The following is a 65,454-nucleotide window of genomic DNA, read 5'->3' as shown; positions in this document are numbered from 1 at the left end:
CCCCCTCAGCCCTCAGAGCCCGAGGCTAGGCTCCTTCCTGTTCTCGGTCACAGGGCCACCCCCTGAACCCTCGGGACTACTGTGGCTGGACGCCCCTGCATGAGGCCTGCAACTACGGGCATCTGGGTGAGTGTGGGACCAGATTCTGCTGCACGGGGAGGGGTCCAAAAAGGGGTCTGGGGACTGGCCTATGTCCCCTGGTCCACAGACATCGTCCGTTTCCTGCTGGACCATGGGGCTGCGGTGGATGACCCAGGTGGCCAGGGCTGTGAGGGCATCACTCCCCTGCACGATGCCCTCAACTGTGGCCACTTTGAGGTGGCCGAGCTGCTCATCAAGCGGGGAGCGTCGGTCACCCTCCGAACCAGGAAGGTGAGCGTGGACACAGGCCGGGTGGGCTGTGGTTGGAGGGGCTGCTCCCTCCAGCCCTTCTCAACTGGGTGTCCCACAGGGCCACAGCCCGCTGGAGACCCTGCAGCAGTGGGTGAAGCTGTACAGCAGGGATCTGGACAGCGAGACGCAAAAGAAGGCGGGTGCCATGGAGAGGCTGCTCCAGGCGGCCTCCTTGAGCCGAGGCAAGCACACATCTCCTCGGCTGCCTGGGCACCGACTCCCTAGCCTGGGAGTCCCCGGCCCTGGGTGGCGGGGGAGGGTGCCGGGCACTGCCTCACTCAAGATTCTCTCTCTGCAGCTCCTAACGGCTCCCTGGCTCCCCAGACCCTCCCAAGTAACCATCTATTTGACCCTGAGACCTCTCCCCCATCAAGCCCCTGCCCAGGATCCCGAGGGGCCTGTCAGGCAAGTGCCAGGACCTCTCATGAGGCACCAGTTGTGACCAGACCTCGGAGGAGCAGGCACAGGCTGGCCAGCAGTAGCAGCTCAGAGGGTGAGGACAGCTCAGGTCCCCCACAGGCAACCCAGAAGAGGCCCCGGCACTCTGTCCCAGCCCAGCAGGCCAAGGCCTGGATGCCTGGCCCCAGCAGTGAAGGGGAGGCAGCCATGGCGAGTGCTGGCTGGGTGGCCTACCGTGCAGCTATCCGCGGTGTGGGTAGTGCCCGGAGCTGCTGCCTGGGTCCCAGCCCACTGCGAGGCCCTGACGAGGCCCCCAGCCTCCCGGCAGCACTCGTCCCTGGGGAGGAATGCTTGACTGAGGACTGGCTGGAGGATGACTTGCCTCGGACCCACAGCCACCCGGATATCTGGCCGCCCCGCCCCCAGAGCGATGGGGACGGCAGGAGGCTCAGTGCTTCGGGATCAGGCGGCAGTGCGAGTCCCATCAGGCCTCGGACCCGGGCCAGACAGAGCCGTCTGCCCTCCCTCAAGAGTTGGAGTGCACTGGTCAGACCAGAGGGAGACTGCAGCCCAGCCATGGAGGCCCCACAGGGCCCCGAGGTCCCCAGGACCTCGGGGCCCGGTGGGGAGAGCCCTGCAGCAGGCCAGCCCTCGGTGGGTGTGCGAGCCTGGAGTAGAGCCAGCTTGGGGGGGTGGGGGCGGGGTCTCCGTCTTTTCTGACTCAGCCTGTTCTTCTCTGCCCCCACCTGTTAGGGCCAGGCCCTGCCCCCTCCCATCCGAGTTCGAGTCCGAGTGCAGGATAGTCTCTTCCTCATCCCTGTCCCGCACAGGTAAGGCACTGCCTGCCTCCTCCCAGCCCCTGGCTCCCTCTGTGCCTCTGTGGGCTCCAAGCCAGAGGTGGCGCCCGGGGGCAGCAGGGAACCCTTGCACTTGTAGATCAGGTGGGATGTATGAGGAGAGCTCACTTTGACTTTCTGTCTGCTCGCTGGTGGGTCTGGTGGCTGGGATGAGGCTGCAGGCCAGGGTGTCAGATTAGGCCCTGTGGCCCCTAGGGGTGGCCCAGAGGAGCCAGAGATTGCTGGGGGCACTGGCCTGTCCCAGGCAGGGGTGGGAGAGAGGAGAGAGTCAGACAAGGGGGCTGTAGACCCAGAGTAGGGATGGCAGGACCCCCGGGGGGTCTCTCCACGGCATGTGCAGGAACCTGGCCAGTCCGGGACCTAGCGTGCCCTCTCTCCTCACAGCAGGGAGGCCCACTCTGTGGCCTGGCTGGCTGAGCAGGCCGCCCAACGTTACCACCAGGCCTGTGGGCTGCTGCCACGGCTCACCCTACAAAAAGAGGGGGCCCTGCTGGCCCCCCAGGACCCCATCCCTGCTGTGCTGCAGAACAATGAGGAGGTGAGTGGCAGGAACCAAGGCCCTGAGCTCAGGGTGTTGGCCAGCACTGGGTCCCCCAGGCTGCATTCCAGTGGTGCTTTCCAGGTGTTGGCTGAGGTGACTTCCTGGGACCTTCCCCCACTGATGGACCGCTACCGCAGAGCCTGCCAGAGCCTGGAGCAAGGTAAGGGACCAGGAGGTGCTGTAGCAGCCAGGGCAGCGAGGCTGGGCATGCTGCTCCCAGGTCTGCAGGCCTCCAGTCCCAGGACCCCAGGTATTCACCAAGGTCCCCTCCCACTACACCTGTCCTCAGGATTCCCTCCCTCACCTAGTGGTCCATGTGTAGGTGTTGGGTGGAGGAAGATGACCAGGTCTGTAAGGGGTCAGCATCCCACAGTGGCTCTGCAGTGGGACTCATGGGCCCTGGGTCCCCAGCTTTGTTGGGGCGGGCTCTTTGGCTCCCTTGAGTGCCCCAGGGCCCATGAGTGCAGAGGGGCTCCCTGGTTTGCCTGACGTGGGTAACAAGGCAGAACAGGCAGGCTCCAGTCCTGGTGACACCACACCCCCTCCAGGGGAGCACCGGCAGGTACTGCAGGCCATGGAGCACCAGGGCTCAGGCCCTTCGTTCAGCGCCTGCTCCCTGGCCCTGCGCCAGGCCCAGCTCACCCCTCTGCTGCGGGCCCTGAAGCTGCACTCGGCGCTCCGGGAACTGCATCTGGCAGGGAACCAGCTGGAGGATGGATGCATTGCTGAGCTGCTGGCTGCCCTGGACACTGTGCCCGGCCTGACCCTCCTGGACCTCTCCTCCAATCACCTGGGCCCTGAAGGCCTGCGCCAGCTTGCCACAGGCCTCCTGGGGCAGGCCACCTTGCAGGTAGAGGCTTAGGGGACGGTGGGCTGGGAACCAGGCAGCGTCAGAATGTCCACATTCAGCTCATCACTGGGTGGGAAGGTGCAGGGGCCAGAGCGCAGCCCTGGGACGGCAGGGAGACCAAATCCTGTGGGACACCCGTGTCTTCCACAGAACTTGGAAGAGCTGGACTTAAGCATGAACCCCCTCGGGGATGGCTGTGGCCGGGCCCTGGCCTCTGTTCTGCAGGCCTGCCCCTTGCTCCGCACCCTGTACCTCCGGGCCTGTGGCTTTGGCCCCAGCTTCTTCCTTAACCACCAGGTGGCCCTTGACAATGCCTTCCGAGGTGAGCCACTAGGCATGTCCACTTGCTGGCCTCAGGGTTCCAGCTGCCAATGGAAGGGCATGTCCAGGGGCTTGGAGAGCCTTGAGCAAGAGGGCTCCTGGGGTACCAGCATGTGGTACATTTGGGTGCTGGACCTTTCTGGGCTCAGAAGGCCATCTGGTGTTTGCCTGGCGTGGCCTGTCCCCCCAGGACATACCCCTGGTCCCAGCTCCACGGCAGGCCAGAGCCCCAGTCCCCCTGTCTTCACCAGCTGTGAGTGTTCCATTTGCCAGAGACAGTTCCACCAGAACCCCACTGGGGCTGCGGAGACCCATGGTTCTGGGACTGAGAGGCTAGAGACTGAGGGTCTTCTAGGGGGCTTTCCACAGAGCTGGGAAGTGGGGCTCAGAGCTGTGAGAGCAGCAGGAAGGGAGGAGGGTCTGCAGTGGGGATGGCAGACAGAGTGCTCCCTGACCCCACCCCACCACGCCTGGATGTCCCAGCCTAGGGCCTGTCTCAGGTAGCCTGGGGCCATCCTGTTGGGAGTCGGGGCAGGTAAGGAAACCAGAAATAGTGGGAAAGAGCTGGGCACAGGAGTCTGGTCCTGCGCCCTCCCCAGCTGGTGACCCTGGGCAAGAGCTACCTCATTTTCCTGTGCACAGAATCTCAGGGATGATGACAGCTTCCCCTGACAGCATCCCCAGGGGGTCATGAGGGTTTGGGCCCAGGACTCTGCTACAGGGTTGAGGGTGGTGGCTGTGTGGGCTGACGGAGGTTCTGGCCTGTGGTGCAGATGCCAAGTGCCTGAAGACACTGGCCCTGTCCTACAATGTCCTGGGCGCCACAGCCCTGGCCCAGGCCCTGCAGAGCCTCCCCGCCCACACCCTCCTGCGCCTGGAGCTGAGTGCTGTGACAGCCAGCAAGAGTGACACAGGCCTTGTGGAGCCCATGGTCAGATACCTGACGAAGGTATGCAGTCAAGGAGGGGTGCCAAGCCAGAAGAACTTTGAGCCACCTAGGACTGGGGGTGGGGATGCTAGAAAGGGTTGCAGGTTTGAGAAGAACAGGGCCTGGGAAAGCTTTCTGTAGACTTGCCTGCCTCAGGCTGTGAATTTCTGGCCAGCAGGTATGTCTCTCCTGGGGCTTTTTCAGGCAGGGCTGGTCTGTCACACGTCACATTGTCATGTCACAGTGTGCCAAGTGTGACATAACCAGAGGAAGAGGCATTTCCTTCTGGTCTGCAAACTGAAGGGACACTGCTCCCCTCTGGCGCTTTGGGGGCCAGGCAGTCTTTGCCCCCTCGTTCTCAAGGAAGAGAGAAGGTATCTGGCTTTCTGGGTATCGGGCCTCTACAGGGAAGCCGGGAGAACAGGCAGCCCTCTCAGTGGCTCCCTGTGGGCTCCACTGTCTAGGAAGGCTGTGCTCTGGAGCATCTGAGCCTGTCGGCAAACCACCTGGGCGACAAGGCAGTGAGAGACCTGAGCAGGTAACACACCCAGCCTGTGCCTCCACCGTCCTGCTGGGGTCCTCATCTCAAGCCCAGGAGGCTGGGAAGGCTGGGGGGGCTGGGGCTCCTTCCCCAAGCATGCCCTGAGACCTGGCCTCCAGCTTCTAACCTGCCTCCTGGCAGCCCTCATGCTCGCCTAGCTCTCCAGAGTCTTCCCCTCTGGTGTGTCCTTTCCTGCCGCCCTTCATGCAGCCGCCCACACACAGGCGACTGCTCTGGTGGCCCTGTAGCCTCAGCAGGCCCTCAGGAGTGTCAGAGGCGCCCATGCCAGGCTGGAGCAAATCCTGCTAGGCCTGGCCTGTGGCCCCCGAGCCGTAGGTTCACCTGGGCAGCTCCCCTCATGGTGGAAGCTGACCCCCATGCTTCTTCCCTCATCTCAGATGTCTCCCCCTCTGTCCCTCGCTGGTCTCACTGGATCTGTCCGCCAACCCCGAGATCAGCTGTGCCAGCCTGGAGGAGCTCCTGTCTGCCCTCCGAGAGCGGCCCCAAGGCCTCAGCTTCCTTGGCCTGGCAGGTGAGCCCTGGCTATGGTGGCCACACCTGACATACCAGGTGCCTCCTCTAAAGGGGCTGTCACTGTCACCAGCCAGATAGCAAGGGTGAGCTGAGCTCCTGAGGCTGACACAGGAAGGGAGCATGAGCCCAGCTCCTAAAACCGTAGGGCAGGAGGACCAAGGGACCGTCTTGTTAAGTGAGAACTTATCTTGTCCTCCTTCTGGCCACACCCAGGCACAGTACCTCCCAGAACTGTCTTGAGGATGAGCCCAGAGAGGTGCATTTGGTGAACTGGCACATCCTACTGGGGCCCTGGGCAAGAGACTGGCTTTGCTCTCTAGGAGGACAAGGGCTGGAAGTGGGTGTGCACCCAGGAAGCCCCTGCTCCTCACCCACCGCCCCACAGGACCAGGCTGGCTCCTCCAGGAAGGCACCCCTGAAGGCAGACTGGTAGGAGGCTGCTCCCGCACACTTGGCTTCCTGGCATTTATACCCTCTCACCAAGCTCCCTGGGGTCCCGAGCCTGTTGGGTGCTCTCTAGTCTGAGGATCGAGCCTTGGCAGCTGTTACTGAGACTCACAGGCGCCCCATTGGGCCCTTTTTATGGATGAAGGGACCCAGGTGTTTCCAGACACTGTCAGGCACAGATGTGAACGCAGAGTTTATTTCAGTCGACCTCCCTCCTGCTTGACCACTGGCTGTGAAAGGTGCCCATAGTCCTCGGCAGCCCCCCCGGGAGAGCACACTCCTGAGAGAATTGTCGGGCCTTTCCTGGGCTTTCCTCATGCACCTCACTGCAGTCCTTGGGGCCTCAAAGGAAATGTATTTCTTCCTGAGGGCCACATTGGTAAAGGGAAAAACACAGGCCTGGGAGTTTCATGGGGCCTGCCACGAACACCACTGAGCCTGCTCCCGCCTCCCCTCTGCAGGCTGTGCTGTCCAGGGCCCCCTGGGCCCGGGCCTTTGGGACCAGGCTCTGGGACAGCTGCAGGAGTTACAGCTGTGCAGCAGACGTCTCTCCGCTGAGGACCGGGGTGCCCTGCACCGGCTGCTGCCCAGCCGGCTGGGCCCCAGAACCTGCACGCTGGACCAAGGCCATAAGCTCTTTTTCAAGCGCCTCTGACAGGCCAGCACCATGCCCGCCCTCCCTTGCCCACCCAAGCCCCTAATAAAGCAACTCTGCTGCTGCCTCCACCTCCCTCTGCAGCTGCTTGAAAGGCTGGTGGGAGGTGGAAGGCGGGGTTTGCTTTGCTGTTGGGAAGCTCAGAGCCCTCTGGGATTGAGGGTATCACTGCATATATACAGCAAGCCAAAATTCTGAGACGCCAGGTTTGAAGCAGAGAAAGGATTTGTTCACACAGCCACCAAGTAAGGAGGTGGGAGGATAGTTCTCAGTCCACTTCCCAGAAGAGTAAGGGCTTGGGATATTTGTGGGATAAACAAGCAAGGTGGTCTTAGGCAGGGGGAAAGGAGACTGGGAGGTAGGGGAGATGAGCATCAGTGTGCCTCACAGGTGTACCTGAGTTACTTGCTTCTTCCTGGGACCCATGTTCAAAAGTGGCGGCGCTTGGCATGATCTGAGGGGGCAGTTCTGGGCCTTCTGATATCAAAAGGGTATCAGACACGTGCAGGCCCAGGGGGCGGTGGTCCCAGCCAGTCTTAACTGGCTTGTTCAAACTGGACACAGCCCACTCCAACTAACTGAAAAACAACGGAGAGGAAATACCTTTATTAGGACACGCAAACACTAGTGACAAAGCGAGCGTGGTCAGTGAAGCAAGTTAAAGAAGAGCGAATTTTAACGACAAAGGCAAGCTTAGGAATTTCTGCTAGTCCCAGCTTCCGTTAACCCTATGGGGCCCAGGGTCAAGGGCAGATCTGGCCACACAGAGGCCCGACAGGTGAAGGCAAAGCCTTTCACTACCGCAGCCTCCAGTCCCTGTCAGGCGGGACTCGGGTTCCATCACCAGCGGGGCGGGGAACCAGCCCCGCGCGCAGGCGCCGACGCCGGCGCCAGGGCCCAGCGCCGAGGCGGAGGCGCGCGCAGGCGCAGACACTAGGGCCCAGCGCCGAGGCGGGGCGCGCGCAGGCGCAGGGCCCCCGCGCCATCTCCAGCACCTGCGAGGCGGTCCAGGTACTGCGGGCCCGGGGGCGGGAGAGGGCGGCTTGCCGGATGGGCGAGGGCTACGGGCCCAGGCCCGAGAGCATCGCCATGCCGCGGAGGGCAGTACTCGCGCCCGCGCTCCTCTTCTCTCCCCATCTTGGGGTCCCCTCTCCGGGCGCCCCCGGTCTCCTGGCTCTGGCTCTGCCCCGGTCCCAAAGCTGTCAGCCGTTTCACCGGGACCGGCGTCTCAGAGCGTGGCGCTCGTGGCGGCCGGGCCGCCGGTCGTCCAGCGGCTCCCGCGGCCCGCCTGCGCGCCCGCGCCCGGTCAGCCCGATCCCAGGGCGTCCCGCTCGCCTGGACGCGGTAGCCGTCCGAGTGGGAGGCCCCCACGCACTCGCTGTGGCCTTTCTCTGCAAGCTGGCTACTCCGGCTAAGGGGCCGGTTTGTGAGATTTAGACGAGGATTCGCTTGTAGCCGGGGACGGTCGTTTTCGTGGCTAAGTGGAATCCCGCTGTAGGCCTACAGACGGTTCTTTTATTCCTCTTCCTTCAGTCTGCTCTGTTCAACCTCCTCCTCTCTGATTTCCAGGAGGGTGCCTGAATGATCTCCGTGTCCCCACCCCCGTGGACTCTTGTAATTGCACCCACCTTCTCAACCTCGCCACACACACCTGCTGCTTGCCTTGCTGCTTAACTTGAACAACGTTGCCCTTTCCCAGCCTTTATCTCGCCTCCCTGCTGCCCAGCCTCCACACGCTGGGGTGCCCAGGGCGCCCAGCCAGCGCTGCTCTCTCTCCTGCCTTCGTTCACCGTTAGCCAGCCATCCCTACAGTGTTACTGGCTCAGCTCTGCCCGCCCAGGCCTCTCCCCTGACCTCCAGCTGCCTCCGCAGCCTTTTTGGATGTCTATGGAGTCTCTCAGACCCAACATATCCTAACCATGGTGCTTTCCTGCACACCGCCTGCCCTGGAAACCCTGTTTTGTCCACCTTCACCATCTCAATTCACTTTACTGCCATGGTGCCACTGGTCCAAAAATAAGGGTGTCATTCTTGAGTCTTTTAAGTTTTATCCCATTTCACATCTTTCATTGGGTCTGGTGGTTCCACTTCCAAAGCATGGCTGGAACTGGCCCCAGCCACCACATCAATTTCCTGCCTGGGCACGGGCCTCCTGCGTCCACTCTGGTCAGCCCACCGCCCAACCAGAGCCCCCAAAACTTGTCTTCAGCCCTCTAGCAGTTCCTACTGGCTGCTCTAGGGTGAACCCAGACTCTTCGTCCTGGTCTGTGAGAGCTGTGCTCTTTGATCCCCTGCCTGTCTGTCCCATCTCCTGGGACGCCTCTCACTCAGGAAGCCCCCTACCCCACCCTGCTTCTGTGTCTCTAAGTGCATTCCTCTTGTTCTGTGTCCTTTTCCTCTGCCCAAATGCTCTTCCCCTAGTCATCTCTCTGATGGCTGCAGCCTCTTCCTCTTCCTCCTGGTCACCTGCTCTAGGGCAGCCCCCACCCTACACCAGTACCCCCCCCCCACGCCCCACCAATGTGCTACTCTCCTGAGGTGCTCACCTGCACCTGCTTCCTTCTGGCAGCCTTCAGGGCGGGGCTAGTGTTCCCACCACGGTGCACAGCACCTTGTGTGTTCATTGCTGTTTTTCATCTTGTTTCTGCCGAGGGTGCGAAGGCTCTTCATGAGGCCCAGTGCTCAGGGATGTTAGGGGTCACCTTTGAGTCAGCACTTGCTCTGCTCCCCAGGTCTCTGCTGTGGCCACCTGAGCCTGCAGGATGTTTCACGGGATCCCAGCCACTCCTGGCATGGGAGGTGAGTGTGGCCCAAGCTGGGCCCAGGGACCCAAAGGGCCCAGGCTTTCAGCCTTTGCTGCAGAAGCTGAGGGGAGCAGCGGCAGGGGGAATGTGGGCGGTCTGTTTAAGTGTCCGCCCCCATAAGGCCTCAGAGTGGCCAGGGGCCCAGAGACCTCCTCCAGGTGGGACCAGCTGGGCACAGAGATGACAGCTTTAGTGTGGCTGGAACTTCAGGGGGTCTTGGGTATCCTGGAGTCACCAAACCAGGGGAAAGATTATGAAGCATGTGACAAACATTTCTGGTCCGTCACTGCATCATAAGCGAGGTATGTGTGGTCACTCAGCTGTAAAGTGGGGTAGCCAAGAAGCAGAGGTATAATGGAGGGCCAGGCCTGGCATGTGGCACACTGGACCCAGAGGCATTTCCTCTGCTTAGGTACCCCCACAAACTGATGGGGGCACTGAGACTGAAATTCCTCTGGCTCCCCCTGAGCCCTTTGGGACATAGCACTGGGGAAGCCTTGAGAGTGTTGCTGAAATGGGGCTGAGGCCAGGGGTCGCCATCATGAGCAGACTGCCAGCTGTCTGCCTGTTCTATTGCAGCCCCTGGAAACAAGCCGGAGCTATATGAGGTCAGTGGTGGACACCTGCCTGGCACCATTGGTCCCTTTGAGCCTCACCAGGTACTGTAGGCACCCTAGTGCTGCCGGTTGACCCTCTGCTCCATCTCCCCAATAGGAAGTGAAGCTGTACAAGAATGCCCGTGAGCGAGAGAAGTGAGTCCGGCACCCAGGCTGCCTGCTTCCCCCCACAGCACCCTCCTCCCACTGAGGGTTAGGAGGACATAGGGTCAGCCTGGGCAAACAAACAGTTTTCAAGTAGCCTTTGCCAGGGGCGGGGTGAGAGGTGACCAAACACCAAGCTCTGCTTCCATTTCTCCCACCCTGGGTGGGGCCAGTGCCCTGGATGGGGCCCTGGGCTTGGGACCCCGGCTTCCCTGCTTTGGCAGCCACACCTAAAGGATGCACCCTCAGGTATGACAACATGGCCGAGCTGTTTGCCGTTGTGAAGACGATGCAGGCCCTGGAGAAAGCGTACATCAAGGACTGCGTCACCCCCAACGAGTGAGAGCCCGCCTTCCCTGCACCACCAGTGGGCTCCTGTCCTTGAAAGCTTGTGTTTGTCCTCCAGGGGCTGGGTGCTCAATGCGGAGGAAGAGCAGGGGCCCAGCCTGAGGCCTGTGTCTGAGGCCCAGCCAGCACAAGGAGGGTCCCCCGGGTGCTAGGGCCTTGGCGCCATCTCAGCCAGAGAAGTCCTGGCAGCAGTACTAAAATGTTCTAGGGGAGAGGTGAGCCCACCACCCTGGTCCTGGGGTTCCGTCCCACCCCTCCTCCCCCAGGCCTCATCAGTGCACAGGCTTAGAAGGCAAGCAGGAGGGCTCAGAGGTCAGTCTGTGAGGTGCTGCTGGCCAGGCCTGGCCGCCAGGAGATCCCCGGGGCCTTGGTTCAGTGCAGCAGGCCCAGCCCAGAGGACCCCGAGCTGCTAATGTGGGGGTGTGGCCAGCACGGTCCAGGAGAGCAGGCTTGAGGGGGCAGGCTGAGCCTCTGCCGAGCGCGGGCTTGGGGCCAGTCTGCACAGGGCTGGTCCTGTGTGGCAGCCGTATTTTGGCCACTGTCTCCCTCCCCTCCCAGAGTTCTTTTCTTGTATAAACCAGTGGGAAGGCTCAACTGTCAATGGCACACCTCTGGGCCTCCACCAGCCCTCCCTGGAAGAGCCAAGGGTAAGCAGGACGTGCCGGGTATAGCTGGCCCGGTGCTGAGGGCGGGAGTGTAACCCTCTCCCTAGGTACACGGCGGCCTGCTCCCGGCTCCTGGTCCAGTACAAAGCTGCCTTCCGGCAGGTTCAGGGCTCAGAGATCAGTTCCATTGATGAGTTCTGTCGCAAGTTCCGCGTGAGTTAGTGGCCCCTCCACCCTGAGGGGCGGTGGGAGGTGTGGGCGCTGGGTGGCTGGGCCTGGCTGCCCTGCAGGGCCCAGCACCGGGTGCTCTCCCTCAGCTGGACTGCCCACTTGCCATGGAGAGGATCAGGGAGGACCGGCCCATCACCATCAAGGACGACAAGGGCAACCTCAACCGCTGCATCGCCGACGTCGTCTCGGTGGGCCTCGCCAGGGCTGTGGCTCCCTGGGGTCCCTCCCTATACTGAACCACAGGGGGCGGGCCCAGAGCTCCCACGCCCCAGCAGGGCTGTGTGGCCTTGAGGCCTGGGGCCAAATGGTGCAGGAGGAGGCCCGAGGCTGAGGAGGGCCAGGGGCTGGGTGGGGCTGACCCTGGTGGCCCTGCAGAGGAACCAGGCTTGTGGCTGCAAGAGGTCTCCCTCTCTTGGCCCCTGGTGGGGTCTGTGTCACCTCACACACGCTTGTCCCCAGCTCTTCATCACGGTGATGGACAAGCTGCGCCTGGAGATCCGCGCCATGGACGAGGTGCGGCTTCTGGGGGGTGAGGGGGGCCGGAGGAGGGAGAGGGGGTCCCAGCGGCACTGTCCCCACAGATCCAGCCTGACCTGCGGGAGCTGATGGAGACCATGCATCGCATGAGCCACCTGCCCCCTGACTTTGAGGGCCGCCAGACGGTCAACCAGTGGTGAGTGTGTGTCTCCTGCCCAGCTGCCCTGCCCCAACCCGCGCGCCCCCTGCGTCCCCCAGCGCTGTGCTCCCGCAGGCTGCAGACCCTGAGCGGCATGTCCGCGTCCGACGAGCTGGACGACTCCCAGGTGCGCCAGATGCTCTTTGACCTGGAGTCAGCCTACAACGCTTTCAACCGCTTCCTGCACGCCTGAGCCTGCGCCTCCCTGCGCCGAGAAGGTTCCGGCATCCCCCGGACGTCTGCAATGTCTCTCTGTCCACAGCAGCCCCGTCAAGTGTGTCTGTCCGTGGTCTCTAACCTGGAGCCCCGTCCCCACAATAAAGATGCTTTCTGACTTCCCTGCGGGTGTGGGCGGCTCTCCCCCAAGGTCCGCCTTGCGTGGCTGTCTGCCCTGGGGGCCCCGGGACCCTGCCGGCCTGGAGTGCGTAGGTTCTGCGCAGTAGTTTAGGGGCAGCAGCCTCCCTGGTGCGTGAGCCTCCCCCAGGCCAGGATGGCTTGAGTCTGTTGGCCACTCCTGCCTCCCCACACCCCACCTGAGAGCTTTGGCAGCCTATTGGAGGCCCGGCCAGCTGGGTGCAGAGGCTGCTGCACTGCCCAGGCTGGAAGGTATGGCCATAGCCCCACCTGCATCTCTGTGCCCTGGAGGACACGTAGGTCAGCTCACCTCACACCTTTTGCTGCGGGGCCCGTCCTTGTTCGGTGGCTTACAGGAGCCCCAGCTGATAACTCGTGGTGGGGTGTTCTCCTGCCCTCCGCTGAGTGTGTCCCTCAGGCCCAGCTGGTAGACACCATGGGAGCCCCTGGGCTGGCCTTGCCCGAAGCCTGGTGGGGAAACAAACACCAGTTCCCAGGCACCTGCTACGAAGGCTGCTGCCGTCAGTGCTGAAAGCGGCCCTGCCCTGTGGTGTTCATGTTCTCGTCCTCGTTCTCATTCTCTGGGCGGACAGCAGCCAACCGTGAGACCAAGGCTCTGGGTTCCAAGATGGGTTGGTTCATGTTTTAGCAACCATGGTGTTGGGATAAGGCACATCCCAGAGTTTCATTGTAGCATTTTCGTTTTCTTAGTGGTGCGTCATGATGTCTGTGGCTTCTAGAGGCAGTGAAATAAAGCATATTATTTCAGATGGTGATAGAAGAGGTTGGAGGCTATCAGTGGGGTGGTCACGGACAGCCTCTCAACTTTGAGTAGAAGGATGAGGAGTGAGCCTGGTTCCCCAGGGAGGGTACCTGAGAGCCCTGGGTGCCAGCAAGGTACTCAGCAAAGGCCCCCATCTCACTTGTGTTTTACTAGGGAAAGACGGTACCCAGGCTGCAGGGAGAGGGCCCATCAGATTCCGGGCATGGACTGTGCTGGGCTGGATGCAGCGATAGTGAGCCTGGGCCTGAGCACCTGGGGGTCGGAAGAACTCACGTTGCAACATGGACCCCTGGGGAGCCAGAGCTCTGAGGTGATCACGGGGGCCTGTTGTGCACATAGCTGGACGTCAAAAGCTGGAGTTCCAGAGAGAAGGGTGAAGGCCGGGGTCTCCTATCCTGGGTGCCAGGAATTCTGCCCGAGGTACAGGACTGGCACTTCTGTGTTTGGAGGCTGTGGAAAGAAACATGAACACAGGAGCTAAAGAGCCGGCGACCAGAGCCTGTGGAGCAGACTGGGGCCCCAGGCTTGGAGGGCAGGGGTCCAGGTGGACTGAGACTGCAGAAGCACTGCTAAGTCTGACCCATGAGGCTCTTGGTGACCTTCAGGAGGGCATGGGTGGACGAGTGAGGCTGCAGGGGAGGCCACCCGACGAGTGCCAGAGTGCCCCAATCTGCTGGCAGGGAGCTGAGGGGGCAGAGGGCCAGGGAGGGCTGTTTGGGTCTATTTTAATTTTTTTATTGCAATGAAATATACAAAACATAAAATTTGCACGATAAACACATCTCAGCTCGGTGGCATTAAGTGCATTAAGCGCTCTGTGCACCTGTTGTCCCATCCACCTCCAGAGCCTTTTCATCCTTCCAAACCAAAATTGTCCCCACCGAACAACTCCTGCCCACCCCTCAGCCCCTGGTGCCCACCATCCTTTCCACCCTGGCTTTACAGAACCATAACAGCTTGTGCTTCTGTGTGACTGCTCTTTTCACTCGGCATCTTGCCCTCAAGGTTCATCTGTGTGACAGAATTTCCTTTTTTTTTTTGAGAGTATTCCATCATATGTGTGGGCTCTATTTTGTTTACCCACTGGTGGCACCTGGCTGCTTGCATCCTCTGGCTCTCGTGAACACGCTACTGTGAGCAGGGGTGTGTGTTTTAGAACGGGAGCAATTGCAGTGCTCTTGCTGGATGCCGGAGGGGCCTGGGGACAACCCCAGCACCAGGCGGGGACAGGCAGACATGCCGGGGAGCCTGTGCCACTCTCGATGGCTGCTCTGGGCTAGGAAGGAGGGCACAGGATGGGAGATGTGGGGGACACGGAGCGGAGAACTGCAGGCCAGCACAGAGGTGCCCCAAAGCCCAAGGGCACGTGGCCGCCTGCCAGGCCTCCACCTGGCGACCTGGGAAGACTGCTGAATGGCTGGGCTGAGGCCTTTTCCCCCGACGCTAAGCCAGCCTTGAGTAATGGAGCGGAGGCTCCGGCTCCAGCCAGTCTGGGCCCATGGTCTTCAGATCTGTGTGAAGGGTGCCTGAATCATCTCTCCAGCTTCCCTCCTCACTGACCCAGGGGCCAGGTATCATCTGAACCTCCTCATCTGAACCCCTGGCGGGCTTGTACCTTCCCCTCCCCTAATTTCCCTTTAGAACCCACGGATATCACACTGCAGTGCCTTCCGGCATGTGGGGGGCGGGCCGGAGCTCCACCTGAACCCAGGCCCGGGACACTGTCCTCGGCCTGATGCCCTGCCCTGGATGCCACCGGACGACAGGGACAGAGTCCTCGGGGCCCAGGCTCCCCACGTCCCTGGAGCTTCTCCCCTGTCCCAACCACGCCCCACAGGCTCAGGGTCCGGGGTCCACTGAACCAGGCGCAGAAGGGGCCGCCCACACACTCCCTCTAGAAGACGAGGCTTCGCAGAGACCTGCGTTGGGATGTCAGCCGTCTCCCTGGGGTCTGCCCCTTTCCCTAGACTGCCAGCTGGGCAGAGATAAGGCCTGGGAGTTCAAAGGCCAGAGCGGGAGGCAGCAGGGAGGGGCAGGGCCCAGCCCTAGAGCTCAGAGCCTGGCTGGCCCCACTCCTGTCCTTGGAGCCCAGGGGCCACTCACCCGGCACCAGCTGGTGGGCCGGGAGGTGCACACAGACGGCCCAGGCTCCAGGTGGAGGGCTTTGGCCATTTCCCAGGGAATCTCCCCTGGAGGGTTTGCAGGGGGAGCCTGGCCAGCACCTAACCGAGATTGCCTCGGATTCCAGTGCATTCCAACATGGACCACAGCCCAGGAGGGGAGGGCCCCACCCCCAAGGAGGGCCTTGAGGCTCTGGGAGTGTTTAAGCTGCTGGAGCCAGGAGGCCCTGCAGGGAAGGCTGCTGGCGGGAGTGGAGTTGGGGCCTTGTGGTGGTTTCCACAAATCTCCACCCCAGGCCCCCCTGGCTTGGGGGCAGCCCCTGGAGAGAGGGCCATGGGGAGCAGCACCCAGATGAACTGAGTCTCCCTCAAATCGAGTTCCTCTGCCAAGTTTATGCTGAGCCTCTCCATCCTCAACATTATTCCTTGTCTTGTCCCATACCTGTGCTGCTCAAGACAGAGGAGTGTCAGAGAAAGGAGGGGACTGAAACTGAGCAGGACCCCCTGGGGCCCTCCTGAGTACAAATCCTTTCCAGTCCCTGCATTTGTTTGTAGTAAATAGGCTTTATTCAGCCTCTTAAGAACTTCTGCGACTTCTAAGGGCAGATTCAAACAGTTGCTAATCAGGAAAGTAAGGAATGCAGAAACCAAAGGAGGAGCGTTCAAGAAGCGCAGCCTTAGGGCAGGGTCCCCCGTTCCAGGAACTGAGGCCCCCATCCAGGTGGAGGATGGTACCTTTAGGCTGAGCACAAAGTCCTCAAGCCCTGCCCTGTTGACTCCCATTTACCCACCCTGCAGCCCTCACCCAAATTCTGCCTATTAAAAACTCCCCCAAAACCGCCAGGGAGGGGACTTCAGCGTTTTTGAGCACTAGCCGCCTGTTCTCCTTTGCTCGGCCCTGCAATGTTTCGGTCTCTTTGGCCTCATGGTGCATCAGACACACAAACTCCTGTCCAGTAACAAGACCCTTGGGGGAGCAGAGGGGCGGCCCTGTCCCACAGTCCTGGAGGGCCGCCCCATCCAGAAGGGGCCCAGCTATCGCCCCCCAGGACAGCAGCTCCACACTCTAGGGAGGACCTGCCGCTGGAATGGTTAACCCACAACGACTCTGGCAGCCAATCACAGAGCCCTGCGGGAAATGCCTGCGGAGATCCTCGTGCCGGGGCCGGGCGGGTCCCAGCCCAGCCCAGCCCCAGTCCGGCACCAGGCAGCCCTGGTGCACACAGCCACCCCAAAGCAGGAGGACTCAGGGGCTGCAGCATGGCTGTCTGGGCCCGGCTGGAGCTGGGGCTGCTGCTGGCAGTGCTGGTGGTGTCCGTGACGGCAGTCCAGCCCGCCCGTCTGCTGACCTTGCTGTCCTCAGGCCAGGGTGCTCTGGACCGTGTGGCACTGGGCAGCCTGTTAAATACACTGGCGGCCCGTGTGCACTGCACCGACGGGCCGTGTGGAAAGGTAATGGCCCCACCCGATGGGTCCCCCAGCCCCAGCCCGCCGCTCCACCCCGAGGACTGGCAGCAAAGGGCCCTGGGCAAACTCCAGGAGGCGGGCCGAGCATGGTGGCCCAGCACCCTGGCCCTGCCTGCAGGCTGGAGCCCAGCCTCCTCCGCTCCATGTTCAGACCCACCTGTTCTCCCTGGGTGGGGGGGTGAGACTGGGGACACACGGCTCCAGGATCCCAGGGCTGCGTCCCCCATCCCCACGCCGTCAGTCCCCTGGCTATCAAATTGGCAGAGTCTCCAGGAAGAAACCACCCTGGGATGGTGGGACCCCTGCCCCAGACCCCTCCGCGTGTGCACTCCTGACCCTAGGTGGGGACTGGCGAGGGGAACAAGAGAGCAGATGATGGGGAGGTGCGAGTGTGCGAGATGGAAGGGATGGCGGTCCACGTGTGGGGCCCCTCAGGGAAGGGGGCAGCTCCAGGGCTACAGATGCCTGGCCCCTGCCCACCTGTCTCTGCCCACAGTGCCTATCTGTGGACGATGCCCTGGCCCTGGGCAGCCCTGAGAAGTCAGGGGCCCCCTCAGGTCCAGTCCTGGAACCCAGGCACATCCCCCGCCTCAGTGCCGCCGCAGCCCTCTACCTCAGCAGCCCAGAGGCCACATGTACTGATGTCCGGGCTGGCCTCTGGGCCTCCCGCGCCGACCGTCTCCTGGCCCTGCTCGAGGGCCCTGAGGCCTTGACCCCAGGCCTGACCAGGCTGCTACAGAGGATTCAGGCCCCGGCTCAGGCTGCTGACCAGTCCACTTCAGAGGTAAAGACACAATATGGATCAGAGGGGATCAGGACCCCTGGGGGATGGGCCTCAATGCCTTCCAGGGCCCCTAAGGGAGTTTGGAGACACACTCAGCAGGCTGGGCTGGGGGATCACAAATGGACGCTCACCACCAAGGAGGGCAGGGCTGCAGGGGCCCCAGGAGCGACCCTCAGCATGGGTGGGGCTGAGAAGGCTTCTGGGGCGATAGGAAGGAGACCAGGGGGCAAGGAGGGCTGGGCCAGCTGGGCCAGGGAGGGGCAGGGCTGTGGTATCAGGGAGGAGCCCAAGGGAGGACAGGGGCCAGCCCAAGTCTTAGGTGAACAGGAAGAGGCGGGTCTGGGGTCAGGGGTGTCCTGGGGGCACTAGGGCAACAGCAGAGCAAGAGGCCAGGAAGCCAGCTCTGCCGGCAAAAGGCTGAGGCCGGACTCCTCCCCAGGCCTGTGTGGACCTGCCTCAGCTGCTGGCAGAGGCAGCAGGAGCAGGGGCGCCCGGCAGCCCCGGCCCAGTGCTGGCTGCCCTGCTGGACCATGTCAGGAGCGGGGCCTGCTTCCGGGCCCTGCCGACCCCCCAGTACTTCGTGGACTTCGTGTTCCGGCAGCATGACAGCGAGACCCCCAACATCACACTGGCTGGTGAGGCCTGAGCTGGGCCACAGGGCAGAGGTGTCCAAGCCCCAGCCTCCATGTCCCTGGGGAGGTCAGGGCTGGAGCCCACACAAACTTTGTGATTCTGTCCTTCCTACCAGAGCTGGCGGCCTTGATGCAGCGCCTGGGGGTGGGTGGAGTGACCGAGACCCATGATGACCACAGTGACCACAGTCATCTGGGAGAGGAGGCTGAGCACAAGGACCCTGTGGCCCCTACCACCCCCAACAGCAGCTCCAGTGTGTGGGACACAGTGAGCAGACCATGAGCCCTAGTCCTGGGGAGAGGTGGGGTCTCCCCAGTCTGCTCAGGCCCCTGACCCCGGTCTTGTCACCTCTCCCTCCCCCCAGTTATGCCTGAGTGCTGGAGATGTGATGGCTGTGTATGGGCTGTCGGAGCAGGATGGGGTGACCCCGGAGGCCTGGGCCCAACTGAGCCCTGCCCTGCTCCAGCAGCAACTGAGTGGGGCCTGCAGCCCCCAGTCAGGGCACCCCACCCAGGATCAGCTCAGCCAGGTGGAAAGTGAGTGCCCACCTCCCCCGCTGTGCCCATCTGGCTGTGCCCAGGGCGCTGGCATCATGGAGGTGGGACTGCAAGGGGGGAAGGGAGTGGTCGCTGGGCTGGGGAGGGGTGGGGAGAGCTGGGCCAGGGCTGGCAGGAGAAAGAGGCATTGGAGGAGAGGGGTCACAGGGCATATGGGGGCCCGGGAGGGAAGAGGATGGGGTTTTGAGGCCAGAGGGCTAGTATGAGAGAGGCCTGGCCTGCACCTGACCACCTGCAGCCCTGGTGGACTCCAGCTCACTCCTGGACCCCACCCGGACACCCTTCCCTGGGAAGCAGGGGGTCAGGGGCTGAGGTTGGAAGGAGGCTCCCACCTCAGCCCTCATTGCCCCCACCCGCAGGGTACCTGTATGGCTCACTGGCTACACTGCTCATCTGCCTCTGTTCCATTTTCGGGCTCTTGCTCCTCACCTGTGCCAGCTGCAGCACTGCCACCCACTACATCATCCAGACCTTCCTGAGCATGGCTGTAGGCGCTCTCACAGGCGATGCCCTTCTGCACTTGATGCCTAAGGTTGGCCACAGCCTGCCAGGACCCTCCTTCCCCACCAAGGACTCCTCTACCCAGCCTTCCCTCCAGGCCCACCCTCTTAGGGCCCTTCCCTGACCCCTAACCCCTCTCCTTGTCTGTGGGGAGGAGGCCCTGAGGCAACTGGCCCTGTACCCCTTCCCCCCAGGTGCTGGGGCTGCACTCGCATGATGCGGAGGGCCTCAGCCAGCAGCCTTCCTGGCGCCTCCTGGCTGTGCTGGGTGGCCTCTATGCCTTCTTCCTGTTCGAGAGCCTCTTCAACCTCTTGCTACCCCTGGACCCTGAGGTCAGGTGCATGGGGGCTGGATGCAGGGAGGGGAGAGGTGAGGGAGGTGTGGTGGACTCTGAACCACTGTCCCCTCAGGACCCGAAGGACAGGCCCTGCAGCCATGGCCACAGCCACGGCGGCCACAGCCACGGCGTGTCCCTGCAGCTAGCGCCCAGTGAGCTCCGGCCGCCCAAGCAGCCCCACGAGGGCTCGCGTACAGACTTGGTGAGCTGTCCTTGCGCACACATCCCTACCGGACGTGGCACGGAGCCCTGTCCACACTCCCAGCCCCCACGCCAAGACTTCTGCCTCTGGCCTGATCTGAGGACTAGCCCCAGGCGCCCCTCCTCCATCTGCTGGCCCAGAGGCTCATCTACGTGGACCCTGTTCCCCTTTCCCAGGTGGAGGAGGAGAGCCCAGAGCTGCTGAGCCCAGAGCCCAGGAAACTGCGCCCAGGTGAGCCCTGAGGGAGGCCCGGGAAGCTTTGGGGGGTTCAGGCGTTTGGCGCACAGCGCAGGTGCTGGCCGGGGGCGGGGCTCGGGGGCTCGGAGGTGTGGGACCAGGACGGCGTCCGCCCATCCCCGCTCTGCCCGCAGAGCTGAGACTGCTGCCCTACGTGATCACGCTGGGAGACGCCGTGCACAACTTCGCGGATGGTCTGGCCGTGGGCGCCGCTTTCCTGTCCTCCTGGAAGACGGGGCTGGCCACCTCGCTGGCCGTGTTCTGCCACGAGGTGCCCCACGAGCTGGGTCAGCTGTGCGGGGTTCGGGTAGGGGGCGGGCCTGGTGGGCGGAGCCTGCTCGGAGGGGGCGGGACTGTCTGGGCAGGGGGCGGGGTTTGCCTGGGGGCGGTTGGTTGATTGGCCGGTCAGCTGGGCCGGACTACAGGAGCCGGGCCTGTCTGGGGTTGGGCCGGGCTCTCGTCCTGACCCGCCCCACCCGCCCCAGGGGACTTCGCGGCCCTGCTGCACGCCGGGCTTTCGGTACGCCGGGCACTGCTGCTAAACTTGGCTTCGGGGCTCACGGCCTTCCTCGGCCTCTACGTGGCGCTCGCGGTCCGCGTCGGCGAGGACAGCGAGACCTGGATCCTGGCGGTAGCCACCGGCCTCTTCCTCTACGTGGCGCTCTGCGACATGGTCAGAGAGGAGGGCGGGAGGGGACTGCCCTGGGCGCTTCTGCCCTGAGCAGGAGCGCTGAGTTGGCCTCTGACCCAGGGCCCACCTCCTCCTCAGCTCCCGGCCATGCTGAACGTGCGAGACCAGCGACCCTGGCTCCTCTTCCTGCTGCACAACGTGGGCCTGCTGGGCGGCTGGACCGTCCTGCTGCTGCTCTCTCTGTATGAGGATAACATCACCCTCTGACACCTCTGCCCCGCTTTTGGCCCTTGACTCTGGCCCCTGGCCCTGGATTATCTCAGACTCTTAGAAGTGGCAGCCACACCCAACGTGTAGCCACTCCTGTGGCCAGCCAGGTACCCCGATAACCCCAAGCCTTTGAGAGTCTCCCTCCCCCAGGCCACAGTGCCCAGCTTCAATAAAGACATTCTTGTTCTTGGAGTGTAGCCTGCTCTCCTTGCTCAGAGGGAAAGGTCTCCCACCTTTCTTGGCTCCCTCTCTCCCCAGAGCGGTGCCTGTTGCCTGAAGAAGAGCCAGGATAACTGCTCAGGGACCTCCAGGCAGCCAGCCCTAGTGCCCCTAGTCTGTAATGTGGAGACCCTGCCTGGGGAGCAAAGTTAGAGAAATTGGCCGGCTTCTGTGGGCAGCAGGTAGTACCTGGTGTCCAGTCAGGAATCAAACTTGTTTACGTATAGCAGGAAAAACCACAAAACAACCAGCCATCCTTACGCCGATGAGGGCTTTTTTCTCTCTCATGAAAAACGGGCCTGGAGATAATCAGACCGGAGTGTGTGGCAGCCCATGGTCAGTAGGGCCCAGGCCTCTACTGGCTCTGCTCCACTGTCCTCAGTGGAAGTGTCCATTTCAGAGTTCCCTTGGGATAGTTTCCTAGGGAACTCTTCCTCTAGGAGAGGACTCGCACAGCCCACCACAAACTGGGTGCCTTAAGACAACAGAAGTTAATTCTCTCCCAGTCTGGAGGCAGAAGCCTGAAATCAATGTGTCAGCAGGCTATGCTCACTCTGAAGCCTCCAGGGGAGAATCTGTTACATGATCTTTTCCTGGCTTCTGGTGGCCTCGGGTGTCCTCGGCTTGTTGTGGCAACATAACCCCAGTCTCTGCCTCGGTCTTCACATGACCCTCTTGTGTCTGTCTCTTCTCTTCTCAAAAGAACACCAGGACATCATGTTAGATTCCTGGCTCACCTTACTCCAGCGTGACTTCATCTTAACTAATTCCATCTGTAATGATCCTATTTTTTCAGTTACAGTTACATTTTGAGGTACTGTGGGTTAGGTTTTCAATATATCTTTTTGAAGGATACAGTTCAATCCATAACAGCTCTCATGGGCATTAGCTATCACAGGCGCCCTCCAGGTAGCAGAAAGGAGCTAAGAGGAAAGAGCAAAAGCAGTAAGGGCCCAGGGGATGTGAGATTCAGCCTTTTGTTCACCCAATAGCACTGGCACAAGAGCAGGAGAGTGGCAGGCAGACTTACACTCCATTAGGTCCACTTGGGCTGAAAGCAGGTAGCTGCCACCTGCCAGGAATCTGAGGCAAATGGGCAGGAAGGACCATGTCTGAGAGCTCCCTGGCCTGACACAGGTGGCCAGCTGCCCTAGCCTCTCCACGAGATGCTGATTCTTCTAGAATCTTCACCAACCCTGTAAGAAGAGTCTGGGAATTACCACCTCCCTTGTAAAACCAGCCCACAACACTGGACACGCAGAGATGGCCTGGCATGAAGGAAGATGCAGAAAACCACCAGCTCCCAGTACAGTGCTGCCCCAGGGACATATTGGGGGTGTAGCCTGGACTGTAGTGGGGACCCAAGCTGCAGGGGCCGAGGGAGAACTCCACTGTCTTTTGGAGGACAAGGCCCTCTGAATGGTGGAGCTAAGTACCTGAAGCTGCCAGGGCTTGGACTGGCAGCCTCATCACACCCTCCCCAGCCATAGATCACCTTCCAGCCCATCACGGTCTCCTTCCAGCAACTTCAAGCCACCACTTCTGCTGACGGCCTCCTCTAGTTTCCCACTGAAGAAGCAGACCCGCCAGACAGGCCCACATCTGCCTTCCCACTGCCAGCCCTACGACCTCCCAGCCCCTCTGCCCACCTTCCCCTCTGCTCTGACTGGGACAGAGCTATATCCTGCTCGTTGTTGCTCCTCCCAGGACTGTGCTCCTTCAGCATCTCTGGCTGTCTGCACTGACCCCCTATCTCCCACAGACAAACTCTCATCCGTTTGTTAGGGCATTTGCCGTGTGCCAGGCTCGAGGCTGGGGGTCCTGTGGTGACTGACTTTTTCATCACAGGTGCCTGTGATGTGGGAGCCATGACTGTCTGTCTGTCTTGGATGTGGAAAGTCAGTGTCCAGGCCACGGCCCAGCTCTGCCCTGCTGCCTCCTCCAGCAGGTCCTCACAGTGGTTCTGACTACAGTTAGTTTTTGTTTTGATTTTTAAAGGGGCTTCATGTAGTTCACGGGTCACACACCTGTCTGGGCATCCAAGTGACCCTTGGCCTGCCCATCAAGTGTCCAGACTGGAGGTCTTGTTGCTGACATGAGCAAGTGGGCAGAATTTGGATGTGACATAAACACATATTTCTATGCCATTTTCTTGGGTGTGACTATACCTTTTTATTTGTTTTATTTCTTAAGATTCTGTTTCTAAATCCCAGACCTGTCTGAGGGTATTTAGGGTGAATCCCTGCCAAGTGAGGAGAGGTCTGCTGAGCTGGGCGTGGTCCTGGCTCCAGGGTCCTCTAAGTGGGCAGCTGTGCCAGGTCTGGAGAGGGATCAGTGGGGAAGACGTGAAAAGCGCTGGGAGAGGGGCCAGCCGCACCACCGGCAAATACGTGGCGGCCAGTGCCAGGCAGGGCCGCGGGTAGTCAACGCGTGTTTTGGTGGTGGTAGGGGAACCGTTTTGTGGAGGGAACACAGCGGAGACGGGACGTGGCACCTCTCCAGGAAGCTCTCCCCAGCTCTGGATTAGTCGGGCCTCCGGCACTTGCTGGAGCATAATTTGTCGCGTGTTTGTGTCCGGGGGTCTCCTCGCTCCCGGCTCCGTCCTGCGTGGCTCTCCTGGCTGAGCCGGGCGCCGGCACCTGGCGGGACGCCTCGCACACGTGAACGTGGTGCGGGAAAGACCTCGCCTCTTCCTGCGGGCGAGACCCTCCACGGGGAATCCATCGTGGGGTCCCGGGGTGGGAAGGACCCCGGCCCGCCGGCCCTGAGCCGCCTCACTCCGTCCGGCTCCCAGCTCGCTTCGGCGTTCCCCCGCGGTGGGGCCCTGGATTTCTAGCGAGCTCGGGATCGCGGGGCTCTGGGAGCGGAGCCGCGAGGCCGCCCCCGGCCACCAGGGGCCGCTGTCGCTCCCACGGCCGGGGCGCCGTGGCGGCGCTGCGCAGGCGCAGGAGCCCGGAACCTTGGCGCGCGGCTTCCGGGCTGGCCGGGCAGTGTTCGCCGCCGTGCCGGTCCCCCGCGAGCCCGCTCCAACAGCCAGGTGGGCGGCGCGCGCGCGCGCGGGCGGGAGGCGGGGAACGCCGGGCCGGCCCGGGGTGGTGCGCGGGCGGCTCCGCTCATCCGGTCGCCTGCGACCCCGTGCAGCCCCGGTTCGGCGCCATGTACGCCGTGTACAAACAGGCGCACCCGCCCACCGGCCTGGAGTTCTCGATGTACTGCAACTTCTTCAACAACAGCGAGCGCAACCTCGTGGTGGCCGGGACCTCGCAGCTCTACGTGTACCGCCTCAACCGCGACGCCGAGGTAGGCCCGCTCCCGCCTCTCAGCCGCGAAGGACGCGGGTGCCCGCCACAGGCAGGCCCCGCGGTTGGCTGGTTGTCTCCAGAGCCCGTTCTCTCCGCTGCTCCGTCACCCGGCCTCTTCCTCCTCCTGCTGGGCTTGGAGGCCTGCCCTAGCGCGTCTTCTTTGCTCTCGTGTTTTTCCCGCAAATTATGTGAACCCCTGCTGTGTGCTGGGTAGTAGCCATACCATGGTGAACAAAAGCTGCAAAAATTTGGGGCAGGAGGACAGCCTACACGTGTAAACACACCTGGAGACATACTGCAGACTCAGCGAGTGCAGCTGAGGAAATAGAAGAGAGAATGAATGTTTTCCAGTATGTTTCCAGTTGACTGATCAGAGGAACCTCCTTCAGGCAGGATAGGAGTTTGTCAGAAGTAAAAGGAACAAGGCTAGGCCCTACGGTGGGGTCAGACTGTTGGTAGGAGTTTAGGAGTGTGATGAACCCGCCTGTAGAGGACATATAGGGGTGCTTGGGTTGCTGGAGGTGTGAGGTTTGGTCCAGGGGGGCTTCTTGCAAGAAGCAGCTTCTCATCTGTTCTTGAATGGCTGGTTCTTGAATGAGAGCCAGACATGAGAAATGGGGAGGGGAGGATGTTCAGGCCAGAAGAGTTGAGAGTGGGGAGGGCATGTGAAATTGCACCTGGGTGCAGAGTGGAAGTGGGGTGGGAGGAAGAAAGACCATGGTCGGGATTGTTGTCCGCAGGGTCCCCACCCTGAAGGATTTGAGTAGGGGCTGATGCCGCAGGCAGGCAGTCAGAGGGCAGCCAGGAGGAGGCCGGCCTTCCTGGCACCGACCTTAGGACACGTGTTTTTGGGCCAGATGCGAGTACCACCGTACCAGCACACGTGGTAGAGCAAGCAGAGTACAAAGGATGTGAACCCTGGTGAGAGCTTTGTGACTGAATACGTGCCATTAAAAGTCTGTTCAAGCTTTTGTGATGCAGCAGTTTTGAGATCAGCTTTTGTAAAATTTTCAGTCAAAACTGAAAAAGAAACTTTGCAAATAAATACATATAGTTGCACATTGAATGAGAGCATCTTTGCTGTGTTTAATAAGTCTGATACTGGTTTTCAGTCAACTTTTAGAGACAAACTGAAAGTTTTGCAGCATTATGTTTTGTACAGATGAGTCACAGCCCCTAGCATTCATTTATCTGTCTTTCCAGCAGCCGTTTATTAAATGCCCGAGGTATTCGGGCGCCTTGGGAGACACCGGTGAGTGCTACAGCCAGAGAGCCTCCCTCATGGCGCTCTTGTTCTGGGGGTGACAGACCACAGGCTGCCAGTAAAATCACGTGCTGGAGGTGAAAGTGCCATGGAAACCAAGTGAATAGGACTGGGGAGTGGGGAGCCTGGTGTGGCTTAAAGCTCACCTCCCTGGGAAGGAGGGGTTGGAGCAGGTGAGGAGGTGCTGGGGAGAGCCTGTGGGTGTGGGGTTCAGGCAGAGCCAAGGCCCTTGGGCAGCAGGGCTAAAGGGGAGGGGTGTGTGGGGAAATGAGAGCAGAAGGTTAGAGAGGTCACAGGGTGAGGGAGGGACATCGTGGGAATTGAGCACTGACTCTGAGGCAAATGGGGAGTTAAGATTTTGGCAGAGGAGTGACCTGACCTAACCTGACTTGTGATTTTCAAGGGCCACTGTGGTTGCCGTGAAGAGACTGTGGGGCCGTGGTGGGGGCACAGGGAGACCAGTGAGCAGCACCAGGCAGTGGAGGGGCTGGGAAGCAGTCAGGTTCAGGACAGGATGTGGGGGTGAACGGGAGGAGGGCGAGGCAATGCCAAGGTTTGGCCAGTATGAGTTTTGGTCGGAGGGGCGGAGAAGGCTGTGGGTGGGGTGGCGGTGGGGAAGGGGTCAGAGACTCACTGCAGGACACTGGACACTTGCTACTGCAGGACACATCACCCTGTAACTCAGAAGCTTCAGATGACAGGCCTTAGCCCTCAGGTTCTGCGGATCAGGAAGCCGGGGTTTGGGGTGGGGGTGAGGCTAGGCTGGGTGGCCCTGCGCAGGTGGCTCATTGGTTGCAGTTGGTGATCAGCCAGGGTTGCATCCCCGGAGGCCCCACTGGGGTTGGCATTTCGTGCACTCTTAGCTTTGAGGGGAGGCCTCAGTTCCCCACCCTGGGCCTCGCTGTTCACAACATGTCAGCCTCCCCAGGATGAGGTCACCTGATCCACACGTGGTACGCTGTCTCGTCACCAGCCCTGTGCTGTGGGAGGGGCTTTGCAGGACATGGATCCTGGGAGGCGGGCATTGTTGGGGCATCTTGGACACCGGCCACTTCAGACATTTCGAGGGCTGATTCCATAGCTGGTGGGGACGCTGCGGAGGAGTCGGGGGCGGGGCCCCAGTGGGAGCTGGCGTTGAGTCTTCAGCCTGTGGGTGTTTAGAGTTGGTAGCTGATTGGGGTCACCCTGAAGATGGCCACCTGGGCCCTGGGGCGCCGCAGCATTGAGAGGTTGGGAAAAAGAGAAGAGGCCATTGATGAGCTGGGGGCAGCGTGGCCTGGGAGAGTGTCCTGGCAGCCCAGGGAAGGCGGTGTTGGGGCGGGGACCTGGTGCTGGGTCCCATGTTTCTGAGACTTGTGTGGGTCCTGAGACTTGGAGGCCCCCCAGTGACTCCGGACAAGGAAGCCGGGTAGCGGGCAGGGGGTGCAACCAGTAAAGCTCAGAGCCCAATGGGGGAGGAGCATGGGTATTTGGGCAGAGGGAAGCCGGGAAACAGGGCAGGAACTGGTAGGAAAAGAAGGATTTTTACGATGAATTAGATGGGACATTTCTGCACCAAAGGAACGAGTCCTGGAGTGGGGCCTCCCGGCCGCAGCCTCACAGGCCACCGAATTCCAAGGAAGCTTTTCACAGCTTTACAGCAAATTCCACAGAAGGGTCCTGGGCGGACCAGATGCAGCGGCAGAGCCCAAGTCGGATATTTGCCTTTGGCCCCTTTATGGGAAAGCCGTCAACTCTTGCAGCAGAGTCAAGCGAATGGCAGCAGGAGATGGAGGGAGAGCTGGAGCGGTGGAGGGTTCGGGTTCAGTCTCCTTCCTGCTACAGGATAGGTGCCTGAGGTGTCAGCTGGTGCCGGACCTGCAGGCCGCGGGAGCTCAGATGGGGCACACGCCTGGCCCCTGCTCCGTGAGGTCTGGGCCTGGACTGGATGACCTGAAGGGCTGGAAGCATGTGTCCCTGTCTGTCTCTGTGTCTGCCCCCTTGCTCCACGGGGCCGGCTTGGTTTCTGAGGCAGGCGGCCATGAGGTGGTGGAGCTTCGCAGGGCCGGACCTGGGGCCACCGTGTCACTTTTGTCACTGCCTGTCCTTCAGAGCAGCCTCAGCCCGAATTCACAGGATGAGTAATGAGCCCCCTCCGGAGGCTGCTTGAATCTGCCACAGGGAATCCAGTGTGGGTGCGGGGAGGAGGCAGAGAGCGGTGGAGAGGGGAGATGGTGGAGTGGGGCCAGTTCCTCAGTCCTCTGGGTGAGGCCCACCCGGGGCAGCTGAGGCGGGTCGTGCTGCTTTATGGAGAGGAGGGTGGGGAAGCCGTGTGGGAGGTGGAGGAGTGCACAGCTGGGCAGTGGTGACCTTCAGGAGGAAAGGAGTGTATAACACTTCATTGAAATCAATCAAATTCCCAAGTGAATAGAAATGTGTTATGGTGATGGATAGGACATCTCGATATTGTAGAGATGTCCCCCTCCCCGAATCCAGACATTCAGTGTCCTTCTCAAAGTTGCAGTAAGGTTTCTTGTTAGATTTAACATCTGATTCTTAAATTTACATGGAAGAGCCCCAAGTCAAGAATATTCAAGATCATTTTAAAGATGAACATGATGAGACACGTGTGTGTCTGTATGTGCGTGTGTGTGTTAAAGCTACAGTGTTAGGTACCTACAAGACAGATTTACAATTTACTTTCGAACTTTGTCATGAAATATCCCCTTTTTATCTCTAATACTTTTTGTTTTAAGATCTACCTTGTCCAAAAGAAACATGGCTACCCCAGCTTTCTTTCGTTTTTTAAGTCTTTGCATGGAGTGTCTTTAAAACCTGTATCCTTTTATTTAGAGTGACTCAGTAGCAGCATGCTTAGCACGCAGTGAGGTCCTGGGTTCGATCCCTGGTACCTCCATCAAGTAAATAAGTAAATCTAATTACCTCCCTTAAAAAAAAAGTGACTCAGTAGCAAGTAGCTGGGTGTTGTTTCTTATTCTGACAGTTTTGTCTTCTAGCTGAGTGTTCAGTTATTCACATTTCACGTACTGTCTTGTATAGTTGGGTTTGAAGTGCTGTCTTCTCTGTCTTTCTCTTTATTCTTCCTTTTTCCTTTTCTTTAATTTTACCTCCCTGTTGGTTTCAGCTGTGCATTCTGTATTATTTTCTGATGAGTTGAATCAGACATCCCCACAGGTCTCCTTGACTGATTACACTCTGGCTTGAATGCATCTCCTCAAACAAGCCTCCGCCCCCTCCAACCCCACCCTCTGTTCCGCTGTCATAGTTTTCACTCCTGCATATGTTAGAAGCCCTGCAAATAATTGCAAATTATTGTTGTTCTTAGCATTTCAGTTTTACATAATCTCAGACTCATAGAAAAGTTGCAAAAGCGCAAAGATTCCCTGTGTACTGCACCCAGAGCCCCAAGTGTGAGCATTCTGCCAAGCCTCTGTCCTTCCCCTGGACCCGGAGGGTGAGTTGCAGGCAGGAGGCCCCTTCACGCCCAGAGGTCAGCACATCATGTGCGTCCAGACAGCACAGCGGGCTCTGGCAGAGCCTTGGGGCCGGGGCGGATGTTGGCACTGCTGGTGGCCCAGGCCTGGCCGGCGTGTCCTGGACAGTTCCCTGGGTGGGTGGCTTGGTTCTGGCTTTCCTTTTGTGACCCCACGGATCTGGCGGGGTCTCGCAGTGAGGCTGCAGACACCTCCTTGGCCCTTCCTCTCTGGTCTCAGCAGAGCTCAGCCGCGAGCTTTGGTCCCAGTCTGCGGTGGTGGCGGCTGCAGTGTTGGTCCCTGTGTAGCGGCTTCTACAGTGAGGATGAGCCATTCTCTCTCTGTCTGTTCATTATATTTCCGACATCGCAGCTCGTGGCTTAACTCTGTTTAGGAGGTCGTGTTCTTTGTTGTCACCTGAAGAACCGCCTACTGTGATTCTTGTGGCATCTCTGCGGGCACTGAATTTGCTCCATTCTTGTTTGTCTGAAAACGTTTTTGTTTTGGCTCCCTTTTCGAGGGGTGTTTTCACTGGCTTAGAATTCTGGGTTGACTTCTTTAATCTCTTTAAAGCTCTGTCTCTGGCCTGTGTGATTTCTGTTGAAATCAGTTTTCCTGAAGGCGATGTCTCTTCCCTCTGACCGATCTTACGGCGTTTGTCCTTGGTTTTCTGTTCCAGCTGTGATGTGCGTGGCTGTGGCTTCTCTGTATAACCTGCTTTGGGATTTGCTGACTTTTTCTTTTTTTTTTACATTTTTTTATTGAGTCATAGTCATTTTACAGTGTTGTTTCAAGTTCCAGTGTAGAGCACAGTTTTTCAGTCGTACATGAACATGCATATTTTTGCTGACCTTCCTGAATCTGTAAGTTAGCGCTTCCCCTTGGAACATGAGGGGTCCACATTTCCTCAGGCGTAGGCTCCGTCCTTCCCTCCTCCCGCAGTGGCCGGGGCACTGCAGACCACTGATTGTGTCCGCACGGCTCCGCGGCTCACCTGCACCCGCACTCTGTCTCCCGCGTCGTCTGGACTTGCGGTTGGTCTCTGTGTCTTAACCTTGTGTCTGGTGAGGGGAGACGGTGTCCTGGGCTGGTCCCCATCACTGAGGGGCTACTTGAACATTTTAGTCCGAGGGCAACATTGGTATAGATTTGTTGTGAAGAACCTCTGTTTGACTAAGGAAGTTGTGTTCTTGGGTTAGCAAGAATGTCTATTGCGAATGGGTCTAACTTTTATCAGATGCCGTTAGTATCCACTGAAAACAACATAACGTTTTCCTCTTTAATTCTGATAGTGTGGTGGGTCGTAGCGACGGGTGTTCTTGTGGTAAACTGATTTTTCGCTCCTGGAATAACCACTGGGTTGTGGTGTAGTAGCGTTTTGGAGTGTCCCCAGGCTCATTTGCAGACACCCTCCTGCCCCGGGGCAGGTACTGGTGGGACAGGCGAGAGGGCGAGGGCGGCAGCCCCATGTGGTGGCCCCGGTTCAGGCTCAGAGGGGCACTGTGGGGTCAGCGTAGCAGTCGTGTCGTCGGCAGCTGGTGGCAGCCCTCACTTAGGCTGGAAGCCCACCTCATGAAGTGCCGCCCATGCCCTGGCTGGGGTGGGTTGGGGGTGCATGGAGTGGCTGTCAAGCCTCTGACCCTGAGTGCCCGCAGTGTCGGGGTGGCTGCTGGGGGGTTCCTAAGCAGGAGCCCAGGACAGGCTGGGGGCCCGCTACAGTGAGGGTTTGGGCAGGGCTCCTGGTCACAGGGCCGGCCGCGGGTGGTCTTTGCCATTGTCCCTCCACGGGGTGGCCAGCGTTCGCCGTCTGGCCCTTCATTGCCCTCCCTCACCTCCCCCAGGCGCAGACCAAGAATGACAGGAGCACAGGTGAGCCGGCGCAGGGCGAGCAGGGGCGGGTGAGTGGGCGCGGGGTGAGCAGGCAGCGGGTGGCTGGGGTTGGGGGCCAGGTGGGTCCACACCTGTACCACCACTTCTCCCCAGAGGGGAAGGCCCACCGGGAGCACCGGGAGAAGCTGGAGCTGGTGGCTTCCTTCTCCTTCTTTGGCAACGTCATGTCCATGGCCAGTGTGCAGCTGGCAGGCGCCAAGCGGGATGCCCTGCTCCTGAGCTTCAAGGATGCCAAGGTGGGCAGTGGGCGTGGGAGGCCTGGTGGGGGTCCTGCGTGCGGCTGTGGGCTGGCGGGCTGCAGTTCTCACCTCCTGCCCCTAGCTTTCAGTGGTGGAGTACGACCCAGGCACGCACGACCTGAAGACCCTGTCTCTGCACTACTTTGAGGAGCCTGAGCTGCGGGTAGGGCTTGGCTGCGTGCCCACCCAGCCTGTTCCCATGGGGCCACCTGCCCTGCGGCCTGCCCGATGTCCCTCTGCCCCCAGGACGGGTTCGTGCAGAACGTGCATACGCCGCGGGTGCGGGTGGACCCCGATGGGCGCTGCGCCGCCATGCTCATCTACGGCACGCGGCTGGTGGTTCTACCCTTCCGCAGGGAGAGCTTGGCTGAGGAGCATGATGGGCTCGTGGGTGAGGGGTGAGTGCTGGGACGGGGGCGGGGCTGCCTCGCACAAGGGGTGCCCCCCCGCCCCTCCGATGCTGAGGCTCGCTGCCCCCAGGCAGAGGTCCAGCTTCCTGCCCAGCTACATTATCGATGTGCGGGCGCTGGACGAGAAGCTCCTCAACATCGTGGACCTGCAGTTCCTGCACGGCTACTACGAGCCCACCCTGCTCATCCTGTTCGAGCCAAACCAGACCTGGCCTGGGTGAGGCCCTGCTCTGTGCTGTGGCTGCCATGGGTGGCCGGGAGGCTGTTGGGGAAGGAGGAGCTGGGGCGCGCCTCGGGGTCGGGATACCCCCCTCCCCGCCACTGACCAGACTGTGGCCCCAGACGTGTGGCTGTGCGGCAGGACACGTGCTCCATCGTGGCCATCTCCTTGAACATCACGCAGAAGGTCCACCCCGTCATCTGGTCCCTCACCAGCCTGCCTTTTGACTGCACCCAGGCCCTTGCTGTGCCCAAGCCCATAGGTGAGGTGAGGGCTGTGGGGGCGGGGGGGTGGTTATGGAGAGCCTTGGGCCTCGCCCACCACCGTGTCCACCTCCAGGTGGGGTGGTGATCTTTGCTGTCAACTCACTGCTGTACCTGAACCAGAGTGTCCCCCCTTATGGCGTGGCTCTCAACAGCCTCACCACCGGCACCACTGCCTTCCCACTGCGTGAGTGTTGGGGGTGGGGCCGGGGGCTGGGGTGGGGGTATGGGGAGGGGTGCTGCTAAGGCTGGCTGACTCTTCCCACCCACAGGCACTCAGGAGGGCGTGCGGATCACCCTGGACTGTGCCCAGGCGGCCTTCATCTCCTATGACAAGATGGTCATCTCCCTCAAGGGCGGCGAGATGTGAGTCCCCCCTTCAGTGAGCCTGGCCTCCCCCAACAGGGCACGTGGGCCCCCTGCCCCTGCTCCCAGCTCAGCCTCCCCCTCCCGGCAGCTACGTGCTCACCCTCATCACGGACGGCATGCGCAGCGTCCGGGCCTTCCACTTCGACAAGGCCGCCGCCAGCGTCCTCACCACCAGCGTGAGTTGGGTCTCGGGGGGGCAGCTCTGGGTCTGGGCCTGGCCTCACCCTCACCACCCTCCTGCCATCAGATGGTCACCATGGAGCCTGGGTACCTGTTTCTTGGCTCTCGCCTGGGCAACTCCCTGCTCCTCAAGTACACAGAAAAGCTGCAGGAGCCCCCGGCCAGTGCCATCCGAGAGGCTGCTGACAAGGTGGGTGTGGGGCTCAAGGGGACACAGGGCCCCTGGGCAGGGCCGCCTCAGAGGGCTGCTCACCGCCCCTCCTGCCTCACAGGAAGAGCCTCCCTCGAAGAAGAAGCGTGTGGACGCCGCGGTGGGCTGGTCCGGTGAGGGCCTGTCAGGTGAGGGGGGGGCAGGGTGGGGCCCGGCGACCAGGTGGGCTCAGATGGGCTTCCATTTGCTGTAGGAGGCAAGTCGGTGCCGCAGGACGAGGTGGATGAGATCGAGGTGTATGGCAGTGAGGCCCAGTCGGGCACACAGCTTGCCACTTACTCCTTTGAGGTGAGGTCGGACACAGAGGGGGCCCCCGCCTCGGCCAGCCTGCCCACCTGACCCCTGTTGTGCCCACAGGTGTGTGACAGCATCCTCAACATTGGACCCTGTGCCAATGCTGCCATGGGCGAGCCCGCCTTCCTCTCTGAAGAGGTGCTGCTGGGGTGAGGTGGGGGTCGGGGGCTGCACGGCAGAGGTCAGTGCTTACCACCTGTCGTGCAGTTTCAGAACAGCCCCGAGCCAGACCTGGAGGTCGTCGTGTGCTCCGGCTACGGGAAGAATGGGGCCCTGTCGGTGCTGCAGGTGTGTGGGGCGGCAGGGGTGGTGCCTCCCTGCGGGGCCTGGGTGGGCTGACACCCCCATATCCTTCCAGAAGAGCATCCGGCCTCAGGTGGTCACAACCTTTGAGCTCCCTGGCTGCTATGACATGTGGACGGTCATTGCCCCTGTGCGTAAGGAGCAGGTAGGTGGGCTCGGGGTGGCGAGGCCCGAGGGGTGGGTAACGCGGTGCTATCCACCTGGACTGTGTGCGGGCAGGGCCCAGGTGCAGACAGCGCATCCCCGGGCTTGCTCTGGCCTGGCTGTCCCAGCTCCTCTGCTTAGTGGAGGGACTCCAGCCCTCCTTCTGCCTTCCCAGGAGGAGACCCCCAAGGGGGAGGTGGCAGAGCAGGAGCCCAGCACCCCTGAAGCAGAGGACGATGGGCGGAGACACGGGTTCCTCATTCTGAGCCGAGAAGACTCCACCATGGTGAGGGGCAGGGCCCGTACGGCAGCCTGGGACAGGGGTCCCACTGGAGAGAGGTTGACTCACCCACCATCACCCACAGATCCTACAGACGGGGCAGGAGATCATGGAGCTGGACACCAGCGGCTTCGCCACACAGGGCCCCACGGTCTTTGCTGGCAACATCGGGGACAATCGCTATATCGTACAAGTGTCGCCCCTTGGCATCCGCCTGTTGGAAGGAGGTGGGCTGGGCCAGGTGGGCAGGGGGGAGGGGGTCCAGGGTTGGCTTGTGCTGACCACCCTGTGTCTGCAGTGAACCAGCTGCACTTCATCCCTGTGGACCTGGGCTCCCCCATCGTGCAGTGCGCTGTGGCCGACCCCTACGTGGTCATCATGAGTGCCGAGGGCCACGTCACCATGTTCCTGCTCAAGAATGACTCATATGGGGGCCGCCACCATCGCCTGGCTCTGCACAAGCCTCCGCTGCACCACGTAAGCCCCCTCCCCCACCCCAGGGCCTGCTGTCCCCCACCCGCCCCACCGCTGAGCCCTGCCCCTCTCCCCGCAGCAGTCCAAGGTGATCACGCTCTGTGTGTACCGAGACGTCAGCGGCATGTTCACCACCGAGAGCCGCCTAGGCGGGGCCCGCGATGAGTTGGGGGGCCGCAGCGGCTCCGAGGTGGAGGGTCAGGGCTCAGATACCAGGTATGTGGGGGCCCGGGTGCAGGCTGGGCCAGGCTCCCGAGGCAGGCTGCCGGTAACCAACATGTCTGCCGCCCCCAGCCCCACGGTGGATGACGAGGAGGAGATGCTCTACGGGGACTCGGGCTCCCTCTTCAGCCCCAGCAAGGAGGAGGCCCGCAGGAGCAGCCAGCCCCCTGCTGACCGGGACCCTGCCCCCTTCCGGGCTGAGCCCACCCACTGGTGCCTGCTGGTGCGGGAGAACGGAACCATGGAGGTGGGTGGCACCCCGTGCCCAGCGCAGCCCTGGCCCCGCCCCATCCATCCCAGTTGACTGCTGCGTCTCCACAGATCTACCAGCTCCCCGACTGGCGGCTGGTGTTCCTGGTGAAGAACTTCCCTGTGGGGCAGCGTGTCCTGGTGGACAGCTCCTCTGGTCAGCCCACCACACAGGGCGAGGCCCGAAAGGAGGAGGCTACGCGCCAGGGGGAGCTGCCGCTTGTCAAGGAGGTGCTGCTGGTGGCGCTGGGGAGCCGCCAGCGCCGACCCTACCTGCTGGTGAGTGCTGGCCTGCACGCCCCGGGGGCCCATCCGCCCTGCTAGCCCCGCCCCTGACGACACCTGTCCCCAGGTGCATGTGGACCAGGAGCTGCTCATCTACGAGGCCTTCCCCCACGACTCGCAGCTTGGCCAGGGGAACCTCAAAGTTCGCTTCAAGAAGGTGTGGTGTCTTGGCGGTGCCAGGTGTAGGGTGAATGTGGAGCAGGGGTGGGGGAGGTCCTGGCCCTCACAGCAGCCCCTCCAGGTCCCCCACAACATCAACTTCCGAGAGAAAAAGCCAAAGCCGTCTAAGAAGAAGGCAGAAGGTGGCAGCGCCGAGGAGGGGGCCGGGGTGCGAAGCCGTGTGGCACGGTTCCGCTACTTTGAGGACATTTATGGCTACTCTGGGGTAGGCCGGGGGCTTTCCTGGAGCCCAGGGTGGGGCAGATGGGGCCTTGCCCCAGCAGCCTCCTCACAGCGCTTGCCTCCAGGTGTTCATCTGTGGCCCCTCGCCCCATTGGCTCCTGGTGACTGGCCGGGGGGCCCTGCGGCTGCACCCCATGGGCATCGATGGCCCCATCGACTCCTTTGCCCCGTTCCACAATGTCAACTGCCCCCGTGGCTTCCTGTACTTCAATAGACAGGTAGGGAGGCCCCACGCAGCCCAGTCTCACTGAGGCTGCCCAGGGCAGGACCCGGTGCTGGGGCCCCAGGAAAGGGGCCCTTGATGGCTGGGGATGGGGGCACCCTCGAATGGAGGGTCAGGGATATCCAGAGGGTGGTGGGAGCCAAGGCCAAGGAGGTGAAGCGTGGGGCTTAATGCTGGGAAGGTTGGAGGACGGGCAGTTGGGAGTGCTGGCTCTAGCTCACAAGGGCATGTGCCTGGGCAGCCATGGTCCAGCCACTGCTCTGCCAGCTTGGACCCCACCTCTGCCCCTTAGAAGCTGTGCGAGTCTAGGTGAGATGCTCACTCTCTCTGAACCTGAGTCTTCTCTGTCACCAAGAGGATAGCAGTGACACCCTGAGCCACTCTGAGGACTCAGTGGTGAAGATATGGCAGGTGTTTTCCTAGGTGCTGGCTCACGTAGGACTAAGAGAAGGAGAGCGCCTCGGGGCCCTGGCGGGACTCCCCTGCCTGTTTGTGCAGACCCTGGCATGGCCAGTGTGTATGCTGTCCATCCTTCACCTGCAGTCTCCAGCACCCTCTGAGTCCGGCCCCTCCCTTGCCCTGGCCCAGACCACACTTGTGGCCTGTGTCTCAACCCCGGAGGAACCTCGGAGGAGAGACAGGAAGCTCATGAAGCACAGGACAGAGAGCCATGCCTGCTCCAGGGCTCTGTCCTATTCCAGAGAGCTGACAGCTGACCCCAAGGAGCTCTTGGAGGCCTGGCTGGGCTCATCAGCCTGGCCTTTGGTGGCCCCAGGCCTCACTGACCCCTATGCCTTCCCAGGGCGAGCTGAGGATCAGCGTCCTGCCAGCCTACTTGTCCTACGATGCCCCATGGCCTGTCAGGAAGATCCCGCTGCGCTGCACGGCCCACTACGTGGCTTACCACGTGGAGTCCAAGGTTTGACACCCCCACCCCCTGCCGGGACGGGTGGGGCTGGAGCCAGGCCTCCGGCGTGACTCCCCCTACTTCCCCAGGTGTACGCCGTTGCCACCAGCACCAATACACCGTGCACGCGCATCCCACGCATGACGGGCGAGGAGAAGGAGTTTGAGACTATTGAAAGAGGTGCAAGGTAGCCCGAGTGGGGCCGTTCCTGGGACCAACCTCCCCCCCACCCCCAACCACGTCCCTTCTGTCCCTGCAGATGACCGTTACATCCACCCTCAGCAGGAGGCCTTCTCCATCCAGCTAATCTCCCCGGTTAGCTGGGAGGCCATCCCCAATGCCAGGTGAGGCTGGGCCCAGGTCGGGGCTGGCGGCTGCTTGGGGCTCGTGTCCTGACCTGGCCTCTTGCAGGATCGAGCTGGAGGAGTGGGAGCACGTGACCTGCATGAAGACGGTGTCACTGCGCAGTGAGGAGACCGTGTCGGGCCTCAAGGGCTATGTTGCTGCTGGGACCTGCCTCATGCAGGGGGAGGAGGTCACGTGCCGCGGGCGGGTGAGTGGCCAGTGGGGTGGGGGGGCAGGCAGTGCCTGGCAGCCCATCAGTTCCCGTGGATCACCCACCCGCTCTCCCTGGCAGATTCTGATCATGGACGTGATTGAGGTGGTGCCTGAGCCCGGCCAGCCTCTCACCAAGAACAAGTTCAAAGTCCTGTACGAGAAAGAGCAGAAGGGGCCTGTGACCGCCCTGTGCCACTGCAACGGCCACCTGGTGTCGGCCATCGGCCAGAAGGTGCACACCTCCCCACCCAGCCCAGCACCTGCCACTCAGCACCCACAGCTTACCGCCTGCACACCCCCACCCCCAGATCTTCCTGTGGAGCCTGCGGGCCAGTGAGCTGACAGGCATGGCCTTCATCGACACACAGCTCTACATCCACCAGATGATCAGTGTCAAGAACTTCATCCTGGCTGCGGACGTCATGAAGAGCATCTCGCTGCTTCGCTACCAGGAAGAGAGCAAGACGCTAAGCCTTGTGTCGCGGGTACCATGAGGGGCTGGGCTGTACAGCGGGGGTGGGGCGGTGCTGGCCCCAGGCCAACCCTGACCCCCCCACATCTTCAGGACGCCAAGCCCCTGGAAGTGTACAGTGTGGACTTCATGGTGGACAACGCACAGCTGGGTTTCCTTGGTAAGCGAGCACAGGGTTGGGGGACTGGGGTGGGGCCCCCGAGACTTCAGGGGTGGCTGGGGCTGACTTTGGGCTCTGTTCCCTAGTGTCTGACCGTGACCGAAACCTCATGGTATACATGTACCTGCCGGAAGGTGAGTGCTTCCTCCCACCTCAGCTGGGCAGGTGTGGGAGGTGTGGGTGTGTGAGGAGTGGGCAGAAACCTGCAGTCCCTCTGGTGCAGCCAAGGAGAGCTTCGGGGGCATGCGGCTGCTGCGCCGGGCGGACTTCCACGTGGGTGCCCACGTGAACACATTCTGGAGGACCCCATGCCGGGGGGCTGCCGAGGGGCCCAGCAAGAAGTCGGTTGTGTGGGAGAACAAGCACATCACGTGGTTCGGTGAGTGCTGGGCGGGGGTGGGTGGTAGGGGGCGGGGGGTCTGCCTAGCTCACACTGGGTCCCTACAGCCACACTGGACGGCGGCATTGGGCTCCTGCTGCCCATGCAGGAGAAGACCTACCGGAGGCTGCTGATGCTGCAGAATGCGCTCACCACCATGCTGCCCCACCATGCCGGCCTCAACCCCCGTGCCTTCCGGTGAGCCACCACCCACCTGTGCGCCACCCCCCACCCCACCCCCAGGTCTGTCCTGACCCCGCTGCCCTCGTGCCCCCCAGGATGCTGCACGTGGACCGGCGTGTCCTACAGAACGCTGTGCGCAATGTCCTGGACGGGGAGCTGCTCAACCGCTACCTGTACCTGAGCACCATGGAGCGTGGCGAGCTGGCCAAGAAGATTGGCACCACACCTGACATTGTGAGCACCCCTCCCCCTCCCTCCCCCTCCCTCCCCCCTCCCTCCCCTCACCTGCCATCTCTCCCCACAGATCCTGGATGACCTGTTGGAGACAGACCGAGTCACTGCCCACTTCTAGAGCCCCAGATACTGCCACTTCTCCCACCCCCTTTTTGTACAAAATACAAAGAAAGACATTTGTTTGATTTGAAAAGAGCATGTGTCATTGCACAGCCCCGGTCATTCCAGTGCACTCAGGTCTTGGGTATCCATGCCTCTGGCCCAGCCAGCCTAGTCAGCCCGCGGCCCGGCAAGCTCTGCAGTCCTCCTGTCCCAGGCTCCCTAGGTCTCCAGGTACTCAAACAGCCCTTCGGTTTTGGGCATGAGGCCCAGGTGGACCAGGACTCGAACCAGGAAGGCTGTGAGCCGCATCGACAAGGTCTCCAGCCTGGGATGGTGGGTCATGGCATTGTAGGATGGTGGGGAGTGGGCCCTGGCCCCCTGCCTGCTGGCCCCCGGCCCACTGGCTCACCTCAGGGCCACTTCAAACTTGAAGGTCTCCCACACGACCCTGATGTGGCGCAGAACACTGGCACCGTAGACATTCTGGTATCCTGCATCCACCAGGCGGCTCCAGCCCCTGACCGCACTGCACAGAGACACAGTCAGCGCGGCCGGGCCCCTGGCCCTGCCCCCCACCCCGGCTCCCTGGCCCCCACCTCTTGGCCATGAGGAAGTAGCGGTCAACAGGGGCACCCAGGGCAGTGTTGATGGCGCGCACGGTGTTGACATTGCGCAGCACAAGTAGCATGGAGCGCGGCAGGGCCTTGAGCACAGCCATGATGTCCTCGAAGTGCTCCCGCGCCATGTCCTGCATGTAGGCCGCCTCCTTGTGGCTCAGCAGGTGTGAGCGCCACAGCTGCCCCAGGCGCACAGGCCGCTGCATAAGCACCTCGGAGAACAGGAAGTAGTCTGGGGGGGGGGCCTGAGCCAGGGCTGCGCACCCTACATGCCTCACACCTGCCCCCGGCCTCACCTTGCACCCCGAGTGCGGCTGCGTGTGTCTTCATGGCAGCCTCGTCCCTCAGAATGATGGCTCTCCACAGCTGGCAAAGGGCGGACCGGTCCCTGTGGGGGCCCAGCCGTGAGCCAGGGCTGGAAAGCCCAGCAGTGGGGGAAAGTACCCCCCTACCCCCGGCCCCCAGCTCACTTCTCATCCAGAAACTGGTACAGCCCGTGGTCCAGCAGCACCAGCTCGGCCTTCCCATCCGGGCCTTTCCGCACCAGAACTAGGGACATGGCACGTGGGCTTACGCCACCGCGCCCTGCCTCCTGATCTGACCCCCCGCCCCAGGGCTGTCTTACTGTTGCCAGGGTGGGGGTCGGAGTGGATGAAGCCTGTATAAAATATCTGCTCGGCGAAAGCCTGGATCAGCTTCGCTGCGACCTGGGGCGGGGCAGGCGGGCTGCTGTCACCTGGCACGTGGGCACCCCGCCCCCAGCCTGGGTACCCCTCCCCCCAGGCACAGCACGCACGTCCTGCACCGCCAGCCCCATGGTCTTGATGGCCTCCACGTCGTTGACCTTGCAGCCCTCGCAGAATTCCGCAGTCAGCACACGCTGGGGGAGAACAGGAGCCTGAGCTCAGCAGGTCCGAGCACCCCCGCCCGGGAGGGGCCCAGCCCACCTTGCTAGATGTGTCCCAGTGCACGCGGGGCACCACCACGTAGCGGAAGTGCTGCAGCTCCTGCGCACAACGCTCAGCGTTGCGGCCCTCGTTCTCAAAGTCCAGCTCCTGGGCCAGGGTCCCCTTCAGGTCCTGGTGGCCACAATGGGTAGTCAGGGGTCTGGGTTGGGAGCCAGCCCACCGCCGCCCAGGCAGGACCCCAGGGTACCTGCAGGACCCAGCTGAAGCCGAAGCTGGGGTGCATGAGCTCCACGAGCCGGAGCAGGAGCTCCAGGGTGTGGATGTCGCCATCAAAGCGGTCCCGCAGGTCGATGTACTGCACCTGCAGGGGGAGGCTGCAGGCAGGGCCACCGCCAGGGCCCGGTGCCCAACGTGGTGCCCGGCTGCCCGCGTACCTTCACGGCCACAGCAGTGCCATCGTGCAGGGTGGCGCGGTGCACCTGGGCCAGGCTCGCTGCGGCGACGGGCTGGTAGTCAAACTCCTGGAAGAGCTCGTGGGGTGGGGCCTGGAAGTCCTCAAGGAATAGCTCGTCCACCTGGCAGGAGAGTGGTCTTGGAGCAGCGTGGGGGTCCCCACCTCCCAACCTCTCCTCTCCCAAGAGCAGTGCTCACCTCCTGAAAGCCACGTGTGAGAGCCCTGTCCTCCAGCACCCGCAACGTCTTGATGTACTCGGGGGGCAGCAGGTGGTTGAAGGAGCATAGCCCCTGGCCCAGCTTCACATAAAGGCCCCCATTGCTGATGGCCCCAGCCACCAGGGCGTCGGCTGCCCGCTGGTGACACGCAGACATCACCTCCAGGTACCCCGGGCTGTTCTGACCACAGGTGTGGAGGAAGGGATGGGGGCAGGCAGGTACCTCCTCGGTCCTCCACCCCCAACTCCTCCAGGACACCCCCACCCCCACTGCCTCCACAGACAGGCCCAGCCAGGCCAGGACGCAGGGACAAACCTCTTCTACCCCTCGCAGGACGACATTTGTGCACCACCAGTAGTCCAGGGAGATCTGCAGGCCGACCCTCAAAGACCTGCCGGCAGAGGTGCCCTCAGCCCCAGTAGGCACTTGTCTCAGGCCCCACCAGCCCCTTGGACCAATGGGAGCACCTGGTGCGGGGGGCCTGCTGGGCTCTCGGGACAGTGTTGCCAGCAAGTCAACCTGAGCTCCTGGTCCACAGAACAGGCAGCCCACACCCACACCAGCCCGAAGGCCCTGAACACGCACTGACTGGCACCCAGGCCCTGACAAGCAGGCATGTTCTTTTCAGTCGTTGCAAACGCTCAGTAGTACCCAGGAGCCAGCACAGCTGTCATGGCTGTGGACATGCCCACACACTGGGTCCCGCCGCCTCTGCACTCAGACTGGGACCTGAGGTCTGGAGCTGAGGGCTGTCCCAGAGCAGACCCACAAGCCCAGACTGATGTGACCAAGCCAGTGAGGCGAATGGGGAGAACACAGGTCTCCTCTCAGCAGAATGCCAGCCCAGGCGTTGGGGGATGGCTGAACCTGAGAACCACTGCATGGCGACCGTAACAGTACGAGTGAATTCACCCAAGAAGTGCCACAGGTGCTGAGCTAGCAGCAGATGGGCGTAGGCGCCAACGGGACAGACAGAAGTCCTGTGCCCACTCCCCCACCTGTCCACTAGCTGACAGACCCACACCGGGGTCAGCAAGATTTCTCTTCAGGAGGTTAGACAGTAAATGTGGCCCGGTGGCCTCCGCTCGCAGGGGCACCGCTGTCACTCCGAGGAGCTCTTTATGGGTCAGCAGCCGCCACCTGTGAGCCCTGCATTTGGCGCGGGGCTCACTGTACAGTGTTATGACCCATACCCCAAGATGTGTCAAGGTCATCATGTGACATAGTTAATGCCACCAGCTCTTGGAAGGTTGCCTCCAAACCCACGTGACTTCCTGAGCGACAGCAGTGTCTGAGGCTCATCACAGCCTGGGCAGTTCACACCTGGTGGGGGAGTTACAGCTCAAGAGTAGTGTGTGCTTAGCAGGCACCAGGTCCTGGGTTCAATACCCAGCACCTCTATCAAAAAAAAGTTTATGCCAACAAGGGGCTCTGCCAGCCAGAAACTGGAGTGGCTGGGGTTTAGAGGCTTTGAGCCAAGTGGTTGATAATCCAATCAATCAGGCTCGTGTAATGAAACTCCAAGAGAAGCTCTGGACACCAGAGGTTGGGGGTGAGCCGCGTGTACGTCACGGGGACGACAGGAGCTGATGGGTCTGAGGACGTGTAAGTTCCAAGGCTGGGACCTCACAGACCTCAGCCTGTGTGCCTCCTCCTTTTGCTGGTTCTGATTTGTATCTTTGGCTATAGTCACACCATAATCATAAGCACAGCACTTTTCTCGAGTTCTCCCAGGGAACTGCCAGAACTGAGGAGTCTGCTGGGACCCCCTCCCCCAATTTGTAGCCCTAGGGGTCTGGCGGGACCGTGCCCTGGCCTTGAGTTTAGCCATGAGAACCAAGGAGGCACTGAGGGACCGTTCCAGAATGGAGGAGATCAGACGTGGCCCCTGGACCAGGTCCTTGTGCTGAAAAGGTTGTTCCTGGGGAGCCGGGTAATACAGGAAGGGGTCTGAGGGTGAGAGGGTCAGAACAATCAGTTTCCTGATCGCAGTTGTGCAGGAGAAAGTCCTTGTTTAGGAAATACACTCAAGGTTTCAGGGCACGGTGACAACTTTGTAAATGTTTCAACAAGAAAAAAGTTCTTTTGTATTATTAGTTCAACTTCTTTGGACATTTGAAATTGTGTCAAAAAAAAAAAAGCCCACAGGATTTTTAAAAGTTAAAATTAAGTAAGGGGTGTTGTAAGAAACCAGGGGCCCGATGCCACTGTTACCCGCCAGCACCTGGGCATATGAGGTGTGGCCTGGTCCCTGCTCTCCCACAGCAGAACGAGCTCCCACCTCCCTCTGGCGAGCTGGTCCTGCCTTACGCCTTCCTGGGGCTCCTGCACATATAATGAATGCCCCGTTACCCGGGATGTGCTGCAGGTCCCAGAGGCCCTGTGGTACCCCCACACCCAGCCAGGGGCGCTCCGTTGGGCTGTTGTGTCCCAGCGACTGCTAGGGCTCAGAGTGGACAAGAACGTGCAGACAGTTGGGAAGATAATAGTTCTAGCACCCTCCCGACCAACCCTGGCTCAGCCTCTGAGGCCAGCTGTGAGAGCACCCTTCTCAGGAGGGAAGTGGACAAGGCAGGCACCGGAGCCTGCCCTGGGTCTAACTCAGGGAACAGCAGCGCAGATGAGGTGGGAAGTGGGCTGGCCCAGGCCTGCTGAGCGTACGTCAGAGCCAGGCTGCACAGGGACAGTCCCCGCGGGGCAGGCTCACAGGTGAGCCCATGCCAGCCTCTGCCCTCATGCACCTCCAGGCTGTGGAGACTGGGGAGCCCTGTGGAAGAGGGTGGCTAGGAGCTCCAGGCAAACCCACCCATCAAAAGACAACTGGGGCTGTCAGGGCACAGCCTCTGCCAGCAAGCTGAGGAAGGAAGGGCTCGCTTCGTCCCTAAGGTGGGATGAGGTAAAGCACTCAGCCACCTGCCTGCCTCAGCTGCTTTGGGAAATCTCAGTGAAGCTCAGCCGAGGGCCCAGGCGCCTGGCATCCCGGGGGCAGCAGGCATTCGGAGCTGGCGGAGCGGGACACACCCCAGCAGCTCCCTGAACAAGGACTCATGGGAGCCCCTCCCCGGGCAGGTGTGAACCCCCTCCAATGCTGCATCTGGGTAGACTGAGGCTCCACCGAGGGCTAAGAGCTGCCCTCAGGACTATGCGGCTGAAGGAGCCTCTGGATCTAGGGGGGCAGAAGCGCCCTCCCACAGGGCCCCCACAAGGATATGGTCCCACCCTGTGTCCTGCCTGGGACGTATAGGGTGTGAGGGGCGCCTCTGGCTCAAGGCACCCTTGACATGAGTGACCAGACATGGCAGCCCTCCCCTCTGAGCCCCAAACTGTCTGGATGCCAACTGTCCTTGGGAGAGTAGGGGAGCGAGAAGGAAGACGGGCAGAGGCCTGGGGCAGGGGTGGGCCTGAAGGGTGTGTGCAGGCCGTGCCTCATGTGGCCAGTGTGGATCTGCCTGCTTGGCTGCCCCACCAGGTAGCCCAGACACCTGGAAGGGAGCTCAAAAGTTCCCAGCAAAATCCCGCAGCCCCTCCCAGGCCCAGCTCAAGGCCCACATGTCAGAGGACAAGGCTGGCAGAGAGAAAGTGCGGTGCTGCCCGCCCCTCCTACCTGCTGAAGCGCCCGATGCCGTCCACCGTGAGTCGCATCCTCCTCCTCTCCTGTGGCTCAGCTGTGAAATACCGCACTCCCAGGAGCAGGGGTACCCCCACCGCAGTGGCCGAGAACGCCTTCTTCCACAGGGGCTGGGGTCTCAAGGACCTGGAGGGCGACAGATACACAGCCCGGGTTCTTCTTATTGCCCTGCCCCTCTGTCCCTCCCGCCTCCGGCCCTCCAGGACAGAGCCTGTCCCAGCCGCTGCACTGGGAGCCTCTGCAGGCAGCATCCACTCCAGACGCCTGTGTGGTCACTTCAGCGCTTTGACCATCAGGGCCAAGTCCCCTTACCTGATACCCACAGACACCTGATTCTAGGCTCCAAGGGGCCAGTGGACACAGAAAACAGGCTACACAGGAATCAGCTCAAGGGCAGGGCTGTGACCCTCGTGGGACCAGGGCCACCTACACTGTACAGACTTACAGCTACTGTCCCCCTGGCTGATGGCCCAACTGGACTGCAAGTGTCAGGACAGCAGAGCCCGGCTGAGATGCACAGGCAGCCCACACTGAATAAGGTGGGAGTTTAACACAAGGAACCCAAAGGGAGAGGAACCCAAGGGGAGCCTCAGCACCCAGCCCCGAGCCACCCGACCGTCAGCAAGAGTAAGCGCTTGGGTGACTACTCTGCTGCTCCAGGCCTGAGCCCCACCTCTGGCCACTTTCCCACTCCTCCCCCTCCATCCCATCTGCATCCCTTCTACTCCCCCGTCCATTGCAGCCCCACCTCCGTCCACTCTGGGACCATCACTGCTTTCTTCAGAGCACACGGCCATCTGCTCTCGATGCTACTGCCAGGGAGTCCCAGCCCCAAACACCGGTCCCAGGCCAGGACCCTAGAAGCTGAGGACCCTAGCGTACCGCATGCAGGAGCAAGCACCTCCTGTCTTGGGGTGTGAACAGAAGAGGTCCAGCCTCAGGCCCCACAGCAGAGGTCATCCCCACCTGGAGAAGGGCATGTGCCCTGGAAGGTGCCTGTGGCTGTGGGGAACTCACCATCTTGTAGGTGGGACCCTGAGGTTTCTCTGGAAGAAGGCGGCAGGGGACGGCCAAGGCTTCGGCCTGCTTTGCAGCAGTGCTAAGTGGAAGTGGCAGAGTTGGGACTGCAAAGTGAGCAGAACGCACATGGTCAGAGGCTGGGCTCCCTCCACCTCCCCACAAACATATCTCTGAGGCTGTCAGTGATTCCTGGGGTCTGTCTGTGTTTGGCTCAGGAAGGTAGAGACAACCCACCTGTAAGACCAAGCCTGAGGTCAAAAGCGTCACACGAGAGAAGGCAGTCTGCACCAGGGGCTTCCTCCTCGGACGCACTGACAGGCCACTAGAGATGCCTGCCTTCCAACATCCCCTCCGTCCCTGCCCCTAACACTCTGCTGTTTCCTGCTGCTGAGACCAGCGGCCTCGGACAGGCATTCTGTTTCCCGAGGAAGTGTCAAGAATCAGCACACACCAGGAGGAAGCTGCGCCTTGTGGACTCGCTGTTCAGAAAGCCAGTGAAGGCACAAAGAGCTTCCACTTGCTGAGACCACGGCAGAGGCGGAGACCTGGGAAGCTTCTACTGGAGGAGGGAGGGGAAGACCGGGCACCAGATGTGCCACAGCCAGCAGCTCATGGAGAGGGGCCAAACGCCAGGGGGACTGCACAAGGCGCTGCCCTACTTGTGGCCGCGGGAACATCCTGGCTCTCTTGCGCCTTGTGGAAGTCTTGCTTGCCCAATCTTATTTGAATTATGGGGCCTTAAGAGTCTCTCAACCACAAATTCCCCAACTGAAAATTCTCAGTTTTTAGAGCAAAGCAAGTCACAGCCCACAGCACAGATGTTAATGTTACTATGAACACTGGGTCAAATAAGGAACTGACTTTCCAGCCACTTTCTAGCCAAAATACACAGCCCTGTAGACAATTTCAAGGATGCAAAACAACACAAAAGTCAAAGGAAAATGTCCATGACCTATTGTCCCAAAAGAGGGGCTGACAGCTCTGCTCATCTCAGCAAGGCCACACACAGCAAGTGCAGATCCTCGAGGAAAACCCCGCAGAGCCAAGAATGGTGGCCAGAGGCAGCCAGGAGGTGTGGGCTGGCAGAGGTGGACTCGGGGGCTTTCTGGGGAAGAGTAGTCCTGCATGGCCTATCCCCGCCATCCTCCTGGCCCACGTGACCTGACTGGGCAAGGTGCGCACAGTAGGCCAGAAAGCCCGGAGGACGGGTGTCTGGGACCATCAATGGTGGACACTTGCTCAGAACGTTAGGAAGTGCCTGCAGAACAGCTGGCCACAGGTTGGGGTCCTGGCTATCAGCCGCCTCACGTAAGACAAGGGTGCACGACAACAGCAGGTGTGCAGGGCAAGCCCACCGGCCTCCCCAGACGCAGCTCTGCCAGGCTGTCTGGCTCCTGGTGCCCTCTGCGGGGTCTCCAGACCCTCCCTCACCCTAACTCCTCACCTGAGTCTACATCTTTGACCGCACACACCCTGCCCGCAAGGAGCCATGGGTGACCAGGGACCACGGCCAGAACCCTCCCACCCGCACCCCTTGTTGCTCCCTCGTCCACTGCAGCCCCACCCCGTCCACCCCGAGTCACTGCTTCCTTCAGAGCACACGGCCATCCGTTCTCGACACTGATGCCAGGGAGTCCCAGCCCCGAATCCCGGTCCCAGGCCAGGACCCTGGTGGCCGTGGACCCCAGCGCACCGCACATAGGAGCAAGCACCTCCTGTCCCAGCACAGCACCGTGGGAGGGAGGAGGGGAGCCTGCGTCCTGGCAGCCGTGGGTCTTCCCCGTGGACACTGGAGAGGGCCTTCCAGGCAGAGGAAGCTAGGAAAGTGAGGGCATTTCTGGGGAGAAGGAGGCCTGTGTGGCTCGTGACTAGGAAACACAATGTGTGCTCAGGGGTGGGGAGGGCGCCCAGACAGGAAAGGGTGAGTGGCAAAGTGAGCTGGAGCCAAGTGAGGTATCCCAAGAGTCCAAGGTTTCCCACAGGGACGGGGCGCATGCTGGGGTGGTCAGCCCGGGAGGCGGCAGGGACAAATGCCTGGTGAGAGGGGCTGGAGCCCGAGGGACAGCTGTGGTTTTTGGTGTGAAGGAGCCAAGTGGATTCAGGACCAGCACGAGGAGCCAGGCAAGATGAGCCGAGGCCGGCACCCCGCACACCAGCTGCCCGCTCCTCTGGCTGGTGAGGGTTCTGGCGTGACTCTGGGCTCCTCAGCAAGACCACAGCCCACGGAGTAAGAACTGGCGACAGCCAGCAGCTGCCAGCCAGGCTCCACAATCCTTATCAGTGACCCTGAGAATCCCCAGGATGGGACGCTCTCTAAACGACAGCCTGGCTTCCAGAAAGCCATTAGGATCCACGAGTTGAGAACTGTGGGTGCTAGGCACAGCCATTCATTAATTCTACTTCGTGAACACCTGCAATTTTTCATAAGAAAATTTTTAAAAAGTCACGAGAAAAAACGTGGGAAGACTTTGCACCAAGTGCAAAGTATGAAGTCTGACTGGACCTCAATCTGAACGAAAGTACCTACAAAACGCATTTCAGGGACAACAGATATCAGGGGTCACGGTTAGTATTTTCAGGCAAGACGGTTACCGTGGCTACATAAGAGTATATTCTTGTTTAAGGGATGCACATTGAAGTGTTTAGAGATTATGTGTCAAAATGTCTCTGAGTTACTTTCAAATGGACCAATGACAACAAAATATATATTTTCAAACAGAAATAGGAACAAGCAGGGCAAGATACTAATAATGGATAAATCTGGGCAGTGGCATCTGGGTAATTTACTATCTGGTACCACGCTGTCTGCCTGCCCCTATGTTTAAATGCTTGCAATGCATCTGCTATACTCTCAACATCCCGGCCAGCAAGGTGGCATTTGGGAGGTGAGGCAGCCGGTGCAGGGCAGGGTCCTCGCCTGGGATGATTCTGTGCCCAGGACACCTGGCACTGTCTGGAGACACTCTTAGTTGTCACAGCATTGAGGAGGTTGAGGCCAGGGACGCTGTCCAACACCAGACATGGGACGGCCCCGCCCCAGGGACTCCGGTAGAGGCTGAGTGGCCTGGGGCAGTCTCTGGACCCAGACATCTAGGGCCGAGTTGGAATCCAGGCTCTGGCACTTAACAGCCATGCAACATGGGAAAATCACTTCCCACCCCGTGCCTCAGTTTCCCTGTCTATACAGTAGGGACCACTGTGCTGCTAGAGTTCGGGTAGAGCGAACTGACACCTGCAGATGCTAAGGTCACCGTGGGGTCAAGGAGCTGCCCTTGGCCCTCCTCACTGCGCCAAGCTGCCTGCTAGTCCCCAATGCCCTTACCCTCCTTCCAGCAATTCTGCCCCCCTGACCTCTGCAGCCCACCCACCTTACACACAGAAGTACATAGCTGCTGAGTTGTATCCAACTATTAATGTTAAAAGATCGTCAGCTTCCCATTGCTTTTTCAGAAAGAAAAAAGTGTTTGTTTAGCCGGGAAGAGACTATAGATCTTTCTCCACTTATGATGGGGGATACCCACTGATAAACCCACTGAGAGCTGAAAATACCTCAAGTCAAAAGTGCATTTAAGATGCAGGGCCTACAGAAATCACAGCTCAGCCTGGACACACTGAAACGTGCTCAGAACGCTCACGGCCTACAGCTGGGCAAGACCACCTAGTACGAAGTCTTGTTTTATGAAAAGTGTGGAGCATCTCATGTAACTGACTGAATATTGTACTGAAAGTGGAAAACAGAATGGCTGTCAGTGTATCGGCTGTTCACCCTTGTGATCGCGGGGCCCTTGGGGAGCAGGAGGGAGAATCGTATGTGTATCACTAGCCTGGGAAAAGAGCAAAATCCAAAATTCAAAGCATGCTTTCTACTGAATGTTATCATTTCTGCACCATCATAAAGTCAAGAAGTCGTAAGTCAAACTATTTTGAGTCAGGAGCCCACAGGTGACAAGCTTGGAGACGGGTTACATTCAGACAAAAAGAAATGGTCAGCTGGCTGAGTGGAGGGGCAGCAAGGCCTGTGCCACTGAGACAGAAGAAAAATGGCCAAAGCTGACGGGTAACGAGACTCTGAGACATTAACATTCACAAGGAAAGAGGAGTTGTTCCAGCCCAAGTGCCGGTGACCTGGAGCAGCAGAGCAAAAGGCCTCACGACTCAGAGGGTGTGGCGCCAACGCTGAAGCGAGGGCTGGCAGGGACTGTCCCAGGCACGGCCACTTCAAGACCAGGGCTGAACCCAGCATCACCCCACCTCCCCCAGATGCTCGCACGCCTGCTAGGGGCATGTCTGATTCAGAGGTGGCAGAAGACTGCACCCCTGGGAGAGCACTTGTCCTCCAAGTACTGCCACCTGGAGAAGGACCAGAGGCCAACAGGGAGAGTCAGAGGGGCACACTGCAAGGACAGCCCGAAAGGGAAGTGTGTGCAGCCCAGCCAGGCAGCATCCAGTCAGCAGCCCTTAGGTTTTCTGGTGCCTCCCTGCGGAATGACACAGAATGCACAGATGGTGCGTTAACTCACAGCACCCTGAGCTGACGGGGTGCATGGAGTAGGGCAGGACCCACTGAGCCCACCCGCCTCGCTGACCCTCACCCCTCGCTGGGGGGACCTCCCCCTTCTGACACCTTCCATCTGTGAACAGGAGGTGACAGTGAACACCCAGCCGGGCTGGAAAGGTGAAAAACGGCAGACCTAAGCACCGCACTCAGGGCCTAGCAGATGCTCCAAAAAAGGTAGGCATCTCTGGCAGCAAGATATTCACACGATGCCTCACGTAAGCCACAGAAACTTCTGGTAGATCTGGGAGTGGAGCCCAAGTCAAACAGCTTCCCCGGTTGGCACCCTTCCTATCCCAAAATGGCCTACAGTGACAGCCCCTGTGCAGAGGGGTCCTGACAGCCACAGAGCAGGGCAACACAGTCCCCCAGTCATTAGTAGCAGGGGTTTGCTGAGAAAAAATTAAGTCATCTAAATGACAAATAACTTTAAACATCACTTTCACAGTAAAACATACAGTTCTTTTACAGAGAAGAATGCTAAATATAAATTATTTTACACTAAAGCCCAGGGCCCTGGCTATGCCCCAGCCTCTGAATGCACGGTCGATGCAGCGCCAAGTGCTTCTGTGTACAAGGCTCAGGGGCAAGGCCCGAAAAGTAGCGGCCCCGACCACAGTGCGAGTTTTCCCCAGTGCGAGTTTCCTGTCGCTTTCTTAGGGACCACCACCACAGCAAGAGCTCTGGCCGCGTCTCATCATCCCAGCACCGACCCCTCACTCACCCTCCCGTGACAAACATCACTCTGGCTGACCCTGGACAGCCATGCAGAGCCTGGCCCAGCCCTACCCTCCAGGCTGCTGTTCTGCCCAGAAGGCCCTTTCCCCAGCCCTGGTTCACCAGGGTCCCTGCCTGCCCACCACCCCCGGCCTTATATCCCCTCCCACGTGCTTACCACACAGGGGAGTGACAGTGAGTTTCGTCTTTCTCTGCACCAGACCAAGCAGGTCCCACCCCCCAGTCACCTCTGCACCTCTGCTAGCACTGTGCTTTCCTAGATAAAGCAGAAACTGCACGAACGCTGGATAAATCGAGGTAAGTGGTGGCCCAAGCGAGGAAGCTGCTGAGCAGCGGCGGAAGGCCGGTCAGGCAGGAAACAGCAGCATCCCTGCGGCAGCCTGGCTCTGGACCAGACTCTAAGGAGAGGCCTCCTGCTGACAACGTCTGACCCCTCTGGGGGGCCAAAGGGCCAGACGAGAACCTGGTTCATTGCAGTACGGGATGCCCAGTGCTTCCCCAAATATCCCCATCACACAGGAGAAGGCCAAGAAGCTCAAAGACGTCATATGTCTGTAAGTGTGGGGCAGAGCCTGCTGCCAGACCCTCTAGGAACCAGTCCAGGGTAACTTCTACCACATCACATATAACCCAAACCACACTCGGATCTTGGGCACCAGAGCATGGCAGCAAACAGACACGGAGAGGGCTCTGGGTCTCCAGGACACCCTCCCACATACCAGTGCTTGCTCACCAGGTGATCACACACACACAGCTTGCTGGGACAGTCCTGGCTTACATTTCATGTCCCGACATCCTCACACTTCCAAAGCCTCCTAGTTTGGACAAGATGAGATGCCTCCTCTACCCCAACCTCACACACTTTCTCCCAGCGTGTGCAGAGTCTGTCTGCAGAAACAGTGCTCCTCGGAACTCGGAACCCAACTCACAACCTAGAAAGTAGCAAAAAGAGCTTGAGCGGTAACACACAAATAGATATTACAAAGCTCACAAACTCTGTGCATTTTAACACAGAACCATGACCCTGTGCACCCGTTTCAGGCACAAGCTGACTAGTCTGTTGTAGATTAGACACAGCAGATTAGAAGGAAGATGAAAGGTCACTGCAGATAAGCTGGTCCCCAGCAGTAAGAAGCAACTGCTGAGCCTCAAGACAAGGCCTGAAACGACAGGGAGGGCGACAAGAGCCTGGGCAGCTTGACGGCAAGTCAATAGCCCCACGCGCCACAGCAGGAGAGGAAACAGACGTGTTTTCAGGGTTAGGGAAGTGAGAGACTGGGAACCCAGGCTCTGAAGATGTGGTGGGGGTGACCAGGAATGCCCTGTCCTTTGCCTTCCCAAGGGTCTGTGACCCACTGGGCACCAGTCAGGACCCACAAGCCTCCTGGGCCCCGCTCCACATACTGGTCAGGAACATCTCCTAATCAGGAGCAAAGACATGCCTGCCCACTCCCTAGGGCTGTCATAGGACTAAGGGACCCGAATGCGTGAAGTAGCTTTAGAAGATGTGAAAGACCAACCCAGTGTCTCTCCGCCTGACTCTCAGACTGGCAGCGCTGCATCATCTCAGCCCAAAAACGCCCCTGTGTAACGCAGCTGTTCACTGCAACCCACAAAAGTCAATGCAAGTTCATTTGTATTAACACCTGCACCTACAAGGGCAGGCTTAGAAAACAAGCTTGAGAGAAAGTTCCAAGTTGAGAATGCTGCTGAGTTCCCTCAGTGTCTTCAGCTCCAGAACAACCCTGTGAGGAAAGGGCTAGGTCCTTGGGGAGGGAGTAGGCCAACGACCACGACCCCCGCTTTGAAAGGTGCCAATCTGAACTGCGGGGATGCGATAAAATGGGAGCCCCAGGAGGACAAAGAACGGGACAGTGAGCTGCCATTTTCAGGATCAAGAGAAGCCTGAGTTGGGAGGGCAGCCGGGGGCCAGGCAGGAGTCTGGAAGGCCCGAGAAAGGAGGGGCTTCCCGAGACCGGGCTGTAGGGCGTGGCTCCGAACCGGGCAGGTGTCGCCCACCAGAGACCGGCGCCCCCCAACAGCGCCCCACAGCGCTCTCCTGTCCTCAGGCGCGGGGGGCAGGTGCCGGCTCAGGACGATCTGGGGTGGGGTTGGGACCAGGAGAACAGGGCTCTCGAGGGGGCAGGTAAGAGGAAAGGCGAGGAGGGATCCCAGCCTAGGGTTCCGGCAGAGCCCAAAGCCGTGAGGGTCTCAGGTAGACACGCGGGTCGGGAGACGGGGTAAGGGGGGGTCCGTGAGTCCAGGAAGCCACTACACACGCGCGCAGCCGCCTTGGGAACGCGGGTCTCTCTGGGCAGGGGTGCCCACGAGGGAACAAGGCGGGGGCGTCTGAGAGGCAAGCAGCCCTCGCGGAGCCTGCCTCCGAGGAGAGGCGGGGCTCCGGGGCGTGTGCGCTCTAAGCGGTGCCTGCGTCTCGCCAGCAGGTCTGGGCTGGAGAGCGAGTCTGAAGGGCGGGGTCCCCGGGGGATGCGAAGGCCTCTTTCTAGAGCCCCGACGGTCCCTCCGGGCTCGGGACGGTCTCTGGGGGCGAGAGGGTCCCGGGCGGGCGGGCACGGGGCCGCGGGGCGGGGTGCCGCGCCAGGGTGGGGGGCTCACAGGTCTCCACATCTTCGGGCCGCCGCGCCGCGCCGCGCCGCTCCGCAAGGCTCCCGCAGGCTCGCGTCGCCCGGCCCAGCAGGCCCCGCGGGAGGCACGCAGTGCGCACGCGCGCCCCGCCCCGGCGGCGGGCGGGACTGCAGGCCACGCCCCGAGCGGCCTGGGTCCGCGGCGGAGCGGCGCCCTCTGGCGGTCCCCGGCGGCCTAGCTTTGGAGCTGGGATCCGGTCCTGCGCAGAGGCTGCGGACGCCGGTGCTGGAGCCGCTGCAAGGCCCGGGTCAGGCACGCCATGGGTCCCTACAGTCACCGCTGCTGGGGTCTTTTCCCACCCCTGATGGAAGCTGAGGCTCTGGGAGGTCAGCTCACTTGTTCCCCAGTAGCTCAGCACACGGGCGGAAGCGGGGAGGAAGACGGGACCCCACCAGGAGGGCAGTGCAGAGGGAGCTGGAGCCCTGGGCCCGTGGGGCGGGGAGGGGCGGCTCTTCGGCCCCACACTTCTGTGCCACGGATGAGGGTGAAATCTCTTTAACTGCTCAGGCCTCGCTCTCCTCGCTGCAAAATGAGGTCATAACTACAAGCTAGTGTATGTAGCTCCTCGTTCCCTGCAAAGCCCGATTTCACTTGGATCTAAGCCACTGATACTTATGAGCCCCTGCTGTGTTCCGGGCGGGTGGCCTGGGAGGTGGACACTCAGCAACACGCCACAGAGAAATCCGCTGCCTCCCGCGCTGGCCTGGAGCCTGTCGCCCCTGAGCAGGGCAGGGCCCGCCGGTCCCCGCCTCAGAGGCCCTGCCAGCAACTGCCAAAGCGGCTCCTCCTTCCCCTCGCCTACTTCCCCCTCACGCCTGCCAGCGTCACACCCACTCGCTCAGTTCTCTCCTCTGGCATTCAAGAAACCCTCTCCGCGGCTCCACCTAGCCCCCGGTCCACTCAGCAGAACTTCTTCAAAGGCCGGTCCGCCAGCCACGTGCTAACCTCGGCGCGGCCCATGCCCCTTGGTGTCCGGGACAAGGGTCTGACCTGAGGCCTGGCCATTCTGCCCCCGGGTCTCGTGTCCCCTACTCCACACTTGAGAGGACCCCACCTTCACACTGACTGCTCCGCAAGGTTTCTCCTTGAAGGTTGGTTCCCCCAGCTCCGTCTCCTCCCACAAGGCTCCCCGCAACCACATGACCCCTCGGCACACGTAGGCCCCCCACTTCCGCATGGCTCCGCCCCTCCCACGTGCCTCCCCATGGCTCCTCATCCCACACAGGTCAGCCCGGGGCACCTGCTCATTGGGGGTACCCCTGGGCCCAGGTGGCCCAGTGCCTCCTGCCAGCAACCCCTACCCCCAGTCCTGGGCCTCTTCTGCTACAGCGTGTCTCAGCACCCAGAATCACCTTGTTCCCATATCCGCAGTGTAACAACTGCTGGGCTCCGTGGGTCCTGGCTGAACACAGATGGCTGTGCTCACTGACCTGTCTTGCCAGAAGGACAGGGATGTGGCCTCTCGTCCTCACTGCTGTGTCCCTGGCATCCAGGCCAGGGCCTGACAGAGGGGTTCTGGAGCCCTTAAGTTGCACACAGCTGGCCTCCCCACCTAACCCCATAATGTTTCATGAAACAGTTCCAGGAGACAGAGTAGGTGCAGCTGACACGAATGCCTCCAGGGCATCTGAGGAGGGACAAAGAAAGGTGCAGGGTAGCTGCACGTGGCATCAGGTACAGACGCCACTGGAAGCCAGGCCAACTGCCCTAAGGCTAGAAATGGGCGTTGGAGGAGGGCTTCCCTGTCCACTCCGGGGAGACAAGGTATAGCTGTCTCCCAGCCCCTAAACGAACAAAGGAAGGAACTCTGGCCTATTTTCACATCAAAGGACCCTGGTACTGGCCTGGCTCCCATGAGCTGAAGGCTGAAGGGTCCCCTTCTGCGTGGCAGGGCACAGGCCTCCTGACTGAATGGGGGGTACCCCACCCCTGGTGGTGCTGTATGGAGTCACTTCCCTCAGACGGGCCTGCTGGGCCCCAGGGGCACTGAGGAAACCCTCCAAGTGACCACCACTCCTGCTCCACTCACACCCCCGACACAGTCTCCTCCAGTCCTCCTCACCAGTCCCCCACCCCCAAGCACATCTCCCCAATCTTCCTGCACCTGGTGTGCCCAGACCCTTGAATCTTCAAATTGCTGTTAAAGAAAAAGAGTGCAGGTGTGGATTAGGGAGCATGACACACAGCCATGACATGAGCAATGCCCCCCATCAAAGGTTGGTCCAAGTTCTAACCTCTGTAATCTGTCATGTGACTTGACTTGGAAATAGGGTTGTTACAGATGTCATTAAGTTAAGGCTTCCTAGATGAGATCGTACTGGATGAGGATGGGCCCTAAATCCAATGACTAAATGACTAATGTCCTTATATGAGAAGGGAGGAGATTTGAGACACTGAGCAAAAGTCCATGTGGAGACAGAGGCAGAGACTGGAGCGATGCAGCCACAAGCCAAGGGACCCTGAGGATGGCCGGCACCACCGGGAGCCAAGAGAGGCCTGGAGCAGATCCTCCTGACAGCCCTCAGAAGGCATCAACCTTGCCAGCATCTTGACTACAGACTCTGACTTCTGGCACTGTGACAGAATACATTTCTGTTGTTGTAAGACACCAAATGTGTGGCAATTTCTTCCAGGAGCCCTAGAAAACTAGTAGTGTGTCAAAGGTTTACTTAGCTCATTAACTAATGAGAGAGCCAGGAAGGGAGCTACAAATTCAAAAAAGAAGTTCAAAAACCACAAATTTATTTGGTGTAAAGGAACACTGATATGAATTAAAAAAATAGATGGAGATTGGCTTTTTTCATGGGAAAGAACAAGTAAACTTCTACTGAACCAAATTTATTTGCATGTCTGTGAAAAAGAGGTGCTTGCATTGCTGTTGCTCATCTGCAACTTAACTTGGGGGGGTAAATTAGGCTTATTTACTCATTTTAGTGGAGGTACTGGGGATTGAACAGACGACCTCATACATGCTAAGCACTCACTCTGCCACTGAGCTATGCTCTGCAGCCTGATCACTGGCATTTGCAGAGCAGTGATAGCTCAAAGAGCATGAAAGGCAGGGACCTGATAAAACCAGAATCAGAGAACCCAGATGAGCATGCTCTAAACAATATGTGGTTTTCCAAGAGAAACACCAGCAATATACTTTGTTTATTCCAAACCTGAACTTTTTCATCACCGTCTCCCCCCCCCATCTCAATCAGCCACAAGTGAGGCTGAGCGCAGCAGGTGTGGCCCAGTTACTCCCCTGGGCACAGCAAGGCTAATAACGTCACACAGGCCACTCGGGGTTTGCTTTGCTGGAAGTTTTCATAAGAAATCTCAGATTGGACTTTTTAAAAAGATTTTTTTAAATTGAAGTATCGTTGGTTTACAATGTTGTGTTAGTTTCAGGTGTACAGCAAAGTGATTCATTTATATGTGTGTGTGTGTGTATGTATATATATATTTTTTCAGTTTCTTTTCCATTACAGGTTATTACAAGATACAGAATATAGTTCCCTGTGCTCTACAGTAGGTCCTTGTTGTTTATCTATTTTATAGATACTAGTATGTATATGTTAACCCCAAACTCCTAATTTATCCCTCCCTGCCTCAGACTGGACTTCCAAAAGCCTCTGTTACTTGTTATCCCGGGCGAGAAACACAGCGCTTATAATTTGGTGAATTTCTACGTACCCCAGCCTGCCAGGAAGTGGCCTTTCTGATCACATGTAAGGCCTGGGATCTGAAACCCTGGGAGGGTGTTGTAGGCACTGATTCCACAAAGTCAACTCAAGTTCTACAAAAGCAGCAACTCAGGCCTGATCAGTGAACCACCCTCTCAGCACGGCTGTCTGCAGAGCTGGGGTGCAGAACCGACTTTTTAATCCTGTCCTGCTAAAAAGGAGGAGAGACTCTTACTGACGTGCAAATATCCATGTTGCCATGAAGAGTAACCTCAGAACCTCAGTGTCGAAGTCGGGGTGCTGAACTGGTGAGAGTCAAATGTCATTTAAAAAGGCTACATTTCAGTTTACAGAAAGTGTCTCCCAAATTGCTTTAGGTTACAGACAGCTTGAGGGGAGAGAAAGGACTTCCCTACATACCAGTGTTAAAAAGACACAGCCCCGGAGAAAAGGGAATGCTCCTACACTGCTGGTGGGAATGCAGCTTGGTGCAGCCACTGTGCAGAACAGTATGGAGATTCCTCAAAAGACTAGGAATAGACTTACCATATGACCCAGGAATCCCACTCCTGGGCAGATATCCAGAAGGAACCCTACTTCAGGATGACACCTGCACCCCAATGTTCATAGCAACACTATTTACAATAGCCAAGACATGGAGACAGCCTAAATGTCCATCAACGGGTGACTGGATAAAGAAGATATGGTATATTTATACAATGGAATACTATTCAGCCATAAAAACTGACAACATAACGCCATTTGCAGCAACATGGATGTCCCTGGAGAATGTCATTTTAAGTGAAGTAAGCCAGACAGAGAAAGAAAAATACCGTACGAGATTGCTCATATGCGGAATCTAAAAAAATAAAATAAAATAAATACAAAACAGAAACAGACTCATAGACATAGAATACAAACGTGTGGTTGCCAGGGGGACAGGGGGTGGGAAGGGACAGACTGGAATTTCAAAATGAAGAATAGATAAACAAGATTGTACTGTGTAGCACAGAGAAACATATATAGGATCTTGTGGCTCACAGCGAAGGAGAATGTGACAATGACTGGATGTATGTTCATGTATAACTGAAAAATTGTGCTCTACACTGGAATTTGATACATTGTAAAACGACTATAACTCAATAAAAAAATTTGCCTAACCCTCAAAAAAAAAATGTCAGTGGTTACCAGGGCTTAGCAGGAGGAAGGGAGGGATGAATAAATGGATCACAGGAGACTTTTAGGGCAGTATGATAAAGCAGCAGTGGATACATGACAGTATACACTTGTCAAAACTCAGAAAGTACAAACAAAGAATGAATCCTAATGCAAACTATAATTGTTAGCTAATAAAAAAAAGTGTCAATATTGGCTCATCAGTTACAACAAATGCACCACACTAATTAATGGCAAGATGTTAATAATAGGGGGGAAAATTGTAGGGGGATCACTGGGTATATGGGAACTCTGTACTTTCTGCTCACCTTTTCTGTAAACCTGAAATTTCTCTAAAAATTAGAGATTCTATTAAAAATAAAAATCCTGTTGATTTAAAGGGGAAAAAAAAGACACAGCCCCAAAAGGGAGTGACTTATGCTCAGCCAGGACACCAGACCAGGGCTCAGACCCAGCTTCACCTCCCCTCTGTCAGTCAGGAATGTCTGTCCAGCTCCAGGGAGGTTCCCTGCCGCAGGGGCCCTCTCCACCCCAAAAGGGAGAGGAGGTCGTATTCCACACAGACGTTCGAGTCCCCAAAGGGAGGTTACCTAAGCCTGAAATCATTTTTTTGTTGTTTGTATATGAATTTTTTGTCTTGCCTTTAAAAACCTTTCCCTTCCCGGAGCCCTTCGGAGCTGCCCTCCACCGGCTGGATGGGATGCCACCCAAGTCACGAACTGAGCAATGATGCCAATTAGACCTTCAAAGTTTCCTCGGTTGAATGTGTGTTTTTCAATACCAGGAAACAGGACATTGAAACAACACCAACAGTATTCAGGCAACTGACCATGGTGGCCTTTCCGTCACTGCTCACACTGTCCTGTTATAACTCCTAGTCTGCTGGGTTTGGGGTGAACAGCCCAAGGAACCAACTTCTACTCCACCAGAGGCCAGAAATGCAAACGCCAACAAAGGCGGCCAAAGGTTGTCTGAGTGTCCATCCTCTGAAGGGTCAGTAGTTTGAAGGCCCTGGTCCCAAGCTTTTCTCGGGGACTCTGGGGCTGTCCTCATCCCCTGTCGAAGGCTGTCTCCCACCCGTGGCTGACAGCGAGCCTCAGGTGAAATAAAGGACTCCCTATGGAGCTTGCGATTTCTAAAATGTCTATATTAACACCATTTTACCTGTGCAGACTTGACCTAGGGGAGCTGCTGACCAGACAACTCTTTACCATAAGGGCGCGTTCAGCAAACCTGATTCTTCCCACCACTGCCTTTTCCATAAGGTGAAGAAGGAAAAAAGCTCCAAAAATCTCACAGACATAGTAAACAATCTTACTAGGGGCAAGTGGGTGGGAGGGAATAAATTTGGGAGTTTGAGATTTGCAAATGTTAACTACTGTATATAAATAGATAAAAGACAAATTTCTTCTGTAGAGCACAGGGAAGTATATTCAGTATCTTGTAATGACCTTTAATAAAAAGAAATATGAAAATGAATATATGTATGTATATGTATGCCTGGGACAGTGTGCTGCACACCAGAAATCGACACATTGTAACCGACTGTACTTTAATAAAAAAAGAAAAAAGATATCCTGTGAGAAACTGGATCCCTTGTTTGTGGATGACAGGACTGTGAAATGATACAACCACTTTGGAAAATGGTCTGGCAGTTCCTAAAAATGTCAAATATAGAGTTACCAATGATGGAGCAGTTCCATGGCCGGGTGAAATGGAACTGTGCCCCGAGGACCCTGGATGTGCACACGCCTGGCAGTCCAGCAACAGAAACAACCCCAGTGCCCACCAGTCAGTAAACGGATCAATAAACACGGTCCATCCACACAATCAAATACGATTCAGCAACAAAAAGGAACAACGTACTCACACAGGCCACAACGGGCAGGGACCTTCAAACATTTGGCGAAGTGAAAGAAACTAGTCACCAAAGGCCACGTAGTGATTCCATTTCTCCAGAACGTTCAGAAGAGGCAAACCCAGAGACAGCAAGCAGACTCGTGGCTGCCAGGGGCTGGGCAGGGACACTGCGGATGGGGCTCCAGGACTGCGACAGCTAAAGGCAGCAGGGTTCCTCCGGGGGCGATGAGTTCTAAGATTAGCCAACCGCGATGGCTGCACAGCTCTGCTAGGGTGCTAAAAGCCAGGGAGCTGCACCTAGGAGTGGCACTGCTGAGTCACATGGAATCCCTACGTTAGACATTTTGAGGAACCGCCAAATGGTTTTCCAACTAGTGATGCTGAGCATCGTTTTTTGTGCTTATTCACCATTTGTGTACCTTCTTAGGAGAAATGTCTTTGCAATATTTTGCTCACTTTTAGTTGGGTGATTTGCCTGTCTATTGTGAAGCTGTAAGAGCGCTTCATATATTCTGCATACAAGCCCCTGATCAGATGGGTGATTTGCAAACTTTTCTCTCACTCTGTGGATTTTCCTTCCACTTTCCCGATAACGTCCGTTGAAGCACGAAAGACTTTAACTTTGACGAAGTCCAGTTTATCTCATTTTCTTTTTGTTGCTTATGCTCTTAGATTAAGATTTAATCCTATGTTTTCTTCAAAGAATTTCATAGTTTTAACTCTTAAATTTAGTCTATGATCTACCTTGAGTTAATTTTTGCATATGGTGTGATGTTGGGGTCCAACTTCAGTCTTTCGAGTTGTGGGCGTTCAGTTGTATAAAAGATTGTTCTTTCATATTGAGCTGTCTTCGCACCTTGTCAAAGATCAGTTAATGACAAATGCAAGAGTTTCACTCTGAACTCTCAATTCTGTTCTATGGATCTATGTGTCCATACCAGTACCACCTAGGCTCACTTAGTGTGGCTTTGTCCTAAGGTTTGCATTTGGGAAGTATGAGTGATTCCTCCAAGTTTATTGTTTTTTTCCTTTGTTCTGTGTTTTTAATATGTTATTGCACCTATATATATTACATGAAATATATGACTACATATATTTTACGTTATTATATATATATATATACATATAAATGCTTTTGAAAGAAAATGCTTTTCTTTTTTCTTCCAGTTTTACTGAGATATAATTGATGTGCACATTATAAAAGTTTAAGGTGTGCAGCATAATGATTTGATTTACATACCTCATGGAATTAGTATCCCAGTAAGTTTAACGAACATCCATCATCTCATATAGATACAAGACAAAAGGAAAAGATAAAACCTTTTCCTTGTGTTGAGAACTCTTAGGACTCACTTAACAACTGTCATCTATAACACACAACAGTGTTAATTATATCCATCATCCTGTGCATTACATCCCTCCTGCTTTATCTTGTAACTGGAGGTTTGTACCTTTTGACTGTCTTCATCCAATTCCCCCACCCCTCGCCTCCGGCAACCACAAATCTGATCTCTCCTGCTATGAGTTTGTTTGTTAACTTTAGCAAAAAAAAGTCAGCTAGAATTTCGATAGAGATTCCTTGAGTCTGTAGATCCATTTGCAGAGTATTGCTGTATTCACAATATTAAGTCTTCTGGTTCATGACTATTCACTTCCATATTTAATTTTTTTTAACAATGCTTTGTAGTTTTCAGCGTATAAGTCTTGAATTTCTTTTGTTAGATTCATTTCTAAGTATTTTATTCTTTTGATGCTTTTATAAATGAAAATTTTTTCTTCATTTCATTTTCAGACTCTCCGTTGCTACTGTATAGAGATACAACTGATTTCTATATGTTGACCTTGTATTCTGCAAATTGTTCGATTACTTTTTTTAGTTCTAATAGTTTTTTGTGGATTCCTTATGATTTTCTATACATAGGATCATGTCATCTGAGCATAGAGATACTTTTACTTTTTCTTTTCTGATCTGGATGTGTCTTATTTCTCCTTCTCGCCTAATTACCCTGGCCAGGTCCTGCAGTGCAATGTTGGGTAGAAACAGACAGCAGGCATCTTCATCTTGTTCCTCATTCAAGGAGGAAACCTGTCGGTCCTCCCCCACTGAGTGTGACAGTAGTTGTGGGTTTCTCAAGGAAGACCTTCATCAGATTGAGGACTTTTTCTTCTAACCTTAGTTTGAGGTTTCTTTGTAAAAAAAAAAAACATGAAAGGGCATTAGATTTTGTTAAATGCTTTCACTGAGTCTGAGGACAGCACAAGGTTTTGTCCTCTATTGTATCAGTATGGTGTACTACATTGATTGATTTTCGTATCGTAAACCAACTTTTCACTCCTGGGATAAAGCCCACTTGTTCAGATCCAGCTTCGTTCACCTTACTAGCGTTTTGTGGAGGGTTTTGTGTCTATGTTCATAAGCAATATTGCCCTGTGCTTTTCATTGCTTGTGATGTGTTTGTCCGGTTTTTGTAAGAGGGTAACATGAGCTCGTCGAAGGAACTGGGAAGTGTTCCCTCCTCTGCTGTCTTCTGGAAGACTGTGAAGCATTAACTGTTCGGCAGAATTCACCCATGAGTCATCTGGGCCTGGGCTTTTCTTTGCGGGAAGTTTGAAAATTACTGACTCAGTCTCTTCACTTATTCTTTTTTGCTAGTATGTTTCTGTGTTATAAATCCATCAATATGGTTTTATGATTATTGCTTTATGCAGTTATATTTTATATCAGATGGAAAGAGAGTTGCAAGAAAAACATGCATTACTACTGAATTTTGTACTTACCTATGCAGTTACCTCTACCAGGACTCTGTATTTCTTCATGTGGATTTGAATTACCGTCTAATGTTCTTTTATTTCAGTCTGAAGGATTACCTCTAACATTTCCCACCAGGAAGGCCTGCTAGTGACAACTTCTCTCAGTCTTTATTTTCTGGGACTGTCTTAATTTCTCTTCATATTTGATGGTTATAAAACACAGAATCCTGAATGTAGAATTCTTGATCAACATTTGTTTTCCCTCAGCACTTTGAACGTGTTATATTACACCTCTGGCCTCCCTGGTCTCTGACGAAGGTGAGCTGTTAGTCTTACTGAGGACCACGCGCACACGATGGGCCCCTTCTTTCACTGTTCCTAAGATTCTCTGTCTCTGGCTTTTCGCAGCCTGATTATTATGTCTCTAGGTGTGGATATCTTGTTTATCCCACTTGGAGTGAATTAAGTTTCTTAGATGTGTGTATTAACATGTTCATCAAATTTGGGAAGATTTCAGACATTATTTCTGTAAATATTCTTTTGGCTACTTCCTCTCTTCTCCTCTGGGACTCCCATTACAGGTATGTTTGGTGAGCTTGATGGTGTTCCACTGGTCTCTGAGGTTCTGTTCATTTTTCTTCTTTTTTCTTTCTCTTTCTCAGACTGGATAATCTCAACTGAACTATCTTCAAGTTTGTTGATTCTTTCTCCTGCCAGTTCAAATCTGTTATCAACCTCTTTAAGGACAACAGTGAAATGGACAAAAAAACCCAACCAAACAAACAGACAAAACTAAGGTAACTACCCAGGTTGTCCACTGTTTCCCATCCGATAGATACTAGATGTCTATAAACCATTGGTCCATTACAGAGCTCACCAAATGGTCAGACTTTGAAACCAATGCCCAACATTGCTCCACTGCTGTCAGTGACAGGGAGTAACTTCTGGCCACAAAGAAACCAAAACAAACAGAAATACACAAAGTCATTTGAGAAGAAAATTAGAATTATAAAAATGACAATTAGAAAATCACAGTATCATTGGCACTCAGACTGCCCCCTAGGAGCCCAGAAAAGACGTGCCTGGGCTTAGCATAGCTATGAGGTGCCTACTCAGGAAACCTAGTTCACCCATCTCCATCAGGTGAGGCACTGGGCATCTTGGTGGAAGACCTCCAGAACTATTACACGGTAACTTTCAGAAAAAGGGAGAATCGTAATTCTTATACAGATGCATATTGAACACATGTTGAAGATTTTACTCGAGTCATTAAGTAATGAGAGATTCAGGAAATGTTGTAACTGCCTTGAAGGAGAAGTCAAAGAAACACAAATCTATGCAGAATAAAGGAATGTTGAAGTTAACTTACAAATGGATGCAAAGCCAGCTTTTTCCGTGACTGGAGGAGGGAAATCTATTGACCATTAATTTATTTCCAAATCTATGGAAAGTAATTATTTACATTGCTATTAGTTGTCTACAAAGTTGTAAAATATCTCAAAGACAAAGACATGCACTGATCTCATGAACTGGAGACCTGGGAGAGGCGTGCCCTAAACAGGGCACAGCTTTCCCCAGATACCAGGAATCTGCTCTGCTTATTCAAAGTCTTAAATTTTTTTTTTACATCCCAGGTCCCATCTCCCATGTGCCCTTGGTTTCCAATTCCTAGGATTCCCAGACCCCCTAAGAATCTTATACCACTCAGTTCCTGACCATCTCCCCAGACCCCAAGCCCCATGTCTAGTTATCCTGGTACCTAGCCCCAACCTCCCACGTCCTCAGGCCCCAATTCCTTCAGTTCCCCGATTTCCTGGCCCTCAACAGCCCCACTCAAGCCCCTCCAGTTTGCTTTAGCATCAGCTCTGATGGCCACTCCAGAGGACTGGGACCAGACCGCCTTCCACATTGCCCAGTATCCCTGGGGTTCCAGCACATTCAGGAAGGTTGAGGGGTGGTCAGCCATAGCTGAGTTTGGCTGACTAGAGCTTGGGGGTGGGGGAAAGGGAATGGTGGCTCTTCATTCAGCAAAGTGAAGAAATGTGACCTGCTTGAAAGAACTACTGGCACTGGAGGGTCCACACTCAGGCCTGGGGACACTCAAGAAAGGTGAAGCCCACTCTTGCTCTGTGCTGAGACCTCAGTGAGAGGGGGTGGCTGGCTGCAGGCTCCCAGCACCACTGCTGGCTTCATCTCCCTTGGCCTGAGCTCCCTGACCCCCTGGAGGACCCCCGCCTCTTCCCTCCCCTCGGGTCTCCTTTCCTGTCCTCTCTATACTGGGGGAGGATCCCAGACCCGGGCTCTACTGTGGCTCTGCCAGCTTCCCCTCTCTGGATGCCCAAGCTCACGTGCTGAATGGGATCCCAGTGAGGGGGGCGGTCCGGGTGCAGGCGGCCTGCTTACCCATGACTGGCCTCAGAGAGTGAGTGCTCCAGTCTTTGGGCCACAACACCCACCAACTCAGCCCTCTCAGGAGGCACTGTCCACAAAATGATTTTTAAAGAGAGTATCAAGGGCTGGCTCAGGGGTGGAA

General features: G+C 58.1%; 5 protein-coding genes across 18 annotated transcripts in view; 4 read left to right on the top strand and 1 right to left on the bottom strand.

Annotated features, from left to right (window-relative positions):
* Positions 1–6,537, top strand: part of TONSL (tonsoku like, DNA repair protein) — an 11,977-nt gene extending 5,440 nt beyond the window's left edge. For 2 of the 5 annotated variants that reach the window (XM_006211200.4, XM_072950023.1), the window contains 13 exons: positions 54–126; positions 209–372; positions 452–575; positions 692–1,446; positions 1,546–1,622; positions 2,034–2,187; positions 2,272–2,350; positions 2,739–3,040; positions 3,191–3,362; positions 4,135–4,310; positions 4,754–4,827; positions 5,229–5,362; positions 6,273–6,537. In XM_006211200.4, the coding sequence (XP_006211262.2) occupies positions 54–126; positions 209–372; positions 452–575; positions 692–1,446; positions 1,546–1,622; positions 2,034–2,187; positions 2,272–2,350; positions 2,739–3,040; positions 3,191–3,362; positions 4,135–4,310; positions 4,754–4,827; positions 5,229–5,362; positions 6,273–6,466 (2,478 nt within the window). In that variant the 3' untranslated portion in view covers positions 6,467–6,537. Of the gene's footprint in view, positions 1–53; positions 127–208; positions 373–451; positions 576–691; positions 1,447–1,545; positions 1,623–2,033; positions 2,188–2,271; positions 2,351–2,738; positions 3,041–3,190; positions 3,363–4,134; positions 4,311–4,753; positions 4,828–5,228; positions 5,363–6,272 lie in introns of those variants that run through there. The other 3 variants (XM_031690469.2, XM_031690470.2, XM_072950025.1) reach the window with 3 other exon arrangements.
* Positions 6,538–7,370: 833 nt separating this feature from the next.
* On the top strand, positions 7,371–12,229 carry VPS28 (VPS28 subunit of ESCRT-I). The gene is made up of 10 exons (XM_072950022.1): positions 7,371–7,477; positions 9,199–9,265; positions 9,850–9,878; positions 9,985–10,022; positions 10,281–10,370; positions 11,092–11,197; positions 11,302–11,403; positions 11,675–11,728; positions 11,797–11,888; positions 11,967–12,229. Exons 2-10 carry the CDS (start codon positions 9,229–9,231, stop codon positions 12,082–12,084), a joined length of 666 nt encoding a protein of 221 aa, XP_072806123.1. The 5' UTR covers positions 7,371–7,477; positions 9,199–9,228; the 3' UTR covers positions 12,085–12,229.
* Positions 12,230–16,409: 4,180 nt separating this feature from the next.
* On the top strand, positions 16,410–20,960 carry SLC39A4 (solute carrier family 39 member 4). The gene is made up of 12 exons (XM_006211198.4): positions 16,410–16,601; positions 17,113–17,400; positions 17,840–18,035; positions 18,149–18,300; positions 18,398–18,569; positions 18,950–19,122; positions 19,286–19,423; positions 19,502–19,630; positions 19,807–19,861; positions 20,002–20,154; positions 20,353–20,540; positions 20,637–20,960. Exons 1-12 carry the CDS (start codon positions 16,410–16,412, stop codon positions 20,763–20,765), a joined length of 1,965 nt encoding a protein of 654 aa, XP_006211260.1. The 3' UTR covers positions 20,766–20,960.
* A 2,992-nt stretch (positions 20,961–23,952) lies between these two features.
* On the top strand, positions 23,953–38,762 carry CPSF1 (cleavage and polyadenylation specific factor 1). Of its 2 annotated transcripts, none has more exons than XM_072950014.1 (38): positions 23,953–24,024; positions 24,129–24,287; positions 30,868–30,895; positions 31,010–31,152; positions 31,238–31,318; positions 31,402–31,553; positions 31,636–31,782; positions 31,908–32,047; positions 32,125–32,235; positions 32,321–32,414; positions 32,506–32,593; positions 32,665–32,787; positions 32,870–32,921; positions 33,002–33,096; positions 33,166–33,240; positions 33,310–33,390; positions 33,461–33,550; positions 33,725–33,835; positions 33,915–34,056; positions 34,128–34,306; positions 34,383–34,519; positions 34,598–34,772; positions 34,847–35,053; positions 35,127–35,216; positions 35,301–35,444; positions 35,527–35,679; positions 36,487–36,603; positions 36,681–36,771; positions 36,851–36,935; positions 37,003–37,144; positions 37,229–37,381; positions 37,518–37,634; positions 37,715–37,781; positions 37,868–37,915; positions 38,005–38,160; positions 38,229–38,358; positions 38,439–38,577; positions 38,648–38,762. In XM_072950014.1, the coding sequence occupies exons 2-38, from the start codon at positions 24,144–24,146 to the stop codon at positions 38,693–38,695; spliced, it is 4,275 nt and encodes a 1,424-aa protein (XP_072806115.1). In that variant the 5' UTR covers positions 23,953–24,024; positions 24,129–24,143; the 3' UTR covers positions 38,696–38,762. The 2 variants fall into 2 exon arrangements, with proteins under 2 accessions (XP_072806115.1, XP_072806114.1); XM_072950013.1 differs by having other exon boundaries at positions 37,458–37,634.
* ADCK5 (aarF domain containing kinase 5) lies at positions 38,760–53,533 on the bottom strand. Of its 9 annotated transcripts, none has more exons than XM_031690459.2 (15): positions 53,434–53,533; positions 45,522–45,628; positions 44,481–44,630; positions 41,192–41,267; positions 40,856–41,056; positions 40,639–40,779; positions 40,452–40,565; positions 40,244–40,375; positions 40,093–40,176; positions 39,922–40,003; positions 39,767–39,845; positions 39,593–39,684; positions 39,276–39,528; positions 39,089–39,205; positions 38,760–39,004 (listed from the first exon to the last, which is right to left on the bottom strand). In XM_031690459.2, the coding sequence occupies exons 1-15, from the start codon at positions 53,443–53,445 to the stop codon at positions 38,899–38,901; spliced, it is 1,746 nt and encodes a 581-aa protein (XP_031546319.1). In that variant the 5' UTR covers positions 53,446–53,533; the 3' UTR covers positions 38,760–38,898. The 9 variants fall into 9 exon arrangements, with proteins under 9 accessions (XP_031546319.1, XP_072806118.1, XP_031546313.1 ...); XM_072950017.1 differs by lacking the exon at positions 53,434–53,533 and adding an exon at positions 52,338–53,381; XM_031690453.2 differs by having other exon boundaries at positions 39,922–40,375.
* Between the last annotated feature and the right edge of the window lie 11,921 nt (positions 53,534–65,454).

This window comes from Vicugna pacos, chromosome 25 (assembly GCF_048564905.1).
Source record: "Vicugna pacos chromosome 25, VicPac4, whole genome shotgun sequence".
NCBI lineage: Eukaryota > Metazoa > Chordata > Mammalia > Artiodactyla > Camelidae > Vicugna > Vicugna pacos.
The sequence above is the reverse complement of the archived record's forward strand: the minus strand, read 5'-3'. Positions and strand labels throughout refer to the sequence as shown.

What these genes read in the sequence shown, in the direction of transcription:
- VPS28 (XM_072950022.1), top strand. Translation starts at nt 9,229, where the DNA reads ATGTTTCACGGGATCCCAGCCACTCCTGGCATGGGAG. An exon ending in AATGCCCGTGAGCGAGAGAA is followed by an intron (nt 10,023 to 10,280) that starts GTGAGTCCGGCA and finishes ATGCACCCTCAG; the next exon opens with GTATGACAACATGGCCGAGC. An exon ending in GCATCGCCGACGTCGTCTCG is followed by an intron (nt 11,404 to 11,674) that starts GTGGGCCTCGCC and finishes GCTTGTCCCCAG; the next exon opens with CTCTTCATCACGGTGATGGA.
- SLC39A4 (XM_006211198.4), top strand. Translation starts at nt 16,410, where the DNA reads ATGGCTGTCTGGGCCCGGCTGGAGCTGGGGCTGCTGCTGGCAGTGCTG. An exon ending in TTCTGCACTTGATGCCTAAG is followed by an intron (nt 19,123 to 19,285) that starts GTTGGCCACAGC and finishes CCTTCCCCCCAG; the next exon opens with GTGCTGGGGCTGCACTCGCA. An exon ending in CGAGGTGCCCCACGAGCTGG is followed by an intron (nt 20,155 to 20,352) that starts GTCAGCTGTGCG and finishes CACCCGCCCCAG; the next exon opens with GGGACTTCGCGGCCCTGCTG.
- CPSF1 (XM_072950013.1), top strand. Translation starts at nt 24,144, where the DNA reads ATGTACGCCGTGTACAAACAGGCGCACCCGCCCACCGGCCTGGAGTTC. An exon ending in GCCTCAACCGCGACGCCGAG is followed by an intron (nt 24,288 to 30,867) that starts GTAGGCCCGCTC and finishes CACCTCCCCCAG; the next exon opens with GCGCAGACCAAGAATGACAG. An exon ending in CTTACCACGTGGAGTCCAAG is followed by an intron (nt 36,604 to 36,680) that starts GTTTGACACCCC and finishes CTACTTCCCCAG; the next exon opens with GTGTACGCCGTTGCCACCAG.
- ADCK5 (XM_072950015.1), bottom strand. Translation starts at nt 52,382, where the DNA reads ATGATGCAGCGCTGCCAGTCTGAGAGTCAGGCGGAGAGACACTGG. An exon ending in AGGGTCCCACCTACAAGATG is followed by an intron (nt 44,631 to 45,521) that starts GTGAGTTCCCCA and finishes GTCGCCCTCCAG; the next exon opens with GTCCTTGAGACCCCAGCCCC. An exon ending in TCCTGCGAGGGGTAGAAGAG is followed by an intron (nt 41,057 to 41,191) that starts GTTTGTCCCTGC and finishes ACCTGTGGTCAG; the next exon opens with AACAGCCCGGGGTACCTGGA.